Here is a 72,089-nt window from a genome sequence, read left to right on the forward strand (position 1 = left end):
CGCCAGCTTCAAGAGAGATAAGAGAGAGTCTTCAAGAGGATAATTAGCTTCAAATGGGATCAAATATTAAAAAAAAGAACCAGTAAAGCTTAACTTTAATAAACTTACTATGAACTAAATGCTTTTCAACGCGCTTTCTTTCTTCTTCCATTCGTTGCTCTTTGCGTTTTTCTTTTCTTGTGAGCACAGTATCGGCCCCATATATACTACCTGGACGTCCTCTATTTCTTTGGAGCAAAAGAAAGTCTTTATCTTCCTGCATTTTCATTATAGCTAGGGCATCCATGGCTGCAATGTCAAATATGCAGTTTTCAATTTTATCCTTAAACTCTGCTTCATTTTTACGACACTTCTCGTTAGGAGTCTTGGAATGTTTTTGTAAATTTCTCCATTCCTCGTAAAGATTTTTAAGTTTTTTAATACAATTTTTTTCTTGCGCCGAGGGAATTTTAGCTTTTTCCAAAATTCAAAAGAGGCACCAATCGTGTATTTCATACTGCTTTCCAAAGTCAAGTTTTCGTGCCTCATTTTGTAAAACAATAATTGGAGCACCTGTTTCATTGATGGCAACTTGGCCCCCAAAATAACACTTTCACATTGACCCACAAGAAATATTTTTTGCTCAGAACGTAATCTTTTTTTCGGAATGCCTGATAATGATTTTGAACTCATTTTTTCACTAACTTATTACTTTTGTACTATTAAACGCATAAGACAGTTGAAACTGAATAAAAATGAAATGCCATAGCCTACCAATTCAAATATCGAGAAAAAAATGCACACTGAATAAAAATGCAATGTCAAAGCCTACTAATTCAAATGTCGAGTAAAAATTCAAAACTTTTAGCGTATTCAGCGAACAAAACAATTGATGAATTGTTTAGTGATCACCAAAGTGTTGATTATGAAACAAATTTTTACTTTTATTATTATAGTGAAGTGTGAAAAATTATTTAAAAAGTACCTTTGCATAAAATTTAAAAATAATTATTTCATTTAGCAGCTGGCTCAACACACCGTTCATAAAACACAATTTCTATTACTCAACTGACGGTGACATATTTTCCACGTATCACTAATCTGTTATGTGTGCTGAAAGCGCCTTTTGTCAGGTGGCTTTCGCGATATAAATTGGGCCATGCCGCAATAAACAAGATCATTAATTAAAATCGCATCACATCAATAAATATAAGATTCGAACAAAAAAATTGGAAACGAAAAAAAATTAGTAAAAATTTTGATTTTTTCAAATTTTCCATGCTTTGGGATCAAATGGGCACGGTTAGACATCATCGGATCGGGCTGAAAAAATATACCGTTCTTTATTGCTTCTAACCTCAGGTTTAACGACCCGAAAAGTTTTGGATTTTCAATTTTTATTTTTCTCCATACAAGCTGCGGCCAGTCTAGTGAGCATGCTGATCCCTGGGCCTCCAAGAGAGCCACATGCGATCATCTCTAGGCTCCATGCCTTGAACGAGGGACTTGATACGAAGCACTGGAGATCATACCACTATACCGAAGAGGGGACGGATCCTAAATATGGAAAATTTTCCCACTTGGTTATTGGAGTGGATCCAGAATCGTTGAAGGTCATACGGTCGAGGTATGGAAAGCGCCTATATTTGAATCTGGGATGGATACTATGATAGTTGCCGTCCTCGATTCAGATATAGGAAACGTGTATGATTGTAATTATGGCTGTCCATATGACATCAAATATTACATTTGCGCAAATTAACTTGCAGCATAGCATATCGGCTACGGCTCTTTTATGCCGCAGTCAAGCACACAAATCCTCACATAATATTAATTCAAGAACCGTGGGTGTCTTAAGGACAAATACAGGGCTTGGGAGATTTAAAGTGGGGGTCTATCCTTTATAAAGAGGGGGAGGTCCGTCCGCGTACGTGTATTATCATGCCGAGAGCGGTTGATTGCACTTTGTTAAGACAATTCTGCTGTCAAGATTTAGTTGAAGTCAAAATAAAGTATCGATTACAGGGGAAAGAAGTAGAGACAACTGCCGTCTCGACCTATTTTCCTTGCGACTCCATTCTCCCTCCTCCTACGAGAGAGTTTATAGAAGTTGTATGGTATGCTAAATCTATGGGATTCGGTCTAATTGTGAGATGTGACGCAAATTCACAGAAAACATGCTGGGGTAGCACAAAATGTAACTTCAGAGGGCATAAACTCATGGACTTCATTCAGTCATATCGCTTGGTTATACAGAACGTTGGCACCAGCCCGACATTTGTGACCAGCAGAAGGCAGGAAGTGATTGATATGACATTATCTAACTATAAAATATAAGATTATATCACTACATGGAATGTACTCAATTAAGATTCCCTTACATAGAGTTCAGGCTTGCGGCCGAGACAATCTCGGCCCCAGCAGGCCGGAGTCCTCGAAAAACGGATTGGACACGATATGAAGATCTGACTAAAGATTGAACAAGCCACAAACTCACTGGGGTGAACTTGGATCGAGTGTTATAATAAGGTGTGCCCAGAACGTAGGAGAAGAGAGGATAAGACAGTCCCTTGGTGGAACGCCGAACTCTCGAAACTCTGGAAAACTTCCAGGAAACTTTTTAACAGAGCTCTTAAAACTCAGTTGGAAGGAGATTGGACTGCCTACCGAAAGCTGAGGAAGGACTATAAAAAGAAAATTAGATCATCTCAATTGGACTCTTCTGCAGTGAACTGAAGGAACGGAAGAGTTCAACGAGGTTATGCAAAGCCCTCCAAAGAGACCGGACGGCTAGGCTAGACTCACAAGTCTCATACACGCAAATTTACTCTATTCAATTTTCATATAATATAAGATGAAATAATTTTCATATAAGATGTAATTTTGTTAATTACAATAAAATAATGCAAACATAAATTTTGAAATTATTTTACGGAACAAAATTTTGGCAAGTAAAGAAGGAATTTATCATGACTATAATTTCATTTATAAAATTTTATCGATTAAAGTACAATTCACAACAAAAATGAACTAAAAAAACCAAACTGGAACTTTACATCCTGTTTTGATTGTATCAATATAATCCACGGTCTCCTTTTTCTGTGCTGAGAATATTTATTTTGTGTCAAGGCCAATGCTGGCCTATCTTTGGACATATAGTCGGTAAAGAAGGAATTAAATATAACACAATTAAATCGGACTATAAATCACTGACTAAATGAAAACAATAATTTTCATTCAGAAAGACAAGGTTCGACCTTCAATCAATGATCTATATGGTAAAAAGTATGTAACATATTGATTATGTCAGTATATTTTGTTGTTACCTCTCCGTTTCAGGAGTGGGGTAGCCGTTTCTCAGGCTCCCTCCACGAAATAAGTTCTTCATCCCGATTACTTCTTTATCACGGCCGATAACTGCATAGCGTTAGACTCACAGTCGATAAGAAAGGAATTAAATATAACACGAATATATCGAATCATTAATTCACTGACTGCAATGATAACAATAATTTTCATTCATAGTAAAAAATAGTTAAAAAAAACTAAAAAACACGCTTTTATTGCTAATCGAACTAAAAAGTAGAAAATAAAAAATAGTTTAAAAAAAACTAAAAAACCAGCCATCGAACTAAAAAGTTGAAAATAAAAAATAGTTTAAAAAAAACTAAAGAGCACGCTTTTATTGCTAATCAAACTAAAAAGTAGAAAATAAATTTTAATGACAAAGAGACCTATAATGACGCTTTTAACTCTAATTTGAATTATTCTATTTGTATCTTAATTTTTGTTATAATTCTGTTCTCAGATAGTTGACTATGACTGATCGTTCGATTTGCTATTACTTCATTACGAGTATAGGTCTCTTTGTCATTAAAATTTATTTTCTACTTTTTAGTTCGATTAGCAATAAAAGCGTGTTTTTTAGTTTTTTTTTAAACTATTTTTTTTTACACAGTAAACATCTTGAAATCTAGGTTCGAATATCCGTACATGAAACACTAAAGGAGAGAAAACGTTTTTTCTAACAGCGGACAAACCTCCAAAAAGTATTTCTGCCATGAAAAAGCTCCTCATAAAAAACATTTAGTCATTTTCACTAGTGCAGTTTCCCGATATATGCCCGAAATGGAGGCTCTTAAGACAGCGTCCTAAGTGCATCTTGCTCTTGACCGACTTTAAAATTTAAGCGTAAGAAAATTCACCTTCATTTTCACAATTATAGCATCAGGTCAAACTGGCATAATTTTTTGGCGTTTCTGCTTTGTGATTGTTGTCCACTATACTTCTTCTTGTAAACGTGTCTAGTCGTTGGTACCACTTATCCGGATTTCATTCTGCTTTTTCACCGGATGGTGGAAATACAGAAAAAATTCTGAAACTCAAAATTCAAAATGAAGATTTAGTAAATAAAATAAAAAATTTAAAAGCCGACTTAATACTCAAAAAGAAAAGACAACATAAAAAAAAGAAAGGCCTATTCTTCGTCAGAAGTGGTTAATCGATCCGCGGGTCCTAGTCTGAAAGAAAAACTTTTGCTATTAAAACAGCTAGGTCACCTCCAATTATTATCAACAGTGCAAGTGACTTTAAAAAATTGCATGTCCAACTTATAGCCAATGTAAAAACAAATTTTTTGTAAAGATTATAAATAGTGTGTCATATAGAGTAACTATTTTTAATGCTCTTAATTATGGCTCTGGCCTCCTTTATTCTTAAGGTGTTTGAAAGAGTGATCGATTATCACATCCGAGAGCACTTTGAAACTAGACTCTCTCCAGCCCAACACGCTTTCTTGAAGGAGAAATCTACCGAGTCAGCCTTACATGAGGTAGTAGGGACTGTAGAGAAATCTCTGGAGGGAAAACAATTCACTTCGGCGGCCTTTATAGACATAGAGGGCGCCTTTAATAATATTACGGCAGAGTCAATTGTCACTGTTCTAAATAGGGTAGGGGTGTAAAGACCTATCTACCTCTGGATCTCGTCCCTGCTTGGTGGTAGGGAAATAAATGCCGTGGCAAGAGGGGCTAGAATCATTAGATTCGTACATAGGGGTACACCACAGGGCAGCGTCCTCTCGCCTCTCCTTTGGCTAGTAGCTGTGGATGAAGCTACTCGCTTGAACAGGGGTGGGTCATATGCCGATGACTTGGTCCTAATGGTCTCAGGTTCCTTCCCATCAGTAATGGCTGAAATTTTGGAAGGTACTCTGGCAACACTCAGTAGATGGGCTGCCAGTTGCGGTCTCAGAGTCAACTCTGACAAAACGGAGTTGATGCAATTCACCAGAAAATACAAGCCGCACCTTTTAAGCTTCCAAGATTTCATCAGAAGTCGAGTATCTTGGTGTAATACTTGACCCCAAGCTCCACTGGAAGCTGCACACAGAAAATCGAGTTAAGAATGCCAATATAGCCTTATACGCCTGTAAATCTATGTTCGGCAAAAAATGGAGTCTCAAGCCACGTGTCGTACTTTGGATGTACAACTTATGGGTTTTCTCAATTTTGACATACGGTTGCCTAGTTTTGTGGGTAGCTCTTCAGAAAGGCTACAACACCACTAAACTAGAGAGAGTGCAGAGAACTGCATGTGTGGGCATCACTGGTGCTTATAGAACATGTCCCACTGCTGCGGTCAACGATATTCTGCACTTACTTCCTGTGGATCTGCAGGTTAAATCCACTGCTGCTCAGAGTGCTATTCGTTTGAAGGAAATTGGCCTTTGGAGACAACATTGGACATTGGACATAGGGCATTGGAGCATCTTGAAGCAGATCTCCCCTTCCTTATCTGTTATACGCACAGACCTCTCCATCCACAAACTGTGCTTTGAGGGTTGTGGTAGGGCTATCTTTCTGAGCAGGCAAGATTGGAAAGAGGGGAGAGTCGGTACGGATACAGATAGATACCTCTGTTTTCACTGATGGATCCAAAATGGAGTCTGGAGGTCTTCGCGATCCTGCAGGCATGCAAAATGGTTCGGGATCGCTGTTGGGAGGGAGACATTAATATTTTTTCCGATAGTCAAGCTGCGATCAAGGCCCTGTCGTCGCCGTATTACAGCTCTCTTCTGGTGAGCTCCTGTAAAGAGGAACTCAAACGTCTCGAACGTGTAGGAAACATTTCTCTTATCTGGGTTCCTGGGCACAGGAATATAGAGGGAAATGAAATTGCCGATGCGCTTGCCAGACGTCGGTGTCCCCTTGGCCGTCCCCTGTCTCATCGTGTGCTATTTTGAAAACACTATGGCCTCATTACGAAAGAAATGGAACGCTTAAGGTGATGAGAATCCCCCGCCATTCAATTTCCAAACTTATTGCGGTGTTTACTAGTCATTGGGTGATCGGTACTCATGCGGAGAAGCTTGGAATTCCGTACAACCCCTATTGCAGAAGCTGTGGGGATCCTGCAGAGAAAGAGACTGTCGAACACTTTCACTGCAAATGTCCGGCTCTGGCGGTTAGGTGCTTGAGATTCCTTAGCGTGCCCTTTGGGGATGACTGGAAGAAATTCTCCAGCCTAGATCCCTTTTCCCTCCTCCACTACATCAACAGCACTGGATGGCTGTAGACGGGTTTTTCTCTTCCCTCAAAGCAGTGGTCCACATTATGGTATCAAAATGGCACGTAAGTGCTACTTGAAGTGTACCTGGAGTACTCTTGCCATCTTACCTACCTACCTACCCCCACGATGTGTGAAATGCGCTGCCAAGCATTCGACTACTGATAGCCAAAAAGCGTTAGACGACAAGCCAAAATGCTGTCATCGCGGTGAGTCAGCTAACTATCGCATTTGCATCATTGGAAAAGAATTCTAAAATATTAGATCTAGAAAATTATATCTAACTGATAAATCAAAGACGAACGGAAAAATCCTCTTCCTGATCATCTTTCTACTAAAGATATAACCTACGCACAAATAACGACAACGTTTTGTCTTGTATTGTATTGTCATTGATTTGATGAAAACTAAACAAACAGGAAGAGGTAAGTGAAGAGTTGAACCGCAACTATGCGCTTAGGAGCACAACATGCAGTTTTTAGATTATGACTAAATGTCTTAAACTGATTTTATGGAATGCAAACGGTTTATCCATTTAGATAAAGAAATTCGCATAAAGAAATTCCCAGCTACATCCGTTACCGTTGGGTATAGTAAAGAATCACACTGCTTGATTAACACCGTAGACAGACCATCAACATCAGTGTTTGAAGAAGATTTAAGTCGAGTAATGCCTCGAAAGACATCTTCAGTGGACAATACTAGCTTGCCGAAGTCAATAGATGGTTGTATATCGAAGAAAAGACTTTCCTCACTGTTGGAGGCCGTTGCAAAATTGGGCTTAAAGAACTCAGCGAAGAGATTAGCGGCATCGGCTGGAGTATTAGCAGCTTTATCACCAAAAAAAAGAACGGACGGAATTTCGGAAACAGATTTCTTTGAATTTACAAAATTTCTAAACACTTTTAGATTAGATTTTAAACTTTCTTAGAATCTAAGAACGTAGTTTCTGTGTAAAAATTTATCCAAACAGACGAATTTCTTATCATACTCTTTATACACAGCAAAGTAATTTGAAGTTTTACATTTTTTGAATTTCCAAGTGTGCCAGTGTACTTTATATTGTTTTTTTTTTTTTATTACAAGAAGAATAACACTTTTACAACCGTCTACCACAGTAATTCTAAAAATCTCGAAACACTTAGACGTCAAGATGTTGCAACAAGGAGTCCCAGTTAATGTTCAGCAAAAGATGGTTCAGTTTCAAGAAAATCGCATAACTTAAAATTAAACGAAAAATTTGAATTAAAATTTCTAGTGTTTCAGAATAATCATAAAATGGAAGTTTAAGAACTAGTGGTACATGATGCATATCTGATTTAATAATAGGTAGAGCATACTCAAGTATGGAAAAATTGACGCTTAAAAATATCAAATCTTGTTATCAATACTTAAAAAACTATCAACTAATGCCCGAATTCTGTAAGCAGTCTCAAGTCACTAATTGAGACTTTTCGTGGTGAAATTTGATTTTGAGACTAGTTGCAATTCAGTAAGCAGTCTCAAAAAAAAGTCACTAATTAGTGATCTACTTCTGAGCAGCTCACAAAACGAAAGATATGGAAGAGGAATTAATTATTTTATATATATTGCAAAAAAAGCGCGAAAATGAAGCGAAGTAATATGTTTTGGGTAAAAATTTCTTAAGAACACGAAAATGTGTATTTATTGACGTTTAAGAAATGTGCGTAGACGGATTCCGGCAAGTTTACTCAGCATGGAAGACCCATTCCTTCTAGAAGAAGACGTTTTCAGGAGGTTTTTTAGGTTCCCGAAATCCTTCTGCTGGGAATTTATTCAAGATTTCAAACCACTTGAGAAGTTTGAGCGGAATTCCCAGCTCGTCCATTTCAACGGAATGTATATAGAGACGCAATTCAACATTTATCGATTATTAATTTTGTTTGTCTCAATTGAATTGTTGATAAGCCGATTCAGGTAAAAGGTTTATAAAACAGAAATTAAATCGTTATTTGGTATGAGCTTGGTAATATTCATATTCTTTATGTTTCTGATGAAGAATTTCGCTTGATAAATGAGTTTAAAAAATTCCATTACATATGGAATCGAATTTTTGCTAAACTTTTTGACTATCTCTAGCCGATACGCGCCATCAGCTGATTGTCTCTATTTATTTTCACCATGATATTTGCTGAAATTCTTGTGACTTTCCCTTACTGAATAGCAAAATCGTCTCAAGTCACAAAAAGAGTCACTAATTTATAATCTCAATTTTAGTGACTTGAGATGAGATTCGTTACAGAATTCGGGCATAAGTATCATATATTTCAGTAGAACTACTGACATCGCAGGCACTAAGAGCTAAAGTTCTTGACCAGTTGACATTGCACAGACTAAAGTCAAAGTACTCCTGGCTGCAGAAGTTTTCGTTCAAGCACGTCTCGATGATGACAATAATGTCGTATTCTTGATGTGAGCTAAACAGTGCCGGCACTTACAGCAGCAGACTGCGACGGAAGCGCCAGAGCTGGCACAGACGTTGAGGCTACAGCAGCAGCGCTCAAAGTAGTTAACCCTTAACTGGTCCGGCGTCGTCTGAGAGACTACGTCATATAAACAAATCCTGTTTATTTGCTACTGGAACCACCTACATACGGGTCGCTCCGCCTATTCCTTCCCCTATTGGTCATTAAAAAATAGTCACATTTCTGTCGATTTTGTTCAGTTATACTCTAAATTAGGAACGATTATATTTGCGCGGTAGTCTGTCAGACTACGCCGGACCCTTTACGTTACTTTAGTGCGTGTTTCAAATATAGTGAGTTATGGCTGGGCCATATAAACGGGTGCGTTTGGGCGATTGTGATTATGAAGAAACTCTCTCTAAGTGGAATAACGAAGACACTGATAGTGGTACTGATATAGACGATGTGTCGGACGACTATAATATTGAGTCAGAGCATGACACTAACTCGGAATTATCTGAATATGAGGAGGACAATGACAGTGATGAAGTGGACTCAACGGAAAGTGAAAAGAAATATATATATGGCAAAAATCGGTATAGGTGGTGTACTTCAGAAGTTCATCCATCATCTAGAGTCCGAAAACATAACATTGTGATGAAAGTTCCCATACTGAAATCAAAGGCAAGGATGCTTGGTGAGTCTGCAGATCCGCTAGCTATTTGGGGCTTACTTTTTAGTGACAATATATTTGAACATATAATATTATGCAGTGCACTAACAAAAAGCTAAATTCGATGAGTGAAAAATATTCTGCTGTTTCAAAACACCACCTTTTTGCAACAGATGGAACTGGAAGGGACATATTCAGAGCAGGTCTCAGTAAGAAAAGATTTGCTGTCCTTTTGGCTGCGATAAGATTTGATAATCGAGAAGATAGAGAAGAACGCAAAAAGGATGACCCTACTGCAGCTATATCCTTCGTGTTTAAAAGTTTTATAGAGAATTGCCAAAGTTTATATGGATTAGGGCAATCTGCTACTGTAGACGAAATGCTGGTGAGTTTCCGTGGGAGATGCCGCTTTAAGATGTAGATGCCAAACAGGCCAGCAAAATATGGCCTTAAAATTCAGTGCTTAACAGACGCGAGAAACAGCTATCTTTATAATGCTTATATCTATTGCGGAAAGGACTCGGATGGTTTTGGTCTCAGTGACGAAGATAAGAAACTTTTAAAACATACGCAAGCAGTATTACGCCTAGCAACGCCGCTCTTCAACAGCAATCGCAACATAACAGCTGATAACTGGTATTCTTCAATACAGTTAGTGGACGTCCTTCTAACGAAAAATTTAACGTATGTAGGCACCCTAAAGAAAAATAAACCCGAAATACCACAGACCTTCCTACCCAATCGCAAAAGAGCTGCTGGATCAACATTCTATGGATTTAGGGAGGAATGCACAATAATTTCCCACGTTGGAAAAGTTGGAAAAGCCACAATTCTGATATCTTCCATGCACGACAGAGAATACACTGACCAATTAACTAATAAACCAGAAATAATCACCTTTTATAACGAAAATAAAGGAGGAGTTGATTCCATTGACGAAAAGTGTTCAGAAAGTACATCCAGTCGTCGTAGTGGAAGGTGGCCATTGACAATCTTTTTCCGTGTCTTCTTATATTCTTCATCAGTGTTACAAAAACAATCCAATAATAAAAGAAAAAAATGTTTTTGGAAAACAGCTAGCTATGCAATTGGTGGAAGATCATATGAAACGGCGCATAACAATGATGAATATACCACGTGAAATACGAACCATGATTAGAAGGATAGTTCCAGGAGAACAACCAACTAATGATGAAACAAATCTTATTCTCCAAAAACGTAAGATTTGCCATATATGTCCTAGCAACAAACGCAGGATGACCAAATACCTATGCGTTTATTGCAAGAATCCAGTCTGCTTAGGGTGCACAGATCCAATCTGCAAAAACTGTATCTCAAACTTGTGAACTTTGGGCCTTGCTGGATACAAAACCACCTTCAACTTTCCATATCTTTATGAGTTTTATGGTTATATAATGATTTACAAATCAATTCCTAAAAAAAAAAATAGTTAACTAGCTTGTTCTCACTTTTTTATGATTTTCGGAAAGAATAAGCATTTTTTTTGTAGATGTGTGGTACATTATTCCTTCTTGTGTTTATAATTTGTTAGACTTTGCCCCAATTGCATGTATTTTTACTAAATATAGTTCATTTGTGTTCATAATATCGATGTTTATTAAAAAATAATAATAACTTTATGTTGTGTTTTATTATTGAGCTTCAAAACGTACTCGTCTCACAGACTACGCCGGACCAGTTATGTTACTCATGGAGTACCGGACCAGTTAAGGGTTAAAAATGTGTTTTTTATTTTACATGAGTATATACATAGCGTAAATAAGTAGTAAAAGAATTCAATTGGTAAAGTATATTAAATTAAACATATATAAATTGAAGAAGGAAATGTTTATCCATACAGTATTTAGCATACATATATACATAAAAAAAGTAATAACTCATTGAATAAAATAAAATAAATATTAATTAAAAATCTTTATTTTTAGATATAGTTTGTTTATTGCTGTCTGGGAACTTCTGTCGATAGTCACTTACAACTTGGAGCACGTACTGCATTTGTCGCTCGTTTTTTGTATATAACTTATTAAAATCCTCTACTAGTTTAACACCTCTATCCGCCGTATCATTTGTTACTTTAAGTTTATTAACTACTTTTAAAGCTTGGCCGAAATCTTCATGTTTGTGCCACCGGCCAGGATCTGTGCATAGGAATTCGTCATTTATGTTAAATCTCGCAAAGAATCGTTTTGTTTTGTTGGAGACAAATTGTTCAAGTCCTTGGTTTAATAATTCAGGAGCTTGGCTTGTTTCCACGGTTATCCTTTTAATACTTTTTTCACATTCAGCATCAGTTTCACAATTAAACGCCTTTACCATTTTAATTTTTGATTCTGCCGTCACATTTGGGTCAAAGAAGGCCAAGGCGATGGATTCAGGTGATAAATACCAAAAATGATTTTTGATTTTTTGTAAAGCCACACGAGAGATGTCTTCGTTAACTGTCCGGTATTTATAAATTTTGGAAAGAATACTGAAATCCAAAAATGGTGCTTAGGCTGCAGGATGTGCATCAAACCACGCTTCGATATATATACAGATGAGGAAAATGCAAATATCACAAATTGCATTTTCCTCACGCAGTGATAATTTAAATTCGTCGCGAAACATGAATATCTTAAGGCAATAAATAGCCTTAGCCATCCCCACAAATGTTTTCTGATCTTCTTATTCACGATTCCGGTTTTAAAATTATTTACATTTAATTTAGACCAAGCAGTTTGAAACTTTTTTAAGATTGGTACGGTTGGGCTGGTAGTTTTACTCATCTTCTCCTCGAAAACGGCTTTTAAAATGATTTCGTATATATGATGGCGGCAAGGCGAGGCAAATATAAGAGATCATTTTCTAGAAAGCTTTCAATCAAAACACACGCACCATTAAAAGCGCCCGTATTAGAGGCAGTAGTGTCAAAAACCATTGCTTTTACGTAGTCTTGAAGGCCCCATTCCGTAAGGGTTTCGCAAACAGCTGCTGCCTGTTCTTTTCCACTCCCTGATTGCAATGCAGGTACACCAAGAAGTTGATCAGCACCGCAATTTGAAAGAATAACAGGAAGTCGGTCTACTGTCTCTTTACCTGTTAGTGATGGCAGTAATTTACTATCCCAATGTATCGTAGCGGCAGGCAATTTCTTATCCTTAAAGATATTTTTGATTTCGATAATTTTCTTTTCGCGGAGTTTCTCACGAGAATTGATTGAATTTCTCCACATCTTGACCAAGGGCTTCAAGTGTAGCTATAAGAATATGAACTGCATTCCTGTCACTGATCTTGCACTTATCCAAAGCAGCAGTAAGCTTAGGAGTTATTATTATTTGTCGTCCTCTTTTTTGTTTTGCTGGTACAGACAAATGTTTTGAGCATTGCGGAATTTCCTCTGAAGCGCGCGCTTCTAAATCTTCTCCGCTGCTTGAACTCGACGTCATCAGTATACCAAATTGAGCTAGAAATAGTATTAACAATATAAGTACGATTTAGTTCGATATAGAGATCCTCGAGTTTTTCAACGAATTCTTTTTCTTTTTTCTTATGATCCATCGACGTTCTTGCAGCATGCTTTTGAATTGCCGCCACTGCTGATAGAGACCTTCTAACTTTGGTATACAGTTCTTTAGTTATTGCGTCGGAATTCGGGCTTTCTCCCAATATACCATCACTTCCCGCACAGCTAGTGAAGCACTGCCTCGTATTGTCAACTTACACACCCGTAAATTGAAAAAAAAAAACTTGTAACGTTTGTTTTACAGATGGAAGTTTGTTTCCAAAAATTTCATTTGAATAATACCCGAGCAGATAAACTTTTTCTCGTAATAGAGGTCGCGACATTGTACTACCGAATGTCTTCACTTCAAATGTTGTACGCAACTAATGATTTTTTTAAAAAACTTGAATACAAAACTTTTTTAGCCATGAAAATTTGAATTGCCGTTGTTATTTCAGAAACGAAATGCTCGCCTACTTAATTTGATACTAGTTCTAGTTTTTGATATTGATATTATCCAAGACACGATGTGTACGTTAGTCAAAACGCGAACCCCACTTTTTATGCGCGGAAATCTGTTTGAAGAAATCTATTTTCATTTCGAATTTCAAAATGTGATCAGTTGATAAGTTATCTCACATATTTTAACTTCCGTTTTGTTTTTGTAATTCAGAAATTGAAGAAAAATGGAAAATTTTTGACAGAGTTGTCAAAAAGCAAGGGTCGAACGACTTGGTAGATTCTGCATTGAATATATTTTTTTTAAGCGTAATAATTTGAATTATCATTGTAATGTGATAAACTAAGTGCCCGGCTACTTTACTTACTACTAGTACTTATACTACGAATTTTCGGGTTTTTTGAAACTTTGAAGGCCCGGGGGCACACTTTCCACTTACCAGATTTACTTCAAACTTTTTTTCCACCATTTTTATATATAAAGGAACCAATCTGGGGGGTAGCACCAATAAAAAAATAATCTTGCAAAATAACTGCCACCCTTCTGACACATATAAACCGTCTCCTCCACATCGCCGTTAAATATGCAGCAACAATGTCTATGTGGTTAACCAGCAACTTGTGTTGCGCGGCCAATGCCAAAATTAGGCGAATTGTTGAATGGCGTACCACCGGCGCAAATGTTTCGCAGTAATCCTCGTTGTATTTTCGTGCGTAACTCAACACTACTAGCCTCGCCTTAAACTTCTCAATTGAGCCATCTGGATTACGTTTTATTGCGAAAACCCATTTACAGCCGATAATATTTTTATGAGCTGGTCGATCCACCAAGTCCCATGTTGCGTTCCGCACCAACGATTCATACTCTACTCTCATTGCCTGTTTCCACCTGTCAGCATCTTCAGAGTTTAGCACCTCACTGACCGTGCTCAGATTTTCAATAACAGAGTTCAGCATCTCCGGACCAGCCTCTGTACAATAAACTTTTCTCGGCCTTCCGCACCATTTTTGGCCTTCCTCGCTTCCTCTTGTTATTGTTTACAGCAACAGCCTCCTCGTAGTCAGACTCAGTCTCAGCTCTTTCATGCCCTTCACGCTCACTGCCTTCGTCTTTACGCTCGTCACGCAGAGAACGTTAATGCATAGAGAAGTCTCACGAGCTACGAATAGTGTGAATTGTCAAAAATGAAGTCTGACCACGAAGACTTTTTCACCTCGCTCAACTCGACAGCGGGGAACTTCTTAACAGAGCTGATTACAGTGAATTATGTACAAGTACATTGGCTCTGCTCAGTTTTTGGTTTCTGTATGAAATCAAATTGACGAATGCCAACGGCATTTTGCAAGGCATTTGCTTGTGCATTTTTATGTTCCCTTGATAAACGAAAATTTATTCAATTTATATTTTCAAACAAATATAACCAAATAAAGATTTAAAATCAAAGTAAATGTTTGTTGCTTTAATTTTAAAAGAAGAATTTAAACAAAATAAAACGACCTCACATTTTGTTCTGTGCGTTTTAGTAAATTTGATGAAAATTTTTCGAGTCGAAATTAATTTTAGACAAGAATTCAAAGAGCATATTGGCATATTGATGAATATATATGTATATCAATATATGTATGTATATACTATATATATTATGTTAGTTATATTTGTGCAAAAGTTCAATTGCATCTTCAATTCTTATAGTGGTACAAATGTATGTGCACACGCAATGCAGCAACAATGACCTATCTCACGACGCATTGCCTATCATATTTATGTACATTTGAATATGCATTTTTTGTTCCTTTGCCAAACGAAATTTTTTTCAATTTACATATATTACAGGGAATAATACATATATGTATGCATTTTACAGATAGTATAAAACTTTGAAATTTAAAATAAATAAAAAAAACTTGAAAGAAACGTATTTGTATGGGACAACTAAGTTCTATTGCATCTTTAATAAATATAGTATTGCACGCATATGTATGCACTGAAGCAACCATGACCTACCTCACGAGCATCGCCTTATCATATTTCATGCAATAATTAGGGAGTAAATATCCGATCGATATGCCTAACAAATGCTAAAACAATTCTCTTCTGCATATGCATCTACATATTTGCATGTGCGTATATGCACATTTGATGCCCTAGTCTATGTACGTACGTATATGTGTTTTGACATATACATATATATAATTGATCAAATCAATAAATTCTTTATAGAAAACACTTCATTACCAGGCACACAGGAAGATGGCATATTAGAGCGTCTCGCCCCACAGGCAAAAAAAAAAAAAGTCGCCCGTACCTCCCCTCATATGAAGTGTTTTTGAAAAACATTTAAAAAAAATTTTTTTTTTTGGCAACCCCAGATGTCGCCCAATTGCATTTTTCTTCATATCTTCGGCATTTATTGTCGGATTTTAAAATGGGATACACCATTTTTTTTGTCTCAAGGAGTGGGTTTTTCCTAAAAAATCTCATTGATCACAGGAGCTCCGTTGTGATACCTACCCACCATATCTCAATTGCTACCACCTTAATGTACCCATCTAATAACAGCAAATTAAAGACCATAAAAAATCGTAAATCTTTTGCGAAAAAAGTACTTCAATTAATTCAGTAGAACTCGAAATAAAACCAGTTTTGTTTTTAGTTGAAAGCCATACATTAGATGCCTTATTTTCTTTATACATTTTTCGGCATGCTCCACCTAACTTTGATAAATTAACTGGACCATTGTTTATCTACTTTTTTCTGTTTTATGTTTTGCCCTTGACATCATAATCAATTGTCATTTTACTTGGTGCGTATTAAAAACTGCAAAAACTTTAAAAATGCGTTTTGTTGATTGTGATTTAAAAAACCAACTGCCAACTAAACGCGATATTATTAATTTCGGGTTATATCTTCGTCATATAAGTGATTCGTATAAGACCATTAATATTACACTGTTATAGTTTTTTGACTTTTTTTGTCCGCAGACGGACGATAGGTCATTTCTATATCATATCGATGCGCTGAATTCATTGGTGTTATTTGTTTTGCAAAGTTAGGTCAAACAAAATATTTTTTCCTTATAAGCATGGAGGCGCCTCAATATTCGCAAAGGAAAAATTTATTATTATTCGCTTACTTTGCAGACCGGTTAAAGCCATTGAATTCATCGTATCGAAATGATATAGAAATGATCCATACCACGTCTGTTGGATTTTTCAACTACAGTGTTATCAATATATTTTCTAACTTGTTTTGTTTTATTAGGTTAAAAAAAATTTCCAACGCATTCCAATGGGAGAGATGCCAGATAATATTGAGGACTTCAATATTCGGGGCGACCAATTATATTTATATCGTATGGTCCGGGCTGTTCATACAGGAGAGTGTGACGAGAGTTTAGCAAGCGAGAAGTTCGGTGCTATGAGTACAGCCCTTTGGCTGACAACAGCGTCTCGAATTCTTCGCTATTATATAATATTATATAACGTGCGACCCTCAATAACACTAAAAACACTTGCTGACTTTATTGTAAAAGTTTATGCTCCTTTCTGGTTGGTGGTTAAAAACCAACCACTTGCAATTCACGGATGTCGTCACGTTTTCAAATACATCACATTTATTCGCCAATTGCCACAAGACATTCAAAATATTGTCCGTCCGGTCATAAAAAATAACTCATACTTTCTTCACCCAGAAAATATTTTGATATTGATGATAACCGATACAGATCCATTCGTACGTTCAGATGGACACACGAAGATCTTAGCAGCCCGAAGAGAAGCTAATGGATGTGTTCGTCAAATGTTTGGCCCGAAAGAAAATAATTTTATAAATTTCGAGAGTGACAAATATTTTAATGTATAATAATAGATTGGGATAGATTCGAACCGGCTGAACCACCATGCTTGCAGTTCTTCGCGAAATATCACCTCGAAGCATTACAATATTCCAATGAAATAATTGAAGTACCAGGTATGCACAACGAAAACCATTAAATTTTCTTTGCTTCTCTTTCTTCAGCATTTTCACTGATCTTTTTCACAGCATATCCTTGTCATTCCCAAAATACCGAGCGATTTGTTCATACAGTTCATGAATCTGCAATGGCGGTCACCGATGAACAACGCATCCGCCACATTTTATCTAAGCTCAAGAGCTGGCAGAAATACAGCAAGCTTTAATCCCGACAAAATTTTGTGGACTAAAATTTCCGTTACAAGACAAACAATTCACTAACTGTTTCGCGAGCGAGGAAAATAAATAAAATTTACTTTCTCTTGTATGGCTTTAGACTAAAAATAAATTGTTTATATTTCTGGGTCTACTAAATGAATCGAAATACTTTTTTCGCAAAAGATTTATGATTTTTTATGGTCTTCAATTAACTGACATTAGGTTGTTACATTAGGGTGGTCGAAACTAAGATATGGTGGGTAAGTACCCCAACGAAACGCATGAGCTCAATGAACTTTCTTGAGAAAAACCTCCTCTTTGAGACAAAAAAATTCATGTTTCACCCTTTAAAATCCGACAATAAATGCCGAAGGTATGAAGAAAAATGTAATTGGGCGACATCTAGAGTTGCCAGAAAAAAACAAAATTTTTATTAATGTTTTTCAAAAGCACTTCATATGAGGGGAAGTACGGCCGACTTTTTTTTGGTGATACGCTCTATGGCATATGCAAATATAAATATGTGAATTGAATTCAAGCAAAACAATGCTTATTAATATGCACATGTGCATGTACATACAACCGCACACGCAGGGCACTCACTTTATTCCCTTAATTCCGAATGTCGTTCAAAGCCATAATATGCCTAGCGACTACAAGAACTAAATGCATTCATAGGCGCAGGCGTAGCGGCCATCATTCTAGTTGCCATGGTGCTGAACAGCCTAAAATAGTCGCGGCGGCGCTGAACAGTTTCAACAAAAACTCATCATCAAACAATTCATTGATAAATTCGAGCTGCTATTTCTACGAGCAAAGTACTTTCATTCATAAAACGAGCCGCCATATGCCAATTTTCTCGACAATTCGAAAATAGTCAATATTGGAATATTTCGCGTAGAATTATTTGCCAATATTTGGTAAATCTTGAATTTTTGTCAAGTCGAGTGCCCGCGGCTTCGTACATATGTATGCATCAATATATGTATGTAAATATGTTTTTCTAAATGCTTGACAACCGCAGCTGCTGTGCATCAAGTGTGCGCATGAGCATATAGTAAGTTACGGAAAATTACATAAGTAGCTTATAAAGAAGTTCTGTGTCGGATATTTCAATGCTAGAAGTAAATTTCGAAACAATTATTTTATGTTCTCTGATAGTAGGTATATAGTTAATTAGTATATTATTTTACGTATGCAGCTCTTGAATTGATAAAAAGTGCACCAAACATATGCATATATCTGCAAAGTTAGAAACTTACTCTGAAATCAGAGCATTTGAAGATGCCTGTAACCATTTCAAGGTTACTGTACATACAATGCTGTGCCTATGAATGCGCGCTGGATTTCTTGAGAAGTTTTACCGTTTTATTTTGAGCTGTGGCTAGTGAGCATACATACACACAAATGCACAAATTTACATTTGCATATGCCATCTTCCAGTGCGCCTAGTAATGAAGCGTTTTCTACAAAGGATTTTGATTCAGTGAAGGGAATTCAACAAAGTTTTACAGACACCAGACAGACAGACAGACATAACATATGTATATAATTTTGGATGATTTGGAAAAAATTCAAATATATACATAGGTCATATTAAAAAGCTACCTTAACATTCTTTGCTTCTAATCACCAACAAATTCTTATCGACTGCTGCTAAATTTACATAATTCAGCCCCTTTTTGTTAAGTTTTGGTGAAAAATGTGTCTGTGGTGGTCAGTCTTCGCGAGACGAGTACCCCTCGAAATTCCATACGTTCCTGTCATTGAGACTTCTGTATACATTAACGTTCTCTGCGTCACGTCTGTCTTCGCTTACTAATGCTTCTTCCGCGGTACTTGGTTTTGTCCTAAAGCTCAATAAAAATGGTTCTTCGTTGACATCCCTGTCCCTTAAATTTAATTCAAATGATTTTTCAAAAAATATAACATCACGTGAAATTGTGATTTGATTCGTTTGTAAGCTAATTCATCGATAACCTTTCTTAGTTGAGTGATAGCCAACAAATTTTAGCTTAATCCTTTTCGGCAAAAACTTACTACCGCGTGGTCTTGGCCCCTTTTGCAGAACCACTGCATCACAACCAAACGTACGTAGATGTGCAACCGATGGTTTCCGCCCATGCCCTTTCTCGTAAGGTGTAACTTTACCTAAAACTTTTGTAGGACACGTGTTTCTAATATATACCGCCGTGCTTACGGCTTCAGCTCACAATGATTGTGGCATTTTAGAAGAGCTTAATAAACATCGCACCGTTTCCACCAAAGTTCTGTTGGCTCTTTCAGCCACACCGTTTTGCTGAGGGTGCAGTGGTTTGATGCCGAATGCCTTTTTCACGTAACCAATTTTCAAACTGAGAGTTGACGAGTTCTCTCCCATTGTCACTACGAATCGTTTTTATTTGGCGGCCAAACATATCAAATGTTTCGGATTTTCTTTTTAAAAAATAAACTGCAGTATATCGCGAATAATCATCTATAAATGAGATAAAATACGATGCACCACCAACCGAATTCACACCCATAGGCCCGCACAAGTCCGTATGTACAAGTTCCAATACACTTTTTGTGTAAACGCCGCTATAGTTCGCATAAGGATTACGATGGATTTTGCATGCCGCGCACGTAAAGCATTCAATGTTTTTTGAAATTTTAAAGTTCAAACCATTTACCATATTCATTTTTGAAAGTTTATTTAAATCATTTGTATTTATGTGGCCAATCCGCTTATGCCAATCACTCGCATCATCACTAACCCCATTTACACAGTCCGCACCTTTGCTCACTAAAACGTTAGCAACATATACGTATGCCATTATCCAATACACCAGTAAGAATTGTTTTTTTGGTTTTTGTTTTGCATTAGGGCATTATTTTCTGTAAATGTGATAACTTTTCCACTCTCTGCAGCTTTAGCGATGGAAAAAAAATTGGAATGTAGATCAGGTACATACCAAACGTCTCTCAAATTAACAGTTGTGTGCTTTGTTTTCAGATTAACCGTACCTCTTCCGCGTGCATAAACGCAAGCACCTGAAGCTAAAACTATTCTATGTTTTACACAAACAAGAGAATTAAACAATTTAGCATCTTTGCACATGTGAGACGTTGCGCCACTGTCGATTATACAAATCTCGCTCAAATTATCTACTAACGACCAAGCTTTATCATCTACGAGTGAATTATTAGATTGAAAAGTGCACTGAGAACGTATATGACCTCTCCGTCCACACTTAAAGCACTTTATGTTGTTATTGTTGTTGTACCTACTGGAAGTTGTGCTTTCGTTCGCTCTTCCATTTTCCTTTTGTCTTGTTCTGCTGCTGTTACCCCTGCCAGCGCCTCTGCCGCTACCGACACCAATCTCACTCCTTACGGCTCTGCTACTGCTGCTGACTTCACCGTTTGTACCTCTGCCGCTGATGATGTTTTTACTTCGAAAAATTCCAACGCGCCTTTTCGATTCGTTTGCCGAAAAAGCCGTTTCTACGCTACTGCATTTGTCGCCGTGCCTTTGCTCCTCTTCCAGAATCCTCGCGACGAGATTATCCAATTTCGGCAATGCGTCCCTGCTCTCGATTGCCACCACAAAATTCTCCATTTCGTCTGGTAATGAGCAAAGCAACAAAATTGATAAAAAGTCGTCCTCCATGGATATGCCAACGTCTTTTAAGTCATCTACAATACAGCAGAACACTTTTCGCTGTGATACAGTTTTTAATATATATGTATCAGCTCTTTTGGCTTGACGCTCAACGTTATAGTAGCGAGAGCCTTTCTATCGCATACTATCCAGATGGTCTTTCCAGGCTCCTCCTCCGCACACTTATCGACGACTGCACTCTACAAATCTAGAGTGATCAGTAAACTCTTTAATTGAATACACCAAGTGGTATAATTTTCGCCACTTAATTTTTCGATGTTGGCTAAAGCATTAGCCATTTTACCGCGATTATTGCTTTTAACACCGGATAAGCAAATCCACCGAATTATTCAAAAGAAAGATCTATTTATGTATGTTGACCGTGAACTTAGAAACCCAAGTCGATACCTGGGCCCATAACCATTTCAAGCAGTATTTCCGCGCAGAGAAAGAAAAAATCGTGTCGATGTAATTCACGCTTTTATTATAAGTGCCGTTTTATATTTTTGGCATCGCCTACTATCTAATGTATAATTGTACAAGTACAAAGTTCCATGTAAGTGAAGTACAATTGTTCGTATAAGAGAGTAGGTTTGGTTTGCAGAGTTGTATTTAGAACTCATTCTCAAAAAACATTATTAATAGAATAATAATTAGTACCATACAAATGTAATCATTTTGCATTATTTTATCTATTCCCTTTGAAATAATTAAATCTATTTTTGATAACTGATTATTTTTATCAAAACTGTTTTTACAATTATTAATTTAATGCATTAGAAAAAATCCTAAATATTTTTGATATTATTTTTTGGTAATTTTTATACATTTATTTTCAATTACGCTTTTTTGTATATCTAAATTTATTATAATTAATATAAGAATTATAATAAATACAATAATTACAATAGAAATTAATTTTACTAAAAACAGATCCATTATATTTATTGTTAGCATCAATTTTGAATAAGTGTGATAATGATGTAATCATTTTGATATGGAATAATATAAACACATGAATTCATTTATTAACAAATATTTTATTTGATTATTTCATTTTACTTACACTTTTCAATAAATCATTAAGTTTTTGAGTTGTAATTTTTTTATTTACCAGTCCAATCTTCATTGTTCCATGTTCTTATATTTTCAATGCTATTTATAAGATTATTATGTTCTGATTCAAGAATATCATAATTTATTTGTAACTCATTCATATCATCACATAATTTGGCAATAATTTCTTCATAACTCATTAAAGTAAATTCTAATATAGCTTTCTCATTTAATAATATTTTATTTGATTCTGAATGTAAATCAACATTATATTCTTTAATATTTTTAACATTTTTCATAATACAAACAGCATATTTATGCCATTCATGATCATCATTTTTAAGTGCATCATTTAAACATTGAACAAAACCTCTTCTATTATTGAATTGAGACTTATGTTGGCTAATAAACTCTTGAGTTTGTTTAACCTCTTTTTCAATCTGATCTTTACTTAAAAGTGTTAGATATTGTCCTCTTAATTTTAGAGTAGGAATATGTGCACTGTTGGATACATAAGTATTTGATTTAAATTCTTCAATTGTATGTATATTCGACATTTATTATAATAAAAAATTTTAATATTTTTTATATTGAAACACTAATAAAAAAATATTTTAAAAATTTATTTACGCAAACAATTTTTAATATTTTTTATATTGAAACACAAAGAAAAATATAATTATTTTAAAAATATATCTATGCAAAAAATTTTTAAATTTTTTTGTATTGAAACACTAATAAAACTATAATTATTTAAAAAATTTATTTATGCAAAAATTTTTTATTTTTTTTTTAAATTGAAACACTAAGAAATATATAATTATTTAAAAAATTTATTTATCCAAAAAATGTTTAATATTTTTTACATTGAAACACTAAGAAAAATATAATTATACTAGCGGACCCTCACCCGCTTCGCTGGGTGAAAGAAAAATATATGTAAATGAAAAGTGTTCTTTGTTTTTTTCTTGTTTCATCATTTAATTCATGCTCGGCCATTATTTTGTGACTTATTCTAATAACAATGTTTTATTTATTTTAGTGACTTACTCTAATGATTGTAAACTAACAACTTATTCTAAAGCCTTCTGATACACAAAATGTTTGGTTTATTTTCATGCGGTGTATAAATATAAAGTAACGATGGTTTCCCTACTCGAGAACATCCTACATGCAGTTGCCCATGTCCAAAGCATGGATAAGTTAGGTCAATTCCACATAATTCAAGTGTTTGACCTTGAGACTTATTGATTGTAATAGCAAAAGCAAGGCGAATGGGAAATTGAAGTCGCTTAAAATCAAAAGGCAATTCTGTTGAAATCATTGGAATGCGCGGAATCAAAACATCTTCATCTTTAAATTTGCCTTTCAAAATTGTTGCTTCAATTAAATTGTTCATTGTCCGTTTCACTGCTAATATTGTCCTATTGCATAGTTTCGGCTGATTGATATTTCGCAACATAATGATCACTGCGCCGACTTTAAATTGCAAACGATGTGGTGGCATGCCAGGCAAATTAAGTGAATTCAAAAATTCAATTGGATAATTCACTACATCGTCGGGATTAGTGATTGAATCAATTGATTTATAGGTGACAACTTCATCTGGAATTTGAGTCAAAATACTGGCTTTGATTTCATTGACATCGACATTTTTGGCAGCTAATATAGCTCTCTCGCTTAGCCAATCTTGATTTCTATAGTTTTGTGCAATATTTGGGAATACATTTTTCACTAATTGTACTCTTGATTCTGTTACGGTACAAAAATTAGTTGGAAGTGTTATCATGCCTGTATTCTTATCAATTGGCTTTCGTCCATTTCCAATTTGCTACAAATGTTCGGAAAACTCAGCAGCTGTTGGATCATTCTGTAACTGCACACAAACAATTGATCAGCTGCTGTTGATTTGGGAATAACAGGCAAAGTGTGGCGAAAATCACCGGCCAATAGAATTAGTGCACCACCAAATAAAAATACATAAATAAATAATAATAAACACTTCTGTTAGGTGTTTGGCCGAGCTCCTCCTCCTATTTGTGGTGTGCGTCTTGATGTTGTTCCACAAATGGAGGGACCTACAGTTTCAAGCCGACTCCGAACGGCAGATTTTTTATGAGGAGCTTTTTCATGGCAGAAATACACTCGGAGATTTGCCATTGCCTGCCGAGGGGCGACCGCTATTAGAAAAAAGTTTTTTTATTAGTTTTGCTTTCACCGAGATTCGCACCACCAAATATGTCTGTGTTATTTCGAAAATCTTTCAGTGTTCTAATATATTTAAAACTTCCAGTGATTTTTTATGAGCCATCGAACATTCATCCCATACAATAATTTTACATGTTTGTAAAACTTTTCCCATTCCAGAATTTTTAGAAATGTTACAAGTTGGTTCTTCATTTACTTGCAAATTTAATGGCAACTTTAATGCAGAATGTGCAGTGCGACCGCCGTCCAATAAAGTTGCCGCTATTCCAGATGATGCCAAAGCCAATGCAATATTATTCTGTGATCGAATAGTGGCCAAAACTAACGACAACAAAAACGTTTTTCCAGTCCCACCTAAGAAGAATATTCCTCCTCTTTCATTTGCAACATTGTCTATAATTGTGTCATATGCCTGCCTTTGTTCTGTGTTTAATTTTGGTAGGTTTGTTGTTACAAATGTGTTCAGATCATTTCGATCATATTCTTTTTCACGTCTTAATTCTGCATTGTATGCATCATGCATCGGACGATTTGGTGCGATCATACCTAACTCACTCAGAGTTTTATTTGCAATCATCAAGCAAAAGTCTTCGATTTTAATTAATGCCTCATTATATAATTCATCTGTATAATTCAAATTCGGATTTGCAGTAATGCGACGTACTTGATGTAGGATATCTTCTGTCATGTATTCTTGGTAAGTACTCTACAATTCTTTTGGGTTTGCTGGGAAATATGTAGCAATAAATGGCAAATAGTGTTCTTATTTGGTGTGGAGAACTTATTGCATATGCATCCATAAGAGTTACATCCGACTGATTATCATTTTCAAGCAAATTTAATTATTTGCATGCTTGCTGATAAGTACAACAAAGATGACCATTAATCGTTTCAAACTTTCGAATGATCTTGGGCCGGGAATATCAACTAAGAGTAAACGTAAATAGAAACATTCCACTTTACTTGGATGCACAGTGTAAAGTCGTCCGATTGCATCACCCAAATGAACACCTGGATATCCATCTACAGGTATTCCTCGTTGCCTTCGTACCCAGGACCTTGATGATGCATTCCAAGTATAATATTTAGGAACATTTGAATAAAGCAATGTTCTTGCAAATGAATCTGTTTCACATAAGTTGAAAAATACAGTTAGTGTTGTTGCTGGTGGTCGTTCGGCCATTTGTTGAGCAGTATTTTCAGTGAAATAAACACTTTGTTCATTTTCTAAATGGACTGACAAATGAATAACAGCTGGATGGGGTTCATGAATCGGAAATGATAATATTCTCCAATTTATGATATATTTAGGAACATTTGAATAAAGCAATGTTCTTGCAAATGAATCTGTTTCACATAAGTTGAAAAATACAGTTAGTGTTGTTGCTGGTGGTCGTTCGGCCATTTGTTGAGCAGTATTTTCAGTGAAATAAACACTTTGTTCATTTTCTAAATGGACTGACAAATGAATAACAGCTGGATGGGGTTCATGATTCGGAAATGATAATATTCTCCAAACTGCTTCGTTGCTACTAATGTATACTCCCATTTGGTAATTAGTGATTTCATCATTTCGATTTACAACTCCAAATACTGCCATGTCACTTCCTTTATTGATATATTTGCATATGTATTTGATGGATTTTACGGAATTACAGTATTCAACATTTATATGTGCGTTAAATGTTTTCGATAATAATTTGGAATACGGAACTATCCAACGGTTATCGATCTCCACATCTTGATTATTTATTTTCACAGTGACTGTTTTTCCATTATTTTCTGGTGATCTTCTACGGTACAATGGATATCCAGTCATTGTTTCAGCAATTAATTGCCTTGGGTAGTTTTTTGAACATTTACCATCAACCATACATGGAGTATTTTGATTTAACGTACCACACGGTCCATGAATCATAATTCTGGATCTTCATTTATATCTGGAATTTCAGCACATATAATATGATCAATTTTATCTGTGGTTAGTTTTTGTTTTAACCAAATCAAAATATGCGCATGAGGCAAGCCTCTTTTTTGCCATTCCACAGAATACATGAAACATTGTACATCTCCGTAAATTTAATGTTTTACAATGAAATCCATTAGAGACTGTAGCTTTCGTCTAAACACTCTTGCAGTAATGTCATGCCTATCAGTAGCTGATTGCCCAGTATATAAATGATTCTTAATATCATCCCATTTCGGATTGCATGTGAAAGTTATGAATAAGTCGGGTCGACCAAAATTTCTGACATAACACATTGCATCTTGGGCGTATTCATGCATATGTCTTGGACTGCCTGTATACGATGAAGGTAATATTACCATTTGACCAATGTTATTAACGTTGGTATCGTTGTTAATTGCATCTCGTAAATGTATGTATTCGTCACAGCGTAATTTTCTTTGGTTGAATCTAATGTAATTCAATCGTTCTGTTTCTATTTTCGTATACATGTCAACAATATACTGATTCTCTTGATTTTCTCTTATCATGATTCTGTATGCATAATAATTCATTGCGCTTACAGTTTTATTTTTTTCTTGACCATTTGCTGGATTTATTTGTTTTATATCAATCGAATAACCATCTTCACCACGACAGAACATAAGAGGATATTGTAATGCATCATATTTTCGATGCGTTTCATTAACACGTTGCAGTGTATCATTTCTTCTTTGCAAAACAATATCTCTTGGTTGAAATTCATCTCCAGATATAACAATTGCAACCTTGTTACTTGAAGTTGGTTGATTGTATCTTCCACGATGTTCGCCGGCAGGCGTTTTATTTGCATCAATTTTAATTTTATGATTATCAGATGACAATCTTTCGATTGTTGTTTTAAAACTTTGCACCAAAACATTGTGTGTGTGTAATAAATCTTGTAACTCTCTCATAATGACTCTGTTTATATTTCTGGACAATGCGCATCGTGCTTCAAGTTCATCATCGTTGTCATTAATGAAATAAATTTGCAAAAATTTTGACTCTTGATCGGGTAGTGGTAGTAATGAACCTATTAAGTAATATGCTTGCCCTTGAATCTAAAAAAAGCCATAATTTGTGTCCATAAAATCCAATGATGTCAGATGTGTCAGCAAATGTTGTGGAACGTTGAAGTTTATGTATTACCTTGAACGTTGGCATGAAGTTATCGGTTATAATTTTTCCAGCACCATGAATTATATGTGGAAATTTTTTCAAGAAAATGTTTGGAATCGGGTGATGTTCCCGATAATAATGTAGCTAATGGTTCGGGCGGATATTGTATGTCTGGTAAACGAACTTTTCCTGCAGCGCAACACATGCCTGGTGTTTCAGTTTTGAATTTCAATGCTTGACAAAATCCGCAAACTTTATCCATGAAATGCTGCACCATTCAAATTTATAGAATTGATATTTATTGGCCGATTTTGAGAACGTGACCTAGTACGATCTCTTTGTTGACTTAATCTATCAGCATGATTTTCCTCACTTTCATTTTGTCTGTGATTTTGCACATTTCTATTGTGACGTGTATTGCGTCCGATGTTAGCATGTCTGCTACCTCTTGGCATTTCTTTTACCGAATCAAAGTGGTCTTCTTCATGTCACTCTGAGTTCTTGATTGCTACTTTTCTTGTTTTTAAACTGGAATTCAAATTAACATACTGTTAGCGCCATCTTTTAAAAATATAATTGAACTGTGAGCACGCGTTGAAATGAAAATTACACAGAACAGAAATGGGAAATGATCAGCAAAAATAATATATATTTTTGAAATTTTTCTTGAAAATATCTACGGAAAGTGTGAAAACAATCTCTTTTCTTAAATATCTTAAGTAAAAACTTCTAAAATATTAATTATTTTTGCCGATTTCTGTTGTGTGTATTTTTCACACCATTTATTCACTGTTTCACTTGTTAGCAATCATTTGCAAAATTAATATATATTTTGTAAATTTTTCGTGAAAATATCGTTGGAAAATGTGAAAACAATCTCTTCTCTTAAATATTTCTGACACCCTTTTTTTATCTCTTTGGTTGATGCCTGGAAACTGCTTCATTTGAACACTTTACCAAATAAAACACTTTCTTCTTAGTTTTAACACTTACTTTTACTATGCACTATTACTGATAACCTTTGGTAAACCTTGTCTAGAATTTTGAAAAAATCGAAAAATTTTTTTTTGTCTTAAAAGGTGCTTTAGGGTCTTAGAAATAATATACCAAATGAGGGATGCCAGCAAAAATGTCTAAATGCCCAAATTTTTCATTCGACGGCAGTGCCTCGAAGGTATGCCCCGAACGCTATTTACAACTTTAAACGCGTTTTTCTCGAAATCACTTTTTTTAAACTGGCCGAAGACATAACTCGAACAAATCTTTACCGATTCTTACGAAATTTTGACAATACATTCGAAATACCTTTCTCCGGAGACGTACGTAGGATTTTTTATTTATATTACATAGTTTTTTTTTTAATCAACAATTTTATGTCGTTCCTTATAGTGAAAATTGTAACTTTTTGTTCAAACGTGCACCATTTCGCGAAAAAACAAAATATCGAAAAAATCCTACGTACGTCTCTTTCTGTTGTTATATAGAAACTAAAAAAATTTTATTTTTTGATCCAGGACAAAAATTAAGGAGTTTACGTCTTCGGCAATGGACCCACTAGAAAAAAAGGCGCCTTAGGAGAACTGCTGGACAGCGGCCATTTTGAAATTAATTCAGACGAAAAATTTTGTATTTGTACCATGAAAGCTATATTATTAAACCTATTTCACAGATTTTCGATTGATTCCTTTGTTGAGTCAAAATAAATTCATAAAATATGCCCATTTTTTGCGCTCTAGACCAGCTTCCCCCCTTAAGTACTTTTTTAGCGACGACCTGTTCAGGTTCGTTGAGCTAATGGTTTTGCTTCGGTTATCCCGAAGTGTGGGTGTAAAGAAGAAGTATTTAAGCAAAGTGTTAAGTTAGTCACAGCAGCATTGTGTTACGATTAATTATTGCAGGCTGTCAGCTACAGCTGTGCCTGCTAATTTGTATGTTTCTATTCTTTGCGAATGCAGGCGTGCAGCCACTGCTGTATGAATATATGTATATGTATGTATGTTTGCATTCCATTGAAATGTATGTAATGGAATGAAAATTTAGGCATAAATACGTGCGTTAACTTGTACATATGTGAGTAAAATGTACGCTCCATGCAACCGTTTACAATAACAACCACACGCGTAAAAAGAACGCTGCCTCGTGTATACTGTGTGTTGACGAATAAGTACAGGACATAGTTACAAACCTTCTCCACATGTGTCTCTTCAATGTGGCAAAGTTTGGTTAAAATCGGTTTAGTCATTCTCCGTAAAGTTCATCACAACGCGGAAAACGGTTGAATTTTTATATATATAGATTAAAAATATATTTATGCAAAAAAATTTTAATTTTTTTTATATTGAAACACTAATAAAAATATAATTATTTTAAAAATTTATTTATGCAAAAAATTTAAAATTTTTTTATATTGAAACACTAAGAAGAATATAATTATTTTAAAAATTTTTTCATAAATAAATTAAAATGAATAAAATGTATAAGAATATAACTAATTTATACAATCAGCCAAACCCTTCTACTAAAACTGTTTCACCGCTTGTATCACTACAAGGGGAAACAAAAAGTTTTAGAAATTTAAAAAATATTCATATTCCAAAAAACGCTAATGAAATTAAACAAATTAGAGAAAGAAATTTAGCTATTAATTACTTGGAACAAACTAGTACTTTAAAATTAACTAAAGTAAAATTTTGCGAACAAAATCATATTTCACGTGATTATCTTAATAATGGACTTAAATTACTTGGTATTGAAATTATTGGAAAAAAAAAATGAAGACAATTCTCGACAAACTAAATCAAATAGTTTAACAGAGGGATTTTTAAAGAATGTAACTAAAATAAATAAGAAAAATGAAAACGAATTGTTTAATATAAATAAAAAAGTTGATGATGATATTTCAAGTTTACCTTCAGTTCATGATTAATAATTATCCAAATAAATAAATTCATCACTTTTTTTTATTAAATAAATGGTACGATATTATGGTAACGGTATTATAAATAAGCTTATAAATAATCTTCAATTTGAGTTACATTCTCCACGATATAATTATTTAGGACCTGGTAGTAATCTTGAATTAAAATTTGAAAAAGATGTGCATCCAATTAATAAATTAGATGAACCAGCTAAAGAACATGATGTTGCATATTCTAAAAGTAACGATATAAAGAAAAGACATGAAGCTCATAAAATTTTAGAAGATAAAGAATGGTCAAGAGTTTTAGCAAAAGATGCTAGTTTATCAGAAAAAGTAAATGCATATTTAACTACTAATGCTATGAAATTTAAAAGAAAAATGGGTATGGGTTTGACAACTCACAATTCATCAACTGAAGAATTGATAGATAATAAAAGTGAGAATAAAGATGAAATTAATTATATTCCAAAATGTGGACGATACATTAAATATCCAATATCTCTAAATGAAGATCAACAAAAACAAGTTTATGATGCAACGAAAAATAAAACAGGTATAACTATAAAATTAGAACCAATTCAATTATAAAGAACTAAAGAAAGTGTAATGAACGAAACATATTTTCCATTAACTAGAAAACAAATTAGTTCTATAAAAAAACATTTGAATAATAAAACTACTTTAAAAATTTTTACTTTGAAATTATCTACGTCCCAGTTACAAAGTTTTAATACTGAAAAAATTGGGGGATTTTTACCAGCATTATTACCACTTATTCCCGCAATAGGAGCTGCAGTTACTGCAGGAATAGCATTATATAGAGCATATAATGATAAAAAAACTAACGATAAATTATTAGAAGAAAAAATACGTCATAATAAGGCATTAGAAGAAAAAAATATAAAGTCTGGTAATGGTATATTACTTAAAAAATCTGGTAATGGTATGTTACTTAAAAAAAATTTGATTTTGAATTAATTCCAATTAAACCATTAAGTAATTATGATTTAAAAAAAATATGCTAGAAAATTTAATATAGCAAATTTTAGGGGTGTATTTATGAAAGATAGATTACCAAAAAAAGATAAAAGACATAGAATGTGGAATAATAAATTTAGATAATAATGATGTATAATAATAATGGTACACATTGAGTAGCATATAAAAAATATAATAATCATATTTTTTACTATGATTCCTTTGCTATAAATAAATTACCAATATTAATAGAAAAATATTTCAAAACTAAGGAAAATACTGTAATTTTTAATAATAATATTGATCAAGAAATAAATGAAATAATTTGTGGTCATCTATGTTTAAAATTTTTACTTAATTAAATAATGCCAATTATATCATTAGATGGAAATTCTTCAACAATTTCATGTAATTTTGATGAACCAATAATTTTAGATAATAAATATGATTTTGAAATGTGTTTTCTTAATTTTTCTACTTATAATTCTATACCGAATATAACTAAAAAATAATATTTTACATTATGTTGACTCTGTCAACGGTTCACAAAGTGAACATATTTCGACTGAATCGAAATCATTCGACAATGCTAACAAAAAAATTACATTTCCAACTGGTTCATATGAAATAAATGATATAAACAATTTTATAAAAGAGAAAATAAAGGGTATTACTACTCGTATTAAACCAAATATGACAACATTAAAAGTTGAAATTGAAAGTAATTATATTATTGATTTTATACAAAAAAATTTAATAGCTTCATTACTAGGATTTAGTGAACAAATTATTCAACCAAATACATTAGTATCATCTAATTTACCTGTAAATATTATGAATGTTAATTCTATTAGAATAAAATGTAATATTGTAGGAGGTAGTTATGAAAATAATAAACAAACAAATATTATTCATGAATTTTTTATCAATGATAAACCAGGTGAAAAAATAAAGGAAATACCAAAAAATTGAATATACTATCCAGTTAATACAAATACTATTAGAAATATAACTATTTATATAGTTGATCAGGATAATACTTTAATTGATTTTAGAAAAGAAAAAATTAGTATAAGATTGAATATTAGAAAAGTGAACTGATATAAATTAAAAAAAATGTTTGTTAATTAATAAATTGGAAATAATGGGGGAAATTATGAATCCGCAGGAAACAGTTTCCGAAGTGAACATACCAAAACAAAGTTTATATCATAAAATAGTAAATGGTGAAAAAATATGTTTGTCTATTATAGATGGTAAAAAAATTTGTGTAAAGTGTTTGCAAAAAAAGAATTTATCAGAGTGTGTGTCAAGTTATTGTAAACAATGCTACACAGAATATTATTATAAAGTATATTCAAATATTATATTATGTAAATGTGGGAAAACCTATTCTAAAAAGAATGAGAATTTACATTATCGTTCTAAATTTCATCGAAAAAATTTTAACGTAAATAATTAAATGTTTAAAACTAATTTGGAATACATCACATTTTTAATATTTAGAATTATTACCAAATTTAGAAATAAAGTTATTTAACACTTTGACTGCCAACTACGAGTTAACTCGTAGTATGATTTCCCTTCAAGGAAGTCAACTACGAGTTATCTCGTACTACCTAAAACTACCACTTTTTGTGTAGCTACGAGTAAACCCGTATTATAATAGTGTTAGTATCGATAAATGGTTTCTGGGAAAAGAAAAAAATTTTGGGTTTGGCTTCCGTCAGCTTTTTTTTTATTAAAAAAAATGCATTCAATGGTCCAAGCTGGAAGATGGTAGAGCAGGGGCAGGAATCAATGGGCCTAGATTTAAAAAATCGATTCCGATGGGACTCTTCTTCTTCTTCTTCTTAATTGGCGCGATAACCGCTTACGCGATTTTGGCCGAGATTAACAAAGCGCGCCAGTCGTTTCTTTCTCGTGCTAACCGGCGCCAATTGGACACACCAAGTGAAGCCAAGTCCTTCTCCACCTGATCTTTCCAACGCAGAGGAGGCCTTCCTCTTCCTCTGCTACAACCAGCTGGTACCGCATCGAATACTTTCAAGGCCGGAGCGTTTGTATCCATTCGGACGACATGACCCAGCCAACGAAGCCGCTGGATCTTTATTCGCTGCGCTATGCCTATGTCGTCGTAAAGCTCATACAGCTCATCGTTCCATCGTCTGCGATATTCGCCATTGCCAACGTGCAAAGGTCCAAAAATCTTACGCAGAATCTTTCTCTCGAACACTCCAAGCGTCGCTTCATCGGATGTTGTCATCGTCCAAGCTTCTGCGCCATATGTTAGGACGGGCATGATGAGAGTCTTGTAGAGTGTTAATTTTGTTCGTCGAGAGAGGACTTTACTGCCCAATTGCCTACTTAGTCCAAAGTAGCACTTGTTGGCAAGAGAGATTCTACGTTGGATTTCAAGGCTGACATTGTTATCGGTGTTAATGCTGGTTCCTAAATACACGAAGTCTTTTACAACCTCAAAATTATAACTGTCTACAGTGACGTGGGTGCCGATACGCGAGTGCGCCGACTGTTTGTTTGAAGACAGGAGGTACTTCGTTTTGTCCTCGTTCACCACCAAACCCATTCGCTTTGCCTCTTTATCCAGTTTGGAGAAGGCAGAACTAACAGCGCGGTTGTTAAGGCCGATGATGTCAATATCATCGGCATACGCCAACAATTGTACGCTCTTATAAAAAATTGTGCCTGAGCGATTAAGTTCTGCGGCTCGTACGATGCTCTCCAACATCAGGTTAAAGAAGTCACACGACAGCGAGTCACCCTGTCTGAAACCTCGTTTGGTATCAAACGGCTCGGAGAGGTCCTTCCCAATTCTGACGGCGCTACTGGTGTTGAGCAACGTCATCTTACATAGTATTAGTTTTGCGGGGATACCAAATTCAGACATAGCGGCATACAGGTAACTCCTTTCCGTACTGTCGAATGCAGCTTTGAAGTCGACGAAAAGATGGTGTGTGTCGATTCTCCTTTCATGGGTCTTTTCCAAGATTTGGCGTATTGTAAATATTTGGTCGATGGTAGACTTTCCAGGTCTGAAGCCACACTGATAAGGTCCAATCAGTTGGTTGACGGTGGGCTTCAGCCTTTCACACAATACGCTCGCTAGAACCTTATAGGCGATATTTAGAAGGCTAATCCCGCGGTAATTGGCACAAATTGCAGGATCGCCCTTCTTATGGATTGGGCAGAGCACACTTAAATTCCAATCGGCAGGCATGCTTTCATCCGACCATATTCTGCATAGGAGCTGATGCATGCACCTTACCAGCTCCTCGCCGCCATGTTTGAATAGCTCAGCCGGCAGTCCGTCGGCGCCCGCGACTTTGTTGTTCTTTAGCCGCATTATCGCTATTCTCACCTCGTCATGATCGGGTAGCGGAACGACAATTCCGTCGTCAACGATTGGGGTATCGGGATCTTCACATTCTCTATGACATGCGCAGCTGTCACCGTTTAACAGGTTCGAGAAGTGTTCCCTCCATAATTTAAGATTGCTCTGTACGTCAGTCACCAGATCGCCGTCTTTGTTCTTACAGGACAACGCCCCGGTCTTAAAACCTTCTGTAAGCCGCCGAACTTTCTGGTAAAATTTTCGGGCGTTGTTCCTGTTGGCCAGCATCTCAAGCTCCTCGCACTCACGTATTTCGGCCTCTCGTTTCTTCTTTCGGATAATACGTCTCTCTTCCTTTTTCAGCTCTCTGTAGCGATCCCACATGGCTCGCGTTGGGCCCGATCGCAGCGTGGCTCTATAGGTGGCATCTTTTCTTTCGGCGGCAGCATGACATTCCTCGTCGTACCAATTGTTTTTTCGGGCTCGCCGGAATCCGATTTCTTCTTCGGCGGCGGTACGTAGGGAACGAGAAATGTTGCTCCATTGCTCGCACATGCCGGTGTGTTGGGCAGTGCTCTCCGAGAGCAGGAGTGAGAGTCGAGTGGCGAATCTTCTGGCTGTCTGTTGTGATTGCAGCTTTTCGATGTCGAACATTCTTTGCGTAGGTAGATGTACGTTTTTTGCTGCACAGAGGCGTGTGCGCAGTTTGGCTGCAACAAGGTAATGATCCGAGTCGATGTTGGGTCCTCGGATCGTACGTACATCTAATACACTAGAAGCGTGTCTTCCATCTATCACAACATGATCGATCTGGTTTCGCGTTTTTCGATCTGGAGACAGCCAGGTAGCTTGGAGAATCTTCTTATGCTGGAATCTGGTGCTACAGACTACCATGTTTCGGGCCCCGGCGAAGTCGATCAGCCTCTGTCCGTTACCGGATGTTTCGTTATGCAGGTTGAATTTTCCGACTGTGGGACCAAAAATTCCCTCCTTGCCCACCCTGGCGTTGAAGTCGCCAAGCACGATTTTTATGTCGTGGCGGGGGCAGCGCTCATAGGAACGTTCCAAGCGCTCATAGAAAGAATCCTTGGTCGCATCGTCCTTCTCTTCCGTCGGGGCGTGGGCGCAAATTAGCGAGATGTTAAAAAATCGCGCTTTGATGCGGATTGTTGCGAGACGCTCGTCCACCGGAGTGAACGACAGTACTTGGCGACGAAGTCTCTCTCCCACAACAAATCCGACACCGAATTTGCGCTCCTTTACATGGCAGCTGTAGTAGACGTCGCAAGGTCCTATGTTTTTCTTACCTTGCCCCGTCCATCGCATCTCTTGGATGGCAGTGATGTCAGCCTTTCCTCTCACGAGGACATCAACCAGCCGGGCAGAGGCACCTTCCCCATTAAGGGACCGGACATTCCAGGTGCATGCCCTCAAATCGTGTTCCTTATTTCCTTTGCAGGGGTCGTCATCAGTAAAGGCAGTTCTCATCCGAGGCTTTGTTGCTGTTTTCATTGGGGGGGCTTTTTAAGTGGCGGGTCCCAAACCCAGCGCACAACCAGCTTTGCTGGGATGCTTCGCCTTCTCACTTTAGCTCACTCCCGAACGGGTGTTCGGAAGCTAACCAGAGGATACGTGGGCTAATCCCGGACGTTGTGAGCTGCTTGAACCATATGTAGAAGAATCGTCCTGGCCACTCCCAAGTGAATGGCGATCAGTAACTTTCCCCACTTGCGTAGACTTCTACACATGGAACCATCCTCCGATGGGACTCTACCCAACAATATTCCAGGCAGAAATACATGCCATTGAAATATGTGTGAGAGAATGCCTTCGCAGGAAAATGAGAGGTACTCACATCTACATACTCTCAGATAGTCAAGCGGCTCTAAAAGCCCTTCTATCAACAACTATCACCTCTAAACTGGTAAATGATTGCCTAAACCTTCTCAACATGTTAGGAAACCTCAACACAGTAACTCTAGTCTGGATTCCGGGACATGAAGGGCATGAGGGGAATGAAATGGCTGATGACCTCGCAAAACAAGGAGCAAATGTGCAACTTACTGGTCCTGGACTCACGGAAAGCCACATTAATGAATTCCTCAGGAAATGGGAAGAAAGGAAATTTGCTGCACACTGGCTAAATTGTGCCGGTCAGCGTCAAGCCAAACAATTTCTTAGTCCCAACAAAGGAATATCAAACAAGCTACTCTCACTAAACAGAGTAGATCTGCGTCTTTTAACAAGATACCTCACAGGTCACTGCAGCCTGAGGTATCATTTAAATAACATTGGTCTATCAGAGACCAATGTCTGCCGCTTTTGCGAAATGGATATAGAAAGCTCAGAACATGTGCTTTGTGAATGTCCTGCGCTGGGCAGACAAAGTGGTGGTGAACACTCTAAATAATGGAGCTCTTTAGATCTATTTTTTTAGAAACTGGTTGAAAATCTCCAATCAACGCCAAGACGAATTCTTCTCTGAACTTTATCAGTTTTATTTTAGATGAAGTTACTTTTTGGTAAATTCTGTGAGCATTTTGTATATATATCTCTATAATATGAAGTGAAACCTTTTTGTGCCACCTAATAGTCTTTCTTAGAGATGAGTAATACGAAATCATTTCATCTGATCGGTCAATGCCAGACATTCCATTATTGTAATCTCGAATTATATTCAGTTTCATAGAAATTCTTCCATTGCAATTGGGCACCTCTACCATTTCAATAGCGTGCATGTTTGAAATGGAAAGGACTTCTCGTTTGTCTTTCCATTTGCATACAGTAACAGGACCATTTGTCTGCCAAAAACACTCCCCTCTTTTTAGTTTACGATTTACCACATCTTTGGGGTTTCCTTTTCTGTTACTTCGTAGGGTTCCACACACAAAAGTTTTTCGTGTATATAACAGTTTTGTAAGACTAACTGAATTATAAAAATTATCCATGTAAAGCGTAGCCTTTATCGAAATAGTCCTCAAGTAAATGTAAAACAACGTCAGCAGTGTGACCTACATTATGGGTAGTTTCCTCAGATTTTCCGCTGTACATTTTTATTTTTATTACAAGACAGTCGGACTCACATAGTTCATATAGTTTGACACCATATTTGTGTTTTTTATTTTTTATGTATTGGCGGAAAAGCAATCTTCCCCGCCATAGCATCATGGATTCGTCAATACAAATATTTTTACTTGGTACATAGTTTTCACGCATAAAATCGTTGAAATGATTTAGGATTGGTCTCACCTTGTATAATCTATCGGTAGATGGTTGTGAGTTATCAACCAAATGAAAATAACGAAGTATCAACTGGAATCGATTGCGGCTCATATGTGTGCGCCAAAAGTTTACATTATATAGCTTGTTTGTGTTCCAGTAATGTTCTATTGTTGGAAAAGTACAAGGTCCCATTTGCAATAAAAGTGCAATAAAAACTTTCATCTCTGTAGCACTTACGTCTTGCCAATTTGATATCCTTTTAGATTTTTTTATAGCATTTTGATTCCCATTTTCCAATGTTGCAATTTCTTGCGCAGCATATAAATTAGTTTGTTCTACCAGTAATGCAAGAAACTCATCCGAAAAAAATAAATCCACCAGCGTTTGTACTGTTAAATTTGATGTATCTAATTTCACACCAACATTTTCATCGAAAAGAAATAATTCAGGGTTGTGTTGAACTTCTGTCCACAAATGTCAAATTCTCATTTGACGTTGTTGCTTGAAAATCATCGTCATTATTATCAGATTCGGAGACGTCTTCAGGTTCGGAGATGACTTCATCTTCACTATCACTTGTATTCTCAGAAGGCTCATAAATGTCGTTACTACCATCGCTGAAATCATCTTCTGAATCACTTAGATTTGCGTTGTACTCAATTTCACTTTGATTCAGTGCCTTTTCTTATCCATATTGGGTTCTTGATAATTATAACAGTAATTTTAGAGAATGTTTTTAAATCTAAAAAGAAAGAAAATAATATTAATAAAACTACGATAATTATAATAAATAATAATAACTATAAAACAAAATACTATAGAAAGCAAATATGATTTTTTTTTAGGAAAAAAGGACCTACCTACTACGAGATAATTCGTAGCGAGTTATTTCCCAGACGCCAACTACGAGATAACTCCTAGGTCCTTTTTCTCCTTTAAAAAACATCATTTTTGATTTTTGATGATACCAATGATCTAGAAATAGAGTTTTTAGTAATATAATGTGAAAAAATCAAAATGTCATTTTTGGCCAGTTTTCTGAAAATGGCCTTGGCAGTCAACGTGTTAAAATTTTTTTTTATATAAATAAAGAAAAATGAATCCAATTAATATTAAAGAGTTAAAATCTAAAAACTAGAAAAAAATATATTAGAGAAAATAAACATATTTTTCAACTACCAAAATATTGGTACAATAGAAATAAAAATAATTTATTAAGTTTAATAAATATTTCAACAGAAAAACATAACCAAGAAGTTATTCAAAATGTATTTGAAAATTTTGATAATTATAATTTTGATATTATTGATATTCAAGAAAAACCATTAAGTATGTATAACCATAAGTGTATAAAAGTAATTCTTTTGGTTCTTTAGTTAACCTTCCTATACCCGCGCGTTGGTCTGTAAGACCGAGAAAATGATTTTACGTAAATTTTTGTTTTTCCAGAAACTCTACAAAGTTGAATTTACAGCTAGCTTCCGCTTTTCTTGCAAGCTCTATATTAGTGTTCATTTGGCGTTTGCACTAGACAGGCGTGTTGGTGAATTTTATAAAAATTGGTCTGTGAGACCGACGCGGGTATATGTGTAATTTTTTGTGAAGTTAAAGCAGTTATTTTGTTTTTTGTTTCTTTCTTATTTTTTTACGTTTTACTATTTTGCAGGTACTTTTTAATATTATAATGAATGAAGAGCAAATCAGACTACTTTTGGAGGAAGAAAATTCGACTTCTGATTATAAGAATGAAAATGACAGCGACGTTGAAGACTTTGTTGCAAGAGATGTAGAAAGTTATGATACCGAGCAAGAAGATGATGAAGAATACGACGAGGAGTTGAATGAGATAGATGATAGAGAATTTTATCTTGGTAAAGATGGACACACTAGGTGGAATAATGATGCTCCGTCAAATCGTGTAAGACGTCTCGCTAGGAATATAGTTCTAGAAAAGAAGCAAAAAATTTGAAGGAAATTGGCGAGGTTTGGAGATTATTTTTTACTGAAGTTGTTATAAATTGTATTGTATTCATTAGAATGCTAAAGATTTATTCAAAACAGATGATTCCTCTCCGGAGATATTTCGATTAACTATGAGCTGGAATCAATTTTATTTATTAATGCGTTGTCTAAGATTTGACAATAAAGCCACGCGAGTTACGTACCATCACTCCACCACCCTATCTATTTATTTCTCTTTTTTGAGTTGTGACAGTATTGTCTTACATTTAATGAAATTGGAATCATACACCAAACTATTTAAATGCTAAGATACTAAGATTTCACAAATAAAGGTTCCCACCAAAAGATTTGCTTAGTATGCAATATTACACCGACACGTTTTTCGCTCAATGCAGTTATGCTCTCAATAAGCATAAGGTACTGCATAAAGTGAGCGCAAAACAGGTGTTATTAGAATTAAGGAAATTGTAAAAAGTCAGTCTGTAGATTCACAGCAACCAAGAAGGTTGAATTTGTTTAAAGAATAAAACCGTGAAAAAAAAACTTTAACTTTAAAAAACTTTTTAACTTTAGTGTTTTAATTTAAGTCTAAAGACTTAAAACACATTAGTGGCGCAGTCATTGGAGATATTCCTGAAGGAATATTTAAAGAACAAGGAAGTGAATGCAACGCAGTGAAATTTTTGACCGAAACAGAGGTCTAATAATGGCGAACCAGCAAGACGTAGCAGAACTACTGGAGGTCATCCGCAGACAAGAAGCGGAGCTACAAAATTTACAATTGCAGCAGCAACGCTTAATACAGCAGCAGCAACAACAACAAACACAGCAGCAACAACAGCAAACACAACAACAAACACAACACCAACAACAGGAATTGAATTTTAACATGGCCGCCAAGGATGTCATCGACCAATTTCGACACTTGAAGCCCCTTTCAAAATCAAAAATCAAAACGCAAGGGCCTTTATCAATGCTGTAGAATCAAATCTTACGTTATGCGGAACAAATCTGAGCCTTATTCAGTTTTGTTTGAGAATTGTGGCCGATGAGAAGATTCATGGCAATGCTGGCCGGCGTGCAATAGAACTAGAAAGCGGCGCTTCGTGGGAGGAAATGAAGGGGAAAATTCAACAAGAATGCAGCCCAAAGACGACCTACGGAGAAGTCTTCAACTTGTGCCGGACAATACAAGTAAGAAATTTAAGAGAACTATTTAATATTTTTGAAAATTCCAAATTTCATATTAATGATATATACTTGTCTGACCCATTAAAACCTGGTATCTACCGACCAGAAAATCTAGACAGGGACCTGGTAGACATATTATTAGAAAAAATTGACGGACCAATTAGGGCTCATTTAAGTGAAAATGCGACTTTGAATGAGATAATTACAAAATATACCAAATTGAAACTATTAGATGACACAAGGGCCATTACATTTAACCATAGAGTTAATATACAAAGTGAACGAAAAACAAACAACAATTGGCAATCATTAAAGCCAAGTAATAGTTTTCATAGCAATAATTGGAACACTAATAATTGTTTTCAAAACACAAATTGGCAAAAATTTAAGCCAAATAATAACTTCCAAAATGGCAACTTTAAACCGAATAGTAGCATTCAAACCCGAAATTTCAACTGGCAGAATTCAGACCCTTACCACAGGTCACAATACAGATTAATCAATAATTTTCCAGTTGAAAATTACAGCAGAAATTCAACACAGCAATTAAATTCCAGTAAATTATTTCAGTACAATCAACCAAATTCTTCTCAAACTAGAAAATCTTATCATAGTAGGCAACAACGCCAAACTAATGCGTATCAACAAGAACCAGAGCCAATGGATATTGGTAATTTAAAAGAAGAGGAGGACGTAAATTTTTATATGACGGCTTCTCCATAAAATTGCCCATAATATTAGTAACAATTGGAAATTGTAAAATTAGATGTCTCATAGACACCGGATCAGAAACAAGCATAATTAAACCTAATGTCCTTGGGAATACTTTTCCCACTCAACAACTCAATTCACCCCTTTTTTACAGAACCATAAACGGAATAAATCAAGTGACACACAAATTAGTTACCCCAATACCTAGAGAATTTAATATCTCAGGTACCTTCTCTTGGAAGGTTATTGATTTCCATAGCAAAATTTATTCAGCAATAATAGGTCAACATTTTCTCATCGCTCTTAAATCTAAGATTGATGTAGAGAATAAATTTATTACTATACTAGATAAACATATACCGTTTAGAAATTACAATCCATACAATAGTGTAGAAATTTGCTCACTTGAACACAGCGACCTAGAAAAATTGAATCTGAGACATCTAAATTCGGAAGACACCCAATTGATAACGAAGTTATTGCACAGTTTCAAGGATTTATTTTATAAAGAGGGTGATAAGCTTTCTGCAACCCATGAAATTAAACATGAAATAATTACATCAACTGATAGAGCTGTATATTCAAAAATTTATAGGTACCCCCAAATTCACGAAGAAGAAATAAAAAAACAAATCAAAGAAATGTTAGAGCAAAACATAATTAAGGAAAGCAATTCACCTTATAATAGTCCTTTATGGGTAGTGCCAAAGAAGATCGACAATTCTGGCACCCAAAAATGGCGAATTGTCGTAGATTATCGGAAGCTAAATGAAATTACTGTTAATGATAAATTTCCAATTCCCAATATGGAAGGAATTCTTGATAAATTGGGCAAAGCTCAATACTTCTCTTCTATTGATCTTGCCAAAGGTTTTCATGAAATTGTTGTAGATGAAAATGACATAAAAAAAACTGCCTTTTCTACACCTTTTGGGCATTACGAATTCATAAGAATGCCATTTGGGCTTAAAAATGCCCCTTCGACTTTCCAGCGACTTATGAATTCAGTCCTTCGTCAGTATATAAATAAAATTTGTGTTGTCTATTTAGACGACATCTTAATATTCAGTACCTCTTTATCAGAACATATACAAAATATTACAAAAATATTTCAAACTTTGAAAACAGCAGGACTTAAAATTCTAATTGATAAATGTAGCTTCTTAAAGAAGGAAACCGAATTTTTAGGTCATATACTTACACCTAAAGGTGTTAAGCCAAATCCAGCTAAGGTCGAAGTAATTCAAAAATTGGAGCTTCCGACAACACAAAAGCAGATTAAATCATTTTTAGGAATAACAGGTTTCTACCGAAAATTTATAAAAGACTATTCTAAAGTAGCTTACCCCATGATCGCATATTTAAAGAAAAATGCTAAAATCAACATAAGTGACCCAAATTATATTATAGCTTTTGAAAAACTAAAGGATATAATAACAAATCCGCCTATTTTAAAATATCCAAATTTTAATAAGCGCTTTAAGCTTATCACTGATGCCAGCAATTTTGCTATTGGTGCGGTTTTGACCCAAGATGGTCATCCTGTTTCATTTGCATCGCGAACACTAAATAATCACGAAAAAAACTATTCCACTATTGAAAAAGAGCTATTGGCAATAATGTGGGGAGTCAAATACTATAGACCTTATCTTTTTGGAAGAGAATTTGATGTCCAAACCGATCATCAACCACTAAAGTGGTTGCAAGTCAAAAACTCGGGTAAAGATATAAGCCCGAGATTACGGAGATGGCTAGTTCAATTAGGGGAATACGACGCAAAAATTGATTACATTGCTGGCAAAGAGAATAAATTAGCAGACTTTCTCAGCCGCATTAATTGCGAAAAGTGTGAGATAAACGCGTTAGATTCTGATGACTTAGGAAACTTTTATAATAAAAAATCTAAATGCTGAAGAAGCAGCAAATCAATCTGATATATCTCTAGAAGTTCATTCCAACCATTCCCTTGAAACCTTACATTCTCAGGCAGAGAATTGCAATGATCATATTTCTATTTTAGATACCATAGTAAATAGGTTCAAAAACCAACTGATTTTAGTAAATAACAAGGAAGTTGAGGTCATGGAAATTTTCAAAAACAAAAGAATCTTTATCGATAAACAAAATATTGACTCTGACAATGTAACTAATATAGTCCGAAGAAATTTTGATAAAGGAAAAGTGGCGATATTTTCCCAAATTAATGACCATGAATACAACAAATTACAGCAAATTTTTATTAACAATTTCTTAAGTAGTGAACGGTTATCATTTTTAAGATGTAGCTTTTTAGCACAGGATATCCAGGATGAAAGCGAGTTAAGAAAGCAAATATCTCTGTTTCATAAGTACGAAACTGGGCATTCTGGAATATTAGTAACTTACGAGGGCATGAAGCACAAGGTTTATCATCCTCAATTAAAAATAAAAATACATGAAATTATAAATAACTGTGACATATGCTCTGGAGGAAAATATGATAGAAATCCAATTAAAAATAAATTCCATTTAACCGAGACTCCTACTTCTACTAATATAATAAAATTGTTCATGTCGATACTTATGTTAATAGTAAACACTCTTTTATAATTTTTCTTGACAAATTTTCAAAACATGCTGTGGCTTTTTACCTACCCGATAGGAATAATCAAACTATTATTGGCAAAATAAACGAATTTTTATCAATTAAGGGTTCCATTGAAAAGTTTGTGTTTGACAATGAGTTTAATTCCAAAAATGTTAGAGATTTTTAACTAGGGAAGGAATTGAGTTTCACGTAACTAAACCAAACAGTCATACAGGAAATGCTGATATTGAGAGACTTAATAACACTCTAACAGAACGCATTAGAATATTAAGCCTAGAGGAAAAACTCCCAGTTATAACTCAAATGCAGAAGGCCATAAAATTTTATAACAATTCTTTTCATAGTACAATAAAAACTACTCCACAAGAAGTTCAAAATTACAAAGTTGATCACAAATTAATAAAAAATCGAATTGAAAGATCAAAGTTAACCACAATTTATAAACAAAACCAAAAACGGGAAAATTATTCAGAGAATCGAATGGAAGGATTTATAAAAAATTACAAAAGTTTGAGGCATAAAGAAGAACCCAAATTTATAAAAAGGAAATTGCAAAATATTCATACATCCAATATTAAAAGGCCAAACAAATTTTCAGGTGGCAACATTCGTACTGGTGATAGCGATATTGGTAACAGGGACTCAAGGGACATTGCAAGTCAACAAAATATTGGAAGAAACAGGTTACACTCAAATTAAATTAAGAGAAGTGGAAGTAATAAATGAAACAATTACCGTAATACATTTAATAGATTTAACCGAAATAAATATAATAATTTCACAAATAGAATCCAATATTAAAAATTTAGATATTCTCCATAAGGATTTATTACTCAAAGAAATAGAAATACTTAAAGACAAAGTTAAATCAATTACACCTTCGCCAGTGAATTTTAAACAAAAAAGAGGACTTTTAAATATTGTCGGGACAACTCATAAATGGCTATTTGGCACAATGGACGACGATGACCGTCAAGAAATTTTACAGCATTTAAAAGTTACGGACGAAAATAATCACAACGTTATTGAAACAGTTAATAAACAAATTCAGATAAACCTACACTTTAATGACACCTTAAACCTACTAAAAAATAATATAGAAGAAGACAGAAAAAGAATCCAGGCAGCTTTTAACGAAATTAAAACCAGGAACAGCGAAATTGTAAGATATTTGCTATACTTAGACCAAATGCAAAAAATCAGATACTTGGAAAATAGGCTTAATCAAATTCAAGATAACATATCAGCGGCTAGGCATAAGACTTTACACCCTAGTATATTGACGGCCAATGAAATAGAACGTTACAATATTGATTTTTATAAGCTAAAATTACTAAAATTAGGTATAATGAAATACGATAAATCTGAGTTAATTATTGCCATTAAAATACCAACAAATTTTATTAAAACCTATGTAAAAGCTATAGTGCCAATACCCAACAAAGAGTTCATGGAAATAAATACTGATATTGAACATGTTGTCGAAATAGCAAATAACGTATATTATTATGAAGAAGAGACAGATTTGAAAAATTTGAAAAAACTCAAAACTGTGTATATTATCAAAACTGTATGTTAAAGTATAACAACAAATTCGAGATCCTAGCTATGGACGATGAAACTTTAATTGTTAAGAATGCAATAAATGAAACTGTTTTACAAAATTGTGACGACCGAAAAATCACACTTAACAAAAATTATTTAATATCTGTATACAACTGTAAAATAACAATAAAAGAGTACGTTTTTCAAAATAAAATAGAAATTGTAAAAGAGAAATATTACATTCCAGTAAACAACGAAAATAACACGTTTGAAAAAGAAATTAACTTCAAAAAAATTGTATTGGAAAATTTTGAAAATATTAAAGAAATAAAAGAATTAAAATATCATAGAAATGTTTCTTATGTAATAAGCACTTTCTTTTTTGTAAGCATTCTTATAATTATTGTGATATTGTATTTAAGAAAAAATAATAATAAAATTAAGATTATCAATAAAATTGAAAAAAAATCTGAGGATGTGGAACTGGAAGCCATTAAAGAGAAATACGGGTTAAAAAATAACAAACCATAAGATCCAGGAGAATCTTCTGACAAAGGGGGGAGGAGTTACGTACCATCACTCCACCACCCTATCTATTTATTTCTCTTTTTTGAGTTGTGACAGTATTGTCTTACATTTAATGAAATTGGAATCATACACCAAACTATTTAAATGCTAAGATACTAAGATTTCACAAATAAAGGTTCCCACCAAAAGATTTGCTTAGTATGCAATATTACACCGACACGTTTTTCGCTCAATGCAGTTATGCTCTCAATAAGCATAAGGTACTGCATAAAGTGAGCGCAAAACAGGTGTTATTAGAATTAAGGAAATTGTAAAAAGTCAGTCTGTAGATTCACAGCAACCAAGAAGGTTGAATTTGTTTAAAGAATAAAACCGTGAAAAAAAACTTTAACTTTAAAAAACTTTTTAACTTTAGTGTTTTAATTTAAGTCTAAAGACTAAAAAAAAACACATTAGTCGCGCGCTGAAAGGACTGCCGTAGATAAACTAGCTCCAATAAGGGAATTATTTGAAGAAGTTGTAGCCGCGTTTCAAAAATACTACAGTGTGTCCCAGTTTGTTACATTAGATGAAAAATTGGAGGCTTTTAGAGGTCGTTGTGGTTTCAGACAGTACATCCCCTCAAACCCAAATAAATATGGCATAAAAATTTACACCTTAACAGATGCCAAAATGTTTTATGCCTCGAAAATGGAAGTTTACGTAGGAAAGCAACCTAGTGGCCCATATGAAGTTGATAACTCGTCCATGGAATTAGTTGTACGACTAAGCGAAAGTATTCACAATTCTGGCCGGAATATCACATGTGATAACTTTTTCACTAGTATCCCATTGCTGGATAAACTTGAATCTAAGCACAAACTGACCATTATTGGGACAATAAGGAAAAATAAGAAAGAGTTACACAAACAATTCACCGAGATAAGAGGACGAGCGGAAAAATCCAGCTTGTTCGGACACCGTGGCAACTGCAGTCTTGTTTCGTATGTTTCCAAAAAGGGGGAAAATGTGCTTCTTGTATCGAGCATGCATGCTGGTGTTGAAATCAATGAGATTACTAATAAACCAGAAATGATAATGGACTATAATATGACGAAAGGCGAGGTTGACACCGTAGATAAAATGTGTGACGTCGAGCTCTAAACAGTTCCTTGCCTAAAACCATCAAACTTCGGCTCTCTGAATTAAGTAAAAGAGATGGTCCCGAGACTTCTGGAACATCGTTTAATAAAAGTGGTCGCTGTGGATACTGTTCCTCAAAGAAAAACCGAAAAACGCGTTTCAACTGTGCTACATGCCGACAGTATTTTTGTTTGGAACATGCTATTATGGTGTGTCCTGGGTGTTTCCGTAAAATTGCAAATAAATATTTTTTAAGCTAGAGAAGGCATTTTTGTTTTTTTTTTTTGATGAAGAGGTAAAAGCGTAAGTTTTCTTTTTAAGGCAGATTTTTTCATGAATTGCAATATGCCATGATTTTTTATTTCAAGACTAAAAACGAATATAATTTATAATTTATGTATTCTGCAAGAAGTGTTTTTAAGTTATTATAATTTATTTTTATTTATGTAAATAAAAAAATATGTTTTTGTTTTGTTTTTGTAGTACTTAAGAAAAAATTATCGATTTTGATGGCTTTTTTGTTAATCACTTAAAATCAATAAAATAAGTGAATACAAATTTAATGCGTAGTTTTATTATTTTATTACATCTACGGGATTGAAAAAAAATAATTTGTTTTTAGTTTTGTTTGAAAAAACTAATATTTTATGTAGCTTGAACTTTCGCTCTGTGAGACCATGCGCGGGTATGTGTGTTACAAAAATTAACGCGGGTATAGGAAGGTAAATGGATTAATTAGAAAACATATTAATATTTTATATATAGAAGAAAATATTACTAAAGAAAATTACAAATCTTATTTTGTATTAATTAAAAAATTATCTGGATTTTTAAGTGGTAAAATTCACAAATATATATGATAAGCATCTAAATATTTGTAATAAATGTCAGACAATGAATGACTTGGAAGAACATAATATATAAAAATATGTTACACATTAAAAGATGATAATGATATTATTCAAAATATAGAGTTACCTAAAGAAGCTGAAAATATTTTAAAATGTAAATCGAATGGAGCAGAATTATTTCATCCATATGCTTTATATGCTGATTTTGAATGTACTTTGAAAAAAATTAATACATGAAAATCTGACAATTGTGAAACAATATTACGAGTACTTCATGAACACATTCCAAATAGTTATGGTATTTATAACACTTATTCTAAACAATTTATTTCAAAGAATGATTCTAATAAAAAAGATTGTTAAAATCATTCTTTAATGATTTATTGGAATATGCTAAAGAATATAATAAGGTAAGAAAAATAAATAATCTAATTCAAGATAAAGAATCAATATTAAAATTTGATAATACTAAAAATTGTGAAATTTGTAATATTTCATTTTCTAAAGATATTATATACCCAAATTGGGGGACATCAGAATTCGTTTTAGAGGTATGGTTCCTTCGGCAAAGTTTCCTCTTTTGTTCCCTAGAATATGATTTTCACAGAGCAATGGGCGATTTTTTTGCCTCCCCACAAATCGATCCGGCCTAGTGTATATCCATATGAATTTATTGATGATTATAAAAAATTAAGTATAACAGAATTTAAAAATCATGGAGATTTTAACTCAAAATTAAATGGAAATATTAACAATAAAGATTATAGATTTGCAAAGAAATTTTGGAAACATTTTTATTGTAAAACTTTTAAAGATTATCATAATTGGTATTTAAAATTAGATGTTATTCTTTTAAGTGATGTGTTTGATAATTTTAGAAAAGAATGTTTTAAAAATTATTACCTAGACCCTATACATTATATAAGTTCACCACATTTAAGTAATTCAGCTGCCCTAAAATTGACTAAACAAAAATTAGAATTATTAACAGATCAAGATAAACATGAATTTTATGAAAATGGAACTAGAGGTGGAATATCACAAATTTCAAATAACTATGCTGAAGCTAATAATTGTTATTATTACGTTTCCGGAGGAAACGGTTCACAGAGTGAACACGAGGATGTTGTAGAACAAGTTTATAAATTAAGTAAAGAACAAGCTTCTCTTAAAGGTATATACGATTCTAAAAAATTAACAAGTTATATTTTATATTTAGATGCAAATAATTTATATGATATATATATTTAAATTGTTTCAAAAAACTTTATAAGGGGAGAAGCGCGAACTAAAATGAATATTGCCTGTAGCGTCGCGTAATTAAAAAGGAACACCGCACTCGTCCGATTAACAATTCTAAAGGTGACTTTTTCCATGTTCTGTCTTTATATTAGTCCTAAAACTAAGATAAATGAAATAGCGGAAATGGAAGAACAGTACGTGGAGAGTTAGAGAGTATGTAGTTAAGTAAATAGGAATAGAAAGAACGGAAAGTATAGCTGTAGAAATAGAGTCAATGATCGAAAGTAAATAGAAACAGGTAAAGAAGGTAGCGAAAGCGAGAAACAGTAATGTAAAAATAGAAGATAACTTAATATTAAGCTTAAATATAATTTGCATTTACATATTTTATTTTATTCATTTACATTTTCATATTTACATACTTTATTTTATTCATTTCCCTTCTTCTTAATTGGCGCTATAACCGCTTACGCGATTTTGGCCGAGTTTAACAAAGCGCGCCAGTCGTTTCTTTCTCGTGCTAACCGGCGCCAGTTGGACACACCAAGTGAAGCCAAGTCCTTCTCCACCTGATCTTTCCAACGCAGTGGAGGCCTTCCTCTTCCTCTACTACCACCTGCTGGTACCGCATCGAATACTTTCAGAGCCGGAGCGTTTGTATCCTTTCGGAAGACATGACCCAGCCAACGTAGCCGCTGGATCCTTATTCGCTGCGCTATGTCTATGTCGTCTTAAAGCTCATACATCTCATCGTTTCATCGTCTGCGATATTCGCCGTTGCCAACGTGCAAAGGTCCAAAAATCTTACGCAGAATCTTTCTCTCGAACACTCCAAGCGTCGCTTCATCGCATGTTGTCATCGTCCAAGCTTCTGCGCCATACGTTAGGACGGGCATGATGAGAGTCTTGTAGAGTGTTAGTTTTGTTCGTCGAGAGAGGACTTTACTACTCAGTTGCCGACTTAGTCCAAAGTAGCACTTGTTGGCAAGAGAGATTCTACGTTGGATTTCAAGGCTGACATTGTTATCGGTGTTAATGCTGGTTCCTAAATAGACGAAGTCTTTTACAACCTCGAAATTATAACTGTCTACAGTGACGTGGGTGCCGATACGCGAGTGCGCCGACTGTTTGTTTGAAGACAGGAGGTACTTCGTTTTGTCCTCGTTCACCACCAAACCCATTCGCTTTGCCTCTTTATCCAGTTTGGAGAAGGCAGAACTAACAGCGCGGTTGTTAAGGCCGATGATGTCACTATCATCGGCATACGCCAACAATTGTACGCTCTTATAAAAAATTGTGCCTGAGCGATTAAGTTCTGCGGCTCGTACGATGCTCTCCAACATCAGGTTAAAGAAGTCACACGACAGCGAGTCACCCTGTCTGAAACCTCGTTTGGTATCAAACGGCTCGGAGAGGTCCTTCCCAATTCTGACGGCGCTACTGGTGTTGAGCAACGTCATTAGTTTTGCGGGGATACCAAATTCAGACATCGCGGCATACAGGTAACTCCTTTCCGTACTGTCGAATGCAGCTTTGAAATCGACGAAAAGGTGGTGTGTGTCGATTCTCTTTTCATGGGTCTTTTCCAAGATTTGGCGTATTGAGAATATTTGGTCGATGGTAGACTTTCCAGGTCTGAAGCCACACTGATAAGGTCCAATCAGTTGGTTGACGGTGGGCTTCAGCCTTTCACACAATACGTTCGCTAGAACCTTATAGGCGATATTTAGAAGACTAATCCCGCGGTAATTGGCACAAATTGCAGGATCGCCCTTCTTATGGATTGGGCAGAGCACACTTAAATTCCAATCGGCAGGCATGCTTTCATCCGACCATATTTTGCATAGGAGCTGATGCATGCACCTTACCAGCTCCTCGCCACCATGTTTGAATAGCTCACCCGGTAGTCCGTCGGCGCCCGCGGCTTTGTTGTTTTTTAGCCGCATTATCGCTATTCTCACCTCGTCATGATCGGGTAGCGGAACGACAATTCCGTCGTCAACGATTGGGGTATCGGGATCTTCACTTTCTCGGTGACATGCGCAGCTGTCACTGTTCAATAGGTTCGAGAAGTGTTCCCTCCATAATTTAAGATTGCTCTGTACGTCAGTCACCAGATCGCCGTCTTTGTTCTTACAGGAAAACGCCCCGGTCTTGAAACCTTCTGTAAGCCGCCGAACTTTCTGGTAGAATTTTCGGGCGTTGTTCCTGTTGGCCAGCATCTCAAGCTCTTCGCACTCACGTATTTCGGCCTCTCGTTTCTTCTTTCGGATAATACGTCTCTCTTCCTTTTTCAGCTCTCTGTAGCGATCCCACATGGCTCGCGTTGCGCCCGATCGCAGCGTGGCTCTATAGGCGGCATCCTTTCTTTCGGCGGCAGCATGACATTCCTCGTCGTACCAATTGTTTTTTCGGGCTCGCCGGAATCCGATTTCTTCTTCGCCGGCGGTACGTAGGGAACGAGAAATGTTGCTCCATTGTTCGTGGATGCCGGTTTGTTGGGCAGTGCTCTGCGAGAGCAGGAGTGAGAGTCGAGTGGCGAATCTTCCGGCTGTCTGTTGTGATTGCAGCTTTTCGATGTCGAACATTCTTTGCATAGGTAGATGTACGTTTTTTGCTGCACAGAGGTGGGTGCGCAGCTTGGCTGCAACAAGGTAGTGATCCGAGTCAATGTTGGGTCCTCGGATCGTACGTACATCTAATACACTAGAAGCGTGTCTTCCATCTATCACAACATGATCGATCTGGTTTCGTGTTTTTCGATCAGGAGACAGCCAGGTGGCTTGGTGAATCTTCTTATGCTGGAATCTGGTGCTGCAGACTACCATGTTTCGGGCCCCGGCGAAGTCGATCAGCCTCTGTCCGTTAGCGGATGTTTCGTTGTGCAGGCTGAATTTTCCGACTGTGGGACCAAAAATTCCCTCCTTGCCCACCCTGGCGTTGAAGTCGCCAAGCACGATTTTTATGTCGGGGCGGGGGCAGCGCTCATAGGAACGTTCCAGGCGCTCATAGAAGGAATCTTTGGTCGCATCGTCCTTCTCTTCCGTCGGGGCGTGGGCGCAAATTAGCGATATGTTAAAAAAACGTGCTTTGATGCGGATTGTTGCGAGACGCTCGTCCACCGGAGTGAACGACAGTACTTGGCGACGAAGTCTCTCTCCCACAACAAATCCGACACCGAATTTGCGCTCCTTTACATGGCAGCTGTAGTAGACGTCGCAAGGTCCTATGGTTTTCTTTCCTTGCCCCGTCCATCGCATCTCTTGGATGGCAGTGATGTCAGCCTTTACTCTCACGAGGACATCAACCAGCCGGGCAGAGGCACCTTCCCCATTAAGGGACCGGACATTCCAGGTGCATGCCCTCAAATCATAGTCCTTAGTTCGTTTGCAGGGGTCGTCATCAGTATAGGGAGGTCTCATCCAAGGCTTTTTTAAAGTTTTCATTGGGGGGGATTTTTAAGTGGCGGGTCCCAAACCCAATGCACAACCAGCTATCCTGGAATGTTTCGCCTTCTCACTTTAGCTCACTCCCGAACGGGTGTTCGGAAGCTACCCAGAGGATACGTGGGCTAATCCCGGCCGTTGGGAGCTGCTTGAACCATATGCAGAAGAATCGTCCTGGCCATTCCCAAGTGAATGGCGATCAGTAACTTTCCCCACTTGCGTGGACTTCTACACATGGAACCATAAATTTATAAATTTATTATTAATTTTCATTTATTAAATTCAATTTTAGAATATTTTATTATAAAGGGTTTTTCAATTGGCGCGGGTCGATTTTGGCGCCCTGTGGCAGCCATTTTGTTTTGGTGACATCTGTCAAATCTTTTGTTTATTATTCAGTTGTTTATGCCAAATCATCATGGCAAGTTACACGATTGAACAGCACGTTCAAATGATAAAACTTTATTATCAAAATGAGTGTTCATTAACGCAAACGTTGCGCGCATTGCGCCCATTTGTCGGTAGACGTGGTGGCCCTTCCAATTTCTTATGGCCCATATTGAACCATATGGACCTAGACGACATGTGGTTCCAGCAGGACGGCGCTACGTGCCACACCGCAAACGCTTCTACTTCGACGAGAAGCGTTGCGGTTTCTTCGGCGGTTAACAGCGCGTTGCCTACGGCGCGCATCAGCAGATGTTTGGCCGACTTCAGTGCTACTTCCCACAGGCCGCAGAAGTGGGGTGCCCTCGGAGGTATGAAGGCGAAGATGAATCCTTCGTCGGCGGCGTATTGGAGAATCTCCTCTTTCTGTACCAGAAAGGCTTCCCGGAGCTCCCTCGGCTTCCTCTATGCTCCCAAAAAGTTCATCGCGTTTTCGAAGTACATTTTGGCTGGCATCTCTCGGCGACTGGCAATGAACCTTTGGAGAGCGAAAATAAATTTATCAGCAGTTAAATCAGTTACAAGTTCTAGATGGCCTGCCTTTAAAGCGAAACACACGAAAATGCCAATATACATTTTCACGGGAGGGCGACCGCGAATTTTTAAGGTTACGTGAATGGGCCCGCAGTAATCTACCCCACATATTGTGAAGGGCTGTTGGGCGCGTAAACGATCGACCTTGTAATTTTGGCTTATAACGAAAACAGTGAATGCATTCTCTTACAGTTCGACTACAGGCTTCTCGAGCATTTACCAGCCATATTTTTTCTCGCAGATGCGATACTAATGCCTTTGGACCGGCATGGTGATTACAAAAATGTAGGAACCGCACCTTCACAAAGTACGAGTCTTTGCGTAATAGCAAAGGGAACTTAGCATCATAGGGGATTGGCGCGTTTAATAAATGGCCACCTACTCGAATCAATTTAAACGATAATGATGATTCCGAGTGTTCGTGCAGAAATGGAGTTAATTTCTGCAAACTTGAGGGAAGTACGTTATTTTTCGATAATTTATTAATTTCATCCCTAAATCCAAAATGTCGAACTATTTTGACAATTTTAAGGAAACTCAATTGTAATTCCTTTGCCGTGGGTATTATTTCAGATTCTGCTTTTCGCTCTCGTATTTTTCGAAGCCATCTGAGTATATAAGCGAAAATCCGAAGCACTTTTCTATGAGATGAGAACTTGTCAGTTATTTCGAGAAGTGGATTTGTTGTGGCATTGATTGCAGTTAACGTAATTGTGTTCTTCTTCTTCTCGAGTGCTTCTTGTTCTGGAGAGAGACTGAGGTTGACAGTTTTTGGCCATGTAGCAGGGTCTTCTGGGAACTGTGGACCACTAAACCATATTGAATTACCCAATTCGTCCACGTTACAACCCCGAGACACTTGATCCGCTGGATTTGATTTTGTGGGCACATGACGCCACGACACATTCTGGGTCCACTCTTGGATCTCGGACACTCTATTTGCGACGAAAGTTTGCAACGACGATGGATGCGTTTTAATCCAATGCAGAACTATTGTATTTCGGAGTCTGTCCAGAAAATTGTTTGTTCTATTGGTCGACTCAACATTGGTGAAGGAATGCTAATTGATGGAAGCTGCAACAAATCGGCTTTAAAGTTTTGCCAGCTAGTGTCAAGCCACAATGGAATCGACTCATCCCAGTCTAGCTTTTGAGTCCAAAGTTCTTGTAATAAGATTTTAGCTTTGGTTACTAGCGGGGCTAACAAACCAAGAGGGTCAAAGAGGCGAGCGGAAACTGATAAAATATTACGTTAAGTTGCTCGCAGCTCGCTAAAATTATTTTCCAGAAGGAATCGAAAAATGTCATCTTCCGGCTGTCAGTGGATTCCCAGCGTTTTGGTGGAATCAGTATCGCTGAGCTGCAATAATTTTTGGAGACTCTCACTATCCGATGAGCTTGTATGATTGGAAAACCACTTTGCTAATTTCAGGCCTGCCGATTCTAAAATTGTATTTACTTCCTGTTGTATCTGGGTGAGGCTTTCTATACTGTCGGATCCTGTTAATAGGTCGTCGACGTAAAAGTCATTCCGAATGACTTTGGAACCGTGTGGATATTTGCTTTATTTTTGTCGCTTAGCATTTGCAGACACCGTGTGGCGAGAAATGGAGCAGGCGCTGCGCCGTATGTTACGGTGTTTAGTCGAAAAATTTGCAAATGCTCCGATGGATCCTGTCTCCACACTATGAGCTGGAAGTTCCTGTCGTCTTCGTGCACCAATATTTGACGATACATCTTCGTGATGTCGGCAGTCATGGCATATTTGTGCAATCGGAAACGAAGGAGGGTCGAAAAAAGCTCCTCTTGAACGATCGGTCCGACCATCAAGGTTTCATTCAACGCAACTTGTGTTGATGTGCGACTCGAAGCATCAAAAACTACGCGCAACTTGGTAGTTGTGCTCTGCGGTCTTAACACACACTGGTGCGGAATGAAATAGTGCGGCTCACTCGGGAGTCGATTATTTTTTGAACTCATATGCCTCAATTCGAGATACTCTTGCATGAAATCCAAGTCTCTCCAGCGGCTAAAACCGCCGAGCTGCGGTTTCATACGAATGACCGAGTAATTTACGGTCGGTTTTGAAAGGCAGTCTGACTTGAAGCCTTCCACATGGTAAAACCTGTGTGGCTTTCGAAAAAAATTCCTCACATTTAGCCTGCTCTGGAGTCAGTCGTGTGGAATTTACTTGTGCAGGTATTTCTTCCAATTCCCAGAATTTTTGGATTGTAGTATCAATGCTAGCAACGCTTTCTTCAAATTGACATAATGTGCTACTTACTTGGGCACTGGAGCTATTATTTGTGGCATACTTGCCTGAAATTATCCAGCCTAGCACTGTGTTTTACAGCGTTGGCTGCCTTGGGCTGGTTCTGATCTGACTCACCGATAACAGATCAAAGAATATTTCAGCTCCTAAAAGTATGTCTATTTTCTGACATTTGTAGAAACTTGGGTCTGCTTGTTCAATATTTTGTGGGATTTTCCAGCCATTTGTGTTTGCAGTCCGATCTGGGGGATTGACCGATATCGAACGCATTACCCAGAAGTCCGCCGAAAACTCAAAGTTGTTGATCCTCGATTTTATATAGGTTTTTAGTTTGCCTAGGACCTTTTCATTTGAATTGCCAATTCCAACTATATTTAGAGCGAATTTTTCTTTTCGGATTCGCAATTTTTGCATAAGCTCTTCGGTCATAAAGTTGACTTGAGAACCGGAGTCAAGTAGAGCCCGCGCTTGCACGTTAACACCAGAGCTGGCCTTTACATTAACTACGGCTGTAGCTAACATGACTCGGTCAGGCAGGCTGCTAATATGCATGGCCTGTGACGTAGAAGGTTGCGGCTCGGACTCAAAGGAGATCGGATATTGATGCAACATGGTGTGATGCGAACGGTTGCATACACCACAGCGATCTGTTTTGCACTTTGAGACCGTATGTCCCTTGCGCAAACTATTTATGCACAGGGAAATAGATTTTGCAAAGTCAAATCTTTTAAGTGCAGTAAGCGCTTGGAATTTTAGACAAGCTATTAAATAATGGTCCTTAGAACCACAATGAAGGCAAGTCGGCAGTTTGGAATTTGTCGCGATAAATGTTGTCTTTGAGTGTCGCAGTTGTTGATTTTTTGTTTTCTGCCGCGTATCTTCATTGTTTGGCCTTTGTTGGGATGAGAAAGCTTCTTCGGCTGATAAATGCTGGTATCTCTTATTTAGCATAGCTTCATACTCAGCCCAAAGCGGCAGCTTATCATAGTCAAGTTGCTCCTCCCACTTTGACCGAGTAGTGGAATCAACCTTCGACATGGAATCAACATCGCATTTGAAAAAAGTTTATCGTCACCCAGCGATAAAAGGGAATCATATACTGCAGACACTGTATCAATCATTGATCGCAAAGACGACGCAGAAGGCCTTTGGATTTTTGACAATTCAAAAAGTTTAGACACTGTATTAAAGAATATCAGGCATTTATTGTCATACACCTTTCTCAAACTTACCAACGCCTTTGGATAATTTTCTTCCGACATTTGGAAGGACTTCACTGTGCCTAAGGCTTCACCGGATAGATACTAAATGATGATACTAAATGATTTAATTTTTCAATATCCGGGATTGTGGGATCATTGTGCACGAAACTCTCAAACAGACTCATAAAGTTTTTAAATTCGGAATATTCTCCTTTGAATGTATCGACACTTTTTCGGTAGTCGCGAGCTGTGAGGTGCAATAAAAGATGATTCGACAATTAGCGATTTATTTCCCGTCAGAATGGACTTTATAATGGATTTGTTTCTACAATTAAGTCCTCTAACTCTCCACGGGCAATGTCTTCTTCGTCGATTTCCTCAATTTTCGATTGACACTTCATGAGTTTTTCGCTGTGGGAGTTCAATATGTCGAGTCGGCACTCCAATTCGATTGGATCTAGCGACATGGTCTTTTTAAGGAGACCCGTTTTTATGCACACTATGCTGGTTTTTGCAACAGTTCTCTGGCGCTTTAAAGACTTTAAGTCCATCATCTCCTTACTTGGAGAGAGACTTGAAACAGCCGACTTTGGCTTACTCATGTTGAGTTCACTGCTTTTGCCTGTGGCTTTTGTCAAACGAAAACCGTTCTGGAAGTTTGTCAGCACAAAAACGAAAGCGTTAAATACCGAAATGTACCTTCTACTCAAATATGAACGAGACGGTATCCAAAAAACGGTCCGCGGATGACATATGGCAAAAATAAATTTTTTGTTTTTTGGTAGGACTGTTATAAGCTTACATGGCAAATTTCAGCGTGATATGTCACATAGTTTGTTTTCTGTGCTACTGTAAACAAGTCAAGCTCGAGTGTGTTCTTCGAATTCTCTTTTATGACTTCAATTGTCTCAAAATGTTTTCCACGGAGCGGCAACTTGAGTTTGGGAAACAGGAAAAAGTCGGTGCGGAACGATATTAACATTATTTTTGTTCAAATAATCGCGAACAAGACGTGATGTGTGAGCTGGTGCATTTTCGTGATGCAAGAACCATGACTTGTTGTCCCACAATTTCTTCCTTTTAAGACGAATGTTCTCGCGCAAACGCTTTAAAACGTCTAAATAATATTCAGCGTTAACCGATTTTGCGATTTGTGCGATTTTCAGGCACAATTTCCTTTACTTTTCCGATGTTTTCGTCCTTTACTGATGTTGCTGGACGACGTTCATGAGGCAAGTTTTCAACCGATGTACGGCCCTCTTTGAACGATTTGTACCACTGGAAAACACGTGCACGCGATAGAGCTGAGTCCCCATAGGTTGTCTGCAACATTTTTAAGGCGTCTGAAGCCGAAATTTTGTTGGAATAACAAAATTTCAAACAAATTCTTTGAATTTCCATCGTTAAATTCGAAGAACACACTCGAGCTTGACTTGTTTACAGTAGCACAGAAAACAAACTATGTGACATATCACGCTGAAATTTGCCATGTAAGCTTATAACAGTCCTACCAAAAAACAAAAAATTTATTTTTGCCATATATCATCCGCGGACCGTTTTATTGATACCGTCTCGTTCATATTTGAGCAGAAGTTATAATAGCTGAAACTTGACCAGAACCAATGAAAACGAGAACGAAAATAAGCAGCGAGCAATTAAGTATTTGCTCAAAAAAATTTTGTATTGTCAAAAAAAAGTTTTTTTGTTTTAATATATTGAAATTATTACGGTTGAAATAAGAAACCGCAATTTAGTTAGATTGTTTTGTTTTTGAAAAAATCCCGAAAATAAACCGAAAAATAGTACTCGCAAATTATTTTACGACAAACACGTTCCCGTGCGGAGTTGCCTGATCTCCCATCGGGCGCGTCCCAGGTGGTGGATAGGGAAGCCCTGGCATCACAAGAGTGGCCTTCCCTGATGGGGTGGGTTCAACACTCGTGTGATGACTCAAAGTTGGCATAGAATCAGAGTGCCATCCGAAAACCAAACTGGCTAGGGATGGTAAAAGTAAATGGAAAACAAAGGATCTATTACTCCAGGTGGAATCCGCACAAGTGGCAATCCACCCGCCTCGGCGGCAGGGGCGTGGATTCTGGAGGCCCCAACCATTACCCAAGTCTCTCAGCTCTATGAGCGAGAGCGCATCCTGGAGGAGACGGGGGTTGCTACGGCAATCTCCTCTCCTTCAGAGTCTGAGAAACGTTTCCCTGCTTCGGAGGGCCTGAGTTGTGAGGTCTCTTCGGTGGCTGCACGACCTCCCAAAGAAGCCGGGAAATGGAAGAGCGCGGCAAGGAGGAAGAGAAGAAAGCGGCGGGCAAGGCTCATGCGGGAGAAATCCTCATGTGGCTCTGCCGGCCCTTCTGCGTCTGTGTCTTCCAAAAGACCTCGGTTAGCGGAAGTGACACCCACGGAAGCTACCGAATCCTCGGTGGGCACAGGCACTCCCAAGTTGTCTCGCTCTCGAGGCAAGCGGAGAAAGACGGTGGCTGAAAGCGGCACACCTCCCTGCCCTGCGGTTGCCGCCAATGGGCGAGCCACGACCCCCCAAGGTACGAGCGCGGTCTTGGCGCCCGTCAATGTGGCGGGAAAAGGTTCTGCTGAGCCACGTCCCTATCGGCGCCTCGACAAAATGTCCAGCACAGCTGTCTGCCCGGCGAAATTTTCGTCAGTAGAGGATCGGGAGGTGGATCTTCGCCCAAGCACATCCAAGGGTGCGGCCAAGCCATCCTATAGCGAGAAGGCTGCTGGCCCACGACCTGTGGCCGTGATTGGAAAACTGGGGCATGACCATCAGCTGACGGATGCAGAAATCAAACACTGCAAAAGTTAACTGATGCGTCGAGTTATTGCCTCCGGTCCTGAAGCCAACGCGAAGGGCTATGAGACAAAGGACGGCACCATAAAGGTGACGTGCGCGTCTCTGGCCAACTTCGAGTGGATCAGGACCGTGGTCAATAACGTGCCCCCCATGAGGACCACTCGCTTCGCAGTCTACAGCGAGGAGAGTGTACCCCTCAGGAAGGCCATCTGCTGGATTCCGGATCCAGACCTGTCTACGGCGGATGTCCTATCCTGTCTACGTGCCCAGAATCCGGGGATCAACACGAGGCTTTGGCGAGTCCTCTCGTACACCAAGAGCAAAAACCGGGAAGGAAAGGAAGGGGCTACTCTTGTGGTGCGAGTTGATGAGGCCAGTGTTGATGTCATGGGCTCACGGTACGGGAACCGTCTGAGTCTCTTCTTTGGGACGGTCAGTTTCTATGTCTTTTCCAAATGATTGGCTCGGACGATTCCTTTAGCTACCGTCCCTTGACGGTGACGCAAATTAACTTGCAGCATTCCAAAGCCGCTACTGCACTACTAAGTAGAAGGCTTTCCCAGCTGCACACATTACCCCATATAACAGCAGTGCAAGAGCCCTGGGTCTTTAGGGGCCGTCTCTGTGGCTTAAGTGCGCTGAAAGGGGCCACGTTACTATATGACAGGAGTTCGAGTACACCTAGGACCGGTCTTATAGTATCATCCCATCTCACTGTGACGGGTCTTGAGCAATTCTGCTGCCAAGACCTGGTAGCAGCTGAGGTGTGTTACAGAGGTAGACGCGGATGGTCGAAGTTTGTAATTGCATCTGCTTATTTTCCTTACGATGCTCTGGAAGGGCCACCACCCGGGAAGACCACCAGTCTCGTGAGGTTCTGTGAGCGGCGCAGTCTAGGCCTCATCCTATGTTGCGATGCTAATGCCCAGCATACAATCTGGGGCAGCAGCAAGTGCAATGGACGGGGATCTCGACTATTCGAATTTATCGCGTCCTCCTGCCTAGACATACATAACAAGGGCTCACAGCCAACGTTTGTAACGGCTAGAAGGTAGGAGGTGATTGATCTAACCCTATCAAACTCAAAACTTGGGTGGTCAATCAAGAACTGGAGAGTCCTTGCCGAAGATTCGTGCTCGGACCACAAGTACATTGAGATTCAGTGTGGCGAGGAGGCACAATTGCCATTGCCCTCTAGAAACCCCAGAAAAACAGACTGGCAGAAGTTTAGGGAGGCGTTGCGGGACCTTGACATTACGCCACCAAGACTTCGAAAAGAACAGGACATTGAGGCGGCTATTGAGAAACTCAACGCTGCCCAAACTGATTGTTTTGAGTCAGCCTGTCCAATTCGACCTCTCCCTAGCCGGACTCCCGTTCCTTGGAGGAATAAAGAGCTCAAGATGCTGAGGCGTGAGTCGAGAAAACTTCTAAACCGGACCCTCAAGACTAACCTTGCTGAGGACTGGGAGCGATACCGTGAGGTTCAGAAGAACTACAAGAGGCTTATTCGGGAATCGAAAAGAGCCTCATATAGGGAATTCTGCAGCGGTATTGAATCTTTGAGTGACACGACGAAATTGGTTAGGATCCTGAAAAGGGACCCAACTGCAAAGCAGGGGTCACTTAGGAAATCTGATGGCTCCTTCACGGAGCGGAAAAGTGAGACACTCAGCTTGCTGATGGAATCTCACTTTCCTGGTAATCAGATAAGCGTCAGTCGGCAACAGCCCTTATTGATAGAGACAGTAGTCAGAGCTGTTACACCTTCTCGGCATGACTGGTTCGTTGCCAGATCTGTGGTGAATGAGACCGCCATTCGATTTGCCATCAAATCTTTTGGCGGCTACAAGTCGCTCGGACCAGATGGCATATATCCTCACATGCTGAAGGAGGGTGCAGAGTTCGTGACAGCAGCCATGAAGAAAATCTTCTCGACATGCCTGGCACTGGCTTACATACCACGCTCTTGGAGGATGGTGAGGGTCGCTTTCATCCCAAAGGTTGGAAAAGACGACTACATGCTGAAAAGTCTCGAACGACTGGTGGAACTGCGCATACGTCAGAAGTCGCTGAAGGCTCACCCTCTGTCTCTATTTCAGCATGCCTATCAGAGTGGAAAATCCTGCGAGTCGGCACTGCGAAACCTTGTTGCTAGGGTAGAGCTAGCCATCGACAGGAGGGACTACGCTATGGGCATCTTTTTAGACTTAGAGGGGGCGTTTGATAATGCCACTTTTGATAGTATGTGTAACTCTGCCAGTAGGCACGGCGTAGACCGGGTGCTAGTAAATTGGATTCGTTCGATGCTGGCCCAAAGAATCGTTTCGGTGCGAGCAGAGAAAGATCTGCTGGTGTCATCTGAGGTTAATAGAGGCTGCCCCCAAGGCGGTGTGCTGTCTCCATTGCTCTGGTGCATGGTAATCGATCCTCTACTCACCACCTTAAACGAGTCGGGAGTCTACGCACAAACATATGCGGACGATGTTGCTTGTTTGGTAACAGGCCCTTCGCTTATGAACATCTGCAGGAAAGTGCGGAAAACTCTGGATCGGATTGACACTTGGTGCTGTGCGAACGGGCTATCGGCAAATCCCGCCAAGACTGGTATTGTCCTCTTTACCAGAAGGTGGAAGCTTGATGGACTCGGTCTGCCAAAACTAAAAGGAGTCACAATCCAGCTATCCAAGGAAATTAAATATCTTGGAGTAATCCTCGATAGTAAGCTCCTATGGAAATCACACGTTGAAACAAAGGCATCCAAAGCACTGACAGCTTTCTGGCAGTGCAAATGTGTCTTTGGGAAAACGTGGGGTCTCTCTCCTAGCAAGGTCCTATGGATCTACACGGCTATGATAAGACCCATTATCACTTATGCATCAGCGGTCTGGATGAGTAGACTCTCTCTAGTGGGAGTCAGGAGGACCTTATCGAGACTACATCGCACTGTGACCATCTGTTGCACCGGAGCTTTTCCGACTACTTCAGGCCCGCCATTAGATGCTCTGATTGGTTTACCACCACTTGTTGCTTTCATCCAAGGAGAGGCCTTGAAGGCCATCTGCAGACTGAAACACAATGGGAACTGGTATGGCCCCTGTCCGGCATTGGAACACAGAGAAGGCATGGACGTCGATCCAACGATTCTCTCCATGCCCCTTGACTCCATACCATCAAGAGTCGTACTTGAAAAGAGATACAGTGTAGTGTTACCAGAGGCTCAGCTGTGGGAAGACTCAGAAAATGAGTCCGGCAAACACTGTTTTCGCATTTTTACGGATGGCTCCAGGACCGAGCATGGCTCCGGCTCTGGGGTCTACGTGAAATCCTGCGGGACAAAACTGCACTTTGCTCTTGGAATGCATGCATCTGTGTTTCAAGCGGAGGTGTATGCAGTTCAAGAAGCGATGAACTTTGTTGTGGAAAAACGATAGAGAGGCAGATCTATATGTGTCTGCAGCGACAGCCAAGCTGCGCTTATGGCCTTAGACAGCCCTCCAACCACATCAGGGGTAGTGAAGTCCTGTAAATCCAGGCTGAACTATGTCGGTAGACATAATAGCCTGATGCTAACATGGGTCCCGGGACACGTGGGTATCGCGGGTAACGAGACCTCTGACTCCTTAGCTAAGATGGGCTCTGAGGCTAACTTCTTTGGCCCAAAGCCCGCTTTGCCACTCCCCTCTGCAGCCATCACGGCCACGGTTAGCAAATGGGTAACTACCACCCACAAGCGAGCTTGGCAGGCTGAGAGAGGCTGCAGATAGACAAAACTGATGTTACCTGTCATTTCCGATCGACTGTCGCAAACCCTTCCGTCATTAGGCAGAGGGGAGTGTAGACGCCTGGTTGGACTGATGACGGGCCATTTTCTGTGGGCAAAGCACAGGGAAAGGTTGGGCATCTCAGACAGTGTACTCTGCCCAGCCTGTGAAGAGGAGGATGAGACGGCGGACCGCTTCCTGTGTGTCTGCCCCGCCTTCGCTCGAATCAGGTTTGAGGTCTTTGGCACTGATGTGTTAAGAAGTGACCATCTTGGCTCCTTGGCACCACAAGATCTACTCAGATTTCTTCGGAGATCGGGTAGATTTAAAGAAAATTAAAAGGTAATCCAAGTGTAGTACAATGGACTCAATTAATGTCTGAGTGCTGCACTTGCTAGTTGTCCCGACAAAAACACAAAAAAAAAAGAAAAACACGTTCCTCTACCTCGGGTCCCACTGTATCTTTCACTTCATAGGCAGTATATGTATATGTATAAGCAGTATATATATAAGTATATAAATATGTATATATCTATATACATAAAAATTCAGCCGTTTTTCGCGTTGTGATGAACTTGACGGAGAATGACTAAACCGATTTTAACCAAACTTTGCCACATTGAAGAGACACATGTGGAGAAGGTTTGTAACTATGTTTGGTTAAAATCGCCTGTACTTATTCGTCAACACACAGTATACACGAGGCAGCGTTCTTTTTACGCGTGTGGTTGTTATTGTAAACGGTTGCATGGAGCGTACATTTTACTCACATATGTACAAGTTAACGCAGCAGTATTTATGCCTAAATTTTCATTCTGTTACATACATTTCAATGGAAAGCAAACATACATACATATACATATATTCATACAGCAGTGGCTGCACGCCTGCATTCGCATAGAATAGAAACATAAAAATTAGCAGGCACAGCTGTAGCTGACCGCCTGCAATAATTAATCGTAACACAATGCTGCTGTGACTAACTTATCACTTTACTTAAATACTTCTTCTTTACACCCACACTTCGGGATAACCGAAGCAAAACCATTAGCTCAACGAACCTGAACAGGTCGTCGCACTGTGGTCAAGTAACCCGGCGTTGTGGCCAAAAATCCCAAAATCGAAAGTTACCGTTTGAGGTAAAGCTTCATATATTCGTCAAGAGATGGCACTGGAGCATTAAAATCCAAAGGGACAGATGTTTACATTGAACAGATGTTCCGTGGTGAACGCTCAAACTTGACATTTGTCGGGAATCGCGCGCGACAGTACGCATGCACGTTTTCGAGCGCCACACAAAAATAGTTGCAAATTCTCCATTTTTCAACGAAAAAGGGCAAACTAAAATGGATGTTGTTCGGAAAGGTACGTACATTACGAAAATACTTTACTGTAGCCATATTGTTGCATTTTTAGAGGCAATATTAATGACGCAATACAAGCTTTTTTTCCCCCTTTTTTTCAATTGCACTTCTTCTCGTAGATAATTATTTGTATTGCCACGAATTGCCACGGAGATATTTACGTTTCCTAGTGCAGAAAAGTATACAGATTTCGAATCCGTTTAGATCTTGCTCCCGCGCTATCACCGCTCGTCAAAAATACGCTTTCTTTGCAGCAGGTCGCTGCCGAGCTTGAAGCGCGTGTTGGGGCATTTGAGCCGCGGGGGGCGATCGAAACTGGCTTTATTTGTGTTTATGCCTGGGAAATGTTAGGAATGAATGTAATATATGCAGAGTGTTTATTTCTACTTTTATCCCAATTTCTGTAGTGAATATTGTTATTAAAACAATAAATAATTATTAATAAATGCAAAAGAGTGCTAAAAATCATGTTTTGATTATATTCAAAAATCATATAATAATAATAATAAAATAATTAATGTAATAAGTATTTTTAAATGGTGATTAAATTATTATTTTAAAGTAATTTTTTTTTAATAGGATTCAAGAGCAAAATTTTTTCATGGACAAGGATGAAAATATTCGATGCCATCCATGATGTTTTTCTGTCAGAAAAATTTGATAATTTAATAGAAATTCTCTGTAATAAACTAATGGACGACGCCACACCTTCCTTTGTTATCGAAAAAAAATCAAAAATGGCTTTGATAAAAGTTATTTCGGTTTTGAAAAAGAAATGGAAAAGTGCTCGCAGTACGGAAAATCGTTTTCTGGAGAGTAATAAAAGCTGATTGGACGATTCAACGAGCGTAACGGTGAATAGTTTACATAAATTTCCATTAATATAAATTTATTTATAGTAATTTATATACATTAATGAAGTTTTTATTAAACCAGATCAACTTTATGGATCTAGAAGTCAGTGCTGAAGACAGTTTGAAGTCAACGACACCAAGGAACAGTGGTGGGCGCGGGCGTCCAGAAACTTTTTTTTCGGAATCCAGTGATCGCTCAAAGAGAAGGAAAGCTCAGAAATTGCGTGACAGTTACAGTGCACAAGAGCTATCGTACGCACCGAAAATGGTTCTTCGTGAGTCTGGAGCTACCTTAGCATCGAAAGTCGTCGCAGATGTTACCACCACATCTCCCATGCGAGCAAGCAAGTACATCAATGCCATGAAGGCTAAAACGGAAACACAAATGTCCCCAAACACCGCTTTAGCACTCGTATTTGATTCGAAATTTACTAAGTCTCAGTACATAAATATGAGACACATCACGCAATTGCATAATTGTAAAGTTTTCCCCAGTTACAATTCCGTTTTAAACGCGAAAAAACTATGCTATCCCGAGGATATTTCTATTTCCGAAAACTGCGCACAAGTTAGATTGCAATCACTTTTGAATCATACAGGGCAACGGATATTAGAACTCCAAAACGATGTCTTACATACCATGAAAGCCAGCATTTATGAAAATTTAACGCTCGTTGTAAAGTGGGGGTTCGACGGAAGTTCCGGGCAAAAGGAGTATAAGCAAAAATTTTCCGACCCTAATAACTGCGACACAAATGTTCTCCTCACTTCCCTCGTGCCCCTGCAACTCATTGGCTACGACAAGGACGAATACGATGATGTTGTTATTTGGAAAAACCCGCGACCCTCCTCTCCATGGTATTGCAGACCTATTAGATTGCAATTCATACGCGAAACCGAAGAATCCACACTTGAAGAGAAAAATATTGTCGATGAACAAATCTCAAATCTGAAACCTTTGCAGGCAGTGATAGACGGAAAAGATTGTAAAGTAGGTTTTAAATTGACTTTTACAATGATTGATGGCAAAGTCTGCAATATAGTAACTGGCACTAAATCTGCAATGAGATGTTATATTTGCAATGCGACATCGAAAAATTTTAATGATTTGGAGGCTATGCGAGAGCTGGAAGTTGATGATTCAAAATTAATTTACGGATTATCTACATTGCACTGTTGGATCCGATTTTTTGAATGCTTACTTCATGTTGGTTATAAACTGAAAAGCGAAAAATGGCAAGGTCGTGGCGAAGATGTTAAGCTTTCTTTGAAGGAAAGAAAAAGTTTCATTCAAAAGGCTTTCAAAGATGAATTAAACCTCCTCGTTGATCGCCCAAAGCAAGGCATGGGTAACTCGAATGATGGGAATACGGCTCGGCGTTTTTTTGAAAACACTGAGACGTCTGCTCGCATTCTAGGAATCGATGTTGAACTCATCAAACGATTTCATATAATTTTGCAAGTCGTTTCTAGCGGGTTTCATGTAAAAGTAGATAGCTTCGGCCAATATTGCGGTAAAACCGCCGATTTATTTGTAAAGTTATATCCGTGGTACTGTATGTCGACAACTGTGCACAAAGTGCTGTTGCATGGCCCGCGAATAGTAGAACTGGCTATTCTGCCAATAGGACAGCTCTCCGAAGAAGCTCAGGAGTCACGAAACAAAGACGTACGAAATTATCGCGAGCACTTCTCCCGCAAATGTTCGAGAGAAAAAAATATTGAAGACATTTTTCTCCGACTTCTACCTTCTTCGGATCCGTTGATTTCTAGTTTAAGAAAGACTCCTCCCAAAATAGGAAAAAGTTTGTCACCGGAAGCAATTGCCCTTCTCAGTTATGAAAGGCATGATTTCGCAGATGCTGAGGCAGACAGCATCCTTGATGTAAACAATGACGAGGAGATATGAATAAATGTATGTTCTTCCTATTAAAATTTAAGTTTATTTCATAAATAAATGTATGATACGTCACTTTCAGTTTAAGTGTATTATTTTTCAAGACATATTTTCCCTCCTTTTAATGTGGCATATTCTTTTGAAAATCGTACGTCTACTGTCGAAATCAGCGACCCCAAAAACCTTGGTAATGTGAATTTCAGTAAAATCTGAAAACTTTTCGCAAAAACTGTCCGCCATTTTGGGTCCGCCATTTTGAATTTTAAAATTCTGATCTCATATTCACAATCAGCGACCCCAAAAACCTTGGTAATGTGAATTTCAGTAAAATCTGAAAACTTTTCGCAAAAACTGTCCGCCATTTTGGGTCCGCCATTTTGAATTTTGAAATTCTGATCTCATATTCACAATCAGCGACCCCAAAAACCTTGGTAATGTGAATTTCAGTAAAATCTGAAAACTTTTCACAAAAACTGTCCGCCATTTTGGGTCCGCCATTTTGAATTTTGAAATTCTGATTTCATTTTCAGAATCAGCGACACAAAAAACCCTATATGTAAAAATTTCATCAAAATCGTACTATTTCTCTTTGACTTATTGTTTTATGACCAAAACGTCTGGCTACTTGACCACTGTGCGTCGCTAAAAAAGTACTTAAGCAACGCCGTTTTCTTAGAAGATTACCAAAGGTTATCAGTAATAGTGCATAGTAAAAGTAAGTGTTAAAACTAACAAGAAAGTGTTTTATTTGGTAAAGTGTTCAAATGAAGCAGTTTCCAGGCATCAACCAAAGAGATAAAAAAAGTGCGTCAGAAATATTTAAGAGAAGAGATTGTTTTCACATTTTCCAACGATATTTTCACGAAAAATTTACAAAATATAGATTAATTTTGCAAATGATTGGTAACAAGTGAAACAGTGAATAAATGGTGTGAAAAATACACACAACAGAAATCGGCAAAAATAATTAATCTTTTAGAAGTTTTTACTTAAGATATTTAAGAAAAGAGATTGTTTTCACACTTTCCGTAGATATTTTCAAGAAAAATTTCAAAAATAAATATATATTATTTTTGCTGATCATTTCCCATTTCTGTTCTGTGTAATTTTCATTTCAACGCGTGCTCACAGTTCAATTATATTTTTAAAAGATGGCGCTAACAGTATGTTAATTTGAATTCCAGTTTAAAAACAAGAAAAGTAGCAATCAAGAGCTCAGAGTGACATAAAGAAGACCACTTTGATTCGGTAAAAGAAATGCCAAGAGGTAGAAGGCACGTAATACACGTCACAATAGAAATGTGCAAAATCACAGACAAAATGAAAGTGAGGAAAATCATGCTGATAGATTAAGTCAACAAAGAGATCGTACTAGGTCACGTTCTCAAAATCGGCCAATAAATATCAATTTTATAAATTTGAATGATGCAGCATTTCAATATAATCCACAACTTGATTACACTGTGCGACAGTAAAATTATACTTTTATAGAGACCTAGTACAACTTGTAGGTATAGTAAAACTAAGAAACGTGGTATAGGAGAAATTTCCAATACACCCCCAAAATCTCATTTTATGGCCATAAAACCGTTTTTCAGTAGGTTGATGTGAACAATCCCTCCTAACTTCGCCAATTTCCATCCGATTTCGAATTTGTTTTTTTAGTTCGAAAGAACAAAAACAAGCCTTTTTGACAGTGTGTTGACAATTTTTCTGAAATGACAACTGACGAGACTGTAGACGGAAGTATTCGGAATTTTTTTATTTTTTCTCAATTTTTTCAACTTTGACATCATTTTTGCGATATTATCCGATATTGAGGATGTTTTTTAGTAGACTACTGTTATAGTGAATTTAATTCTGCGTCGAATGAGCTATATTTGACTGTAATTGAATTAAAATTCATAGAGTTGTGCGAGTTGTGCGTGTTTTAAGATTTTATTTTTTTTACTAATTTTATAGCAAGTGTCAGTATAAACACATCATCAGTACGAAACAGTACAGGTTTAAAATTTTAAAAGATGTCAGGAAAAACTAATCTTCATTTCAAAATGTTTGCTAGACCTGCTCCGTTTATAAGAGTCATCACAATTTTAGGGATCCTTGTCGGGCCTCAGATTCGAAAACTCATGCGAGATGAGAAATTTACGAGTAAGCTCAGTGCAGTGGAAAGACGGGCATGGGAAAGTTTTAAATCATTGTGTGAGAAGTTTCTTGGAAATAAAAAGAGCTCTGATTATGTTGAAGTCGTCAAAGAGTTTTTGAGTGTGTACGAAAAAATGGAATGCAATATGTCCATCAAGATACACTTTCTGCCCTCACATTTGAATTTTTTCCCGGAAAACCTGGGCCAGATGAGCGATGAACAGGGTGAAAGATTTCACCAGGAGATAGGAGTCATCGAAAAACGTTTTCAAGGGAAGAACTCCATCAACATGCTTGCTGATTACTGCTGGTCCTTGAAACGTAAAACAAGTGATGACTCTTATAAACGGAGCAGGTCTAGCGAACATTTTTGAAATGAAGATTAGTTTTTCCCGACATCTTTTAAAATTTTAAACCTGTACTGTTTCGTACTGATGATGTGTTTATACTGACACTTGCTATAAAATTAGTAAAAAAAATAAAATCTTAAAACACGCACAACTCGCACAACTCTATGAATTTTAATTCAATTACAGTCAAATATAGCTCATTCGACGCAGAATTAAATTCACTATAACAGTAGTCTACTAAAAAACATCCTCAATATCGGATAATATCGCAAAAATGATGTCAAAGTTGAAAAAATTGAGAAAAAATAAAAAAATTCCGAATACTTCCGTCTACAGTCTCGTCAGTTGTCATTTCAGAAAAATTGTCAACACACTGTCAAAAAGGCTTGTTTTTGTTCTTTCGAACTAAAAAAAACAAATTCGAAATTGGATGGAAATTGGCGAAGTTAGGAAGGATTGTTCACATCAACCTACTGAAAAACGGTTTTATGGCCATAAAATGAGATTTTGGGGGTGTATTGGAAATTTCTCCTATACCATTTTTTTTAGTTTTTCTATAGCCACAAATCGTGCTAGGTCTCCATAAAAGTATATTTAGTTTTTTTTTTTTTGTCACACCGTGTTATTCATCTCACAAATACGTTGTCATTGGAAGTATGTATAAAATTTGCGGATTTTGTCAAGCATTGAAATTCAAAACTGAAACACCAGGCATGTGTTGCGCTGCAGGAAAAGTTCGTTTACCATACATACAATATCCGCCCGAACCATTAGCTACATTATTATCGGGAACATCACCCGATTCCAAACATTTTCTTGAAAAAATTTCCACATATAATTCATGTTTTCAAATGACATCTTTTGGTGCTGGAAAAATTATAACCGATAACTTCATGCCAACGTTCAAGGTAATACATAAACTTCAACGTTCCACAACATTTGCTGACACATCTAATGAATCATTGGATTTTATGGACACAAATTATGGCTTTT

The 72,089-nt window shown here is 37.2% G+C and overlaps 1 protein-coding gene across 1 annotated transcript; it reads left to right on the top strand.

Annotated features, from left to right (window-relative positions):
- Window positions 1-9,332: 9,332 nt before the first annotated feature.
- LOC129250815 (kinesin-related protein 4-like) lies at window positions 9,333-47,929 on the top strand. The gene is made up of 4 exons (XM_054890399.1): window positions 9,333-9,537; window positions 30,850-31,043; window positions 39,929-40,133; window positions 47,451-47,929. Exons 1-4 carry the CDS (start codon window positions 9,333-9,335, stop codon window positions 47,927-47,929), a joined length of 1,083 nt encoding a protein of 360 aa, XP_054746374.1.
- The last annotated feature ends 24,160 nt before the right edge of the window (window positions 47,930-72,089 follow it).

The sequence above is a fragment of the Anastrepha obliqua genome, chromosome 6 (assembly GCF_027943255.1).
Source record: "Anastrepha obliqua isolate idAnaObli1 chromosome 6, idAnaObli1_1.0, whole genome shotgun sequence".
In the NCBI taxonomy this organism is placed as follows: domain Eukaryota; kingdom Metazoa; phylum Arthropoda; class Insecta; order Diptera; family Tephritidae; genus Anastrepha; species Anastrepha obliqua.

What these genes read in the sequence shown, in the direction of transcription:
- LOC129250815 (XM_054890399.1), top strand. Translation starts at nt 9,333, where the DNA reads ATGGCTGGGCCATATAAACGGGTGCGTTTGGGCGATTGTGATTATGAA. An exon ending in TGAAGTGGACTCAACGGAAA is followed by an intron (nt 9,538 to 30,849) that starts GTGAAAAGAAAT and finishes ATAATTATTTAG; the next exon opens with GACCTGGTAGTAATCTTGAA. An exon ending in TGATAGAGAATTTTATCTTG is followed by an intron (nt 40,134 to 47,450) that starts GTAAAGATGGAC and finishes ACACCTTAACAG; the next exon opens with ATGCCAAAATGTTTTATGCC.